The following is a 54,802-nucleotide window of genomic DNA, read 5'->3' as shown; positions in this document are numbered from 1 at the left end:
AGGTTCGGGGTAAACTAAAGCAAAGTATAAATCCGTGTCCACCAAGGATTGGTCCGGCTCACAACAGCCCAACCATAGTCAAAATTGAGACAAAACCTGCAAATTGTGGTAGCAACACTATTTTTTTCACATAAATGGTGGAGCTACCACCATCTTTGTGCAAAAATAAAAATAAAAATAGGAACTATCATCATCTTTGTGTGAAAATGGTGAAGCTACCGCCATCTTTGAGCTTTGGATCCACCAACATGTGTCACACTTGATCGCAAGGTGTCTATGGATAAGTTAGGTTGAGTGGGTAGGATGGGCAAGATGCGCTAGGTTGGTTAGGAATGAGGGACTAGGTTGGATGTGTTTGTTTGGAAAAGATTGATTGGGCTAGATGTGATAGGTTGTTCGGATATGAGGGGCCAGGTTAGATGGATTTGTTTGGGAAATAGCTTGGGCTATACGGGCTAAGCTTGGTTGGGAATGATGGTTAAGCTTGGAACTAAATGATTCCAAGCTTAGGAGAGGGGTGACTAGGTTAGATGAGAACTCTCTCCCTTCTCTCCTCTTGGTTTGCTGGTGTGTATTAAGAATGAAGGAGGTGGGGGTGTTTATAGGTAACAAGATGAAAACTTGATAATATGGGAGTAGGGCAAAATAATTCCTTGTGATTATATAATAGAGTTTGGTAACATATGACACCGTTGACCCTTAAAGTAGTAGAATGTATAATTAAGAAGAATTCTAAGGGCATTTTATAGAGAGAAATAACTTTTGAATGCATTCTCCCTTGAATGAACCTTGCAAGGACATTTTATATAGAGAGTTGACTTTTGGATATGTTCTCCTTTTAAGATATGTGAGCGATGTGTTAGAGGGAGTGCTGACTTTCGATGTATTATCTCTGTTGAAGCAGCCAATATATCTTAATTCTAGATCATTGGTTTAATTGCTTCCGGATGCCTTTTTTGTTTTTTCAAATGCATGTGACACACTTGATCAGTGGATAAATTAGTAAAATTCAAGTAGGAATTCTATCAAGTCTTGGGCCAAGCCAGTCAGGTCAAGTGCTGGTCAGGCCCACACGAGGGCCATTGCCACTTTTGGATGTATTGTCAGTAAATGGGGGGTGCAGATCAATGTCCTATACATTTTTCTCAGTCAAAGAATCGTGGAAGAGGCTTTTCTATAAAGAGTAAAAAGTAATCTAAAAGTACTTTTAAGATGCTTAAATAATTAGAAGATACAAAGCCCACCATAAAATAGTGAAGGATATAAAGAATGAAAACGAGATGCACGATCCACTTGCGCCACATGTGTGTGACATGACGTTCTTTCTTTTACCTGGACCCGTTCATCAGGAGCCATGCATGCATGGAAAGTGTAGCTGAGTGCTCTATCATTAAACACGTGGCCCCATATTTCTTACATGTTTGGCCCACTTCACTATCTTACCAGCCTAACTCTCAAGGAAGTTGGCACATACTGCGTGGTGTGTACCAAATGAGCTGCCCTTTTACATTGCAAATGGGAAGTTTTTTTTTTTTTGGTTAAACCACACATAGATTGTTCATGAAAATATGAAGTCTAGCCCATCATTACATTCATGGTTTCTACCAACCCCACACGGATCATCAAAACAAAACAAAAAGATTATTAGTTCGCATGACCACACTGTATGTTATGTAGTTTTCAAAAGATGAAGGAAATCGACATCTATCCGTTCGAGCATGCTACCACCATATGGTTTTGGCATGACATCGATCTTATCCTCATCCTCCAAGTGGAGTCATCAGCTGTCTATTCTCCTCGAATGCGACAACCATCCAACAGGGAAGTAATTTCATTGATGTCCACTGATTGCACAGCACAGTATGTGTTCATTAGCACACGCATTGGAGTGTTTCTCTGCATCTTGAATTTAACTTTGTTGTCATCCTGATCATTAACCTTGAGTTTGATGAAAATGGAGGATGAGGATTGATCTTTGGATTTCTTATGGCCATCCGTGTTCCTGTTGTTGCTGTTTTCTTCTTTTCTCTGTTTTCTTTTTGTTTTGATGCCCAAAAATAAGGCTGATCCATATCTCAGACCATCACTGATTAATGTGTCCTTAGTAAAAATCACCTTCATTAACTGAAATTGAATATAATCTACTATTTCTATAATCTATTTTCTTTTTAAATAAGCACCTAAGCATGCATGGCGCTTTCTCAAATGTTACTTTTACATCCAACACAATTCCCATTTCCCCAATCTTAATAGCTTCAGAGAAAAAGCATGGTGAGGTCTCACAAGCAGTCTTATGACTCATCACACAACTTCAACAAGCATGGTCAGGTCCCACAAGCAGCCTCATGGATCATCACACGCAACTTCAACCGTTGATGTCATTTGTAGTGCTTCACATGATGCAACAGTTATCCTGGTAGGGGTCTTGGTACACATAATGCAGTGGCTGTGGCATGCTGTATTGGTAGGCCCAATAAGTAGGCAGAACCGCGGTTTCGCTTGATGGCTTTGTCTCCTCCTCTTTCTTCTTCTCATCAACCACTGCAACGCTAACGAGCTCTGTAAATCCCATCTTCTTTCTTAGCAGGGTTGTCAACACAACTGAGTCGACTCCCTCACCAACCACTACCAGCTCTTCCTTATTGCCGCCCACCAACGTAGCAGATATAACACCTGCAACCAACATGATTAAAACAATATCTTAGAACCCAAATCAGAATCTACAAAAGACGCCAGTTCATGCCATATTTGTGGTATGGTTCAAAATTTCATGGTACCAAGAAGATGTAGGTACTCTAGTTCAACATTTAGAGAGTGGACTCACTGAGTCGACTCAGCTCATGGGTTGATGAAATCAAGTCAGTAGTGAACTAGGGGACGATTTAAAAATACCACTACTCGCTGAGTTGACTTAGCTCATCTGGTTTGTGCTTAGAGTGGTGTAGGAAAATGAATATGATATCTGGTTATGTTCCTTTTCACCTGTCTTGCATCGAATCTCAATTTCAATTGTGCTAGAATCTGCGGTCAAGCTAACGCATCCCATCCGTCTATAAAAGTGGGTCTTCAAAACCCAATTTAATAACCATCAGAATGAGATTGGGCTGCTAAATCAGCCTTCTCTGACTCGATGAACTCAGTGAATCAACTCAGTTTAACTGACGCTTGAATTGCTGACAGCTTAAATCTCTCGTTGAAGAAATTAGAACTGCAAGCTTGGCAGCAGATCTGAGCCAAATGATGGTAAAATTACCTTGTATGCCGACTGCGGTTTTCATGGCCTTGGACCGGCTCTTCGGATCGTTCATCGGGACTTTCATCACAATCTTTTGCTGTAACAGAAAAAACAAGTTACTACAATGAAAACCACATAAAAATTCACATGACCCACTTCAAGAAATCAAATATAGTAAAAAGACAACTAATATAAGATACCTTCATTGTCGATCTTTAGCGATCTACCACAGCGGAAACGTTAGTTGTGTGTGATTGTTTTTCCCACCTAGCGATTTTCAGCCAGGTACGATATTGCTTTCTAGACTCCTCTATTTATAGATATCAGAAAACGGCTGTGGATCTTCGTGGAAATATTCATATCTTTTGAAAGTATGCTACGTTGAAGCTGAGATGGGCCCTACTGAGACACGGTCGATGGAAGGATAATTACGTGGGACGACGCGGTATCGACGCGGATTAGCTACTTACGAGTTGATCAGCGAGACTCGCTGGTACTGAAGTCCCGTCACCAAGTTCTGTGGACCCCACCATGATATATGTGCTGTATCCATACCATTATTCTATTTTTAGAGATCATGTTAGGGCATGATACAAAGAACGAGGCAGATCCAAAGCTGGAGTGAACCCCACTGGAGAAAACAGTGGGGAGAGTGACACCCACCGTTGAAACCTTCCTGAGGTCCACCATGATACTTATTTGAGATCCAACCTGTTCATGTGCTAATGGAAACATGAAAGAAGGTAAAATACAAATATCAGCTTGATCAAAAACTTTGTGGCCAGTAGAAGTTTTTAATGGTGGGCATCACTCTCCATACCGTTTTCTGTGGTGGGGTCCACTCGAGCTTTGGATCTTACTCACTCTTTGTACCATGTGATAATATGATCTCTCCAAATGAATGGACGGTGTGGATACAAAACATACATGATGGTGGGGCCCACAGAGCTTGGCGACGTCACTTCATTAGGGAGTCTCTCGACTAGTCAACCTGTCGTTAGCTAACCCGCGTCCGGTATCACGTCGAAATGAGCCGTTAATTTCTTGGTGGGCCAACCTATGCAGACAAGGGCTGCGGTTATTGACTAATTTAATTGCACAACTGCCCCGGTCCGGAATTTTCATATTTTGTGGGGATGGGTACCTATTTAGGACCTAAATGGGACACCAACGATCAGGGTGGGCCATTAGGTGGGACACTCCCTGATGTTTGTTATAAATCCAATCCGTCCATCCGTTTTGGCAGATCATGTTTGGAGACGGACCCAAAAATGAGGCAGATCCAAAACTCTAGTGGGTCACATCAAAGGAAATAATGAGAATTGAATGTCCACCGTTAAAAGAATCATGAGTCCCGTGTGTTCTTGATCAGTCTAATGTGTTTGTGTTTTCAATTCACCGGAGTAGAAATGAAATTAAGAACAGTATCGATGGCATATGAACATCAAAGTGAAACACCCGGGCCCATAACTCAACTGGCAAACTGAGTGGAGATACCTCCTTTCAACACTTGACGTCCTGGTATCGATCCCTAACAGGGGTGGCTAACATGGAGTGTGTGTACTGACACGGGTGTGTACTAACAAGCTAACCCAGAAAAAAATTAAAATTAAAAACAAAAAAGTGAATTGAGAAAAATATCAACGGTAGGCATCTCTGTCTTATTTTTAGGCCAGTCCTAACATGATCCGGAAAGATTAACTGATAAGAAAGATTTCTCACAAACATTATGGTGGCCCCACTTAGACTATGCGTCACTTCTTAGGATTTGTTAAATGGACGGAGATATGGTTCTTGCTTGCAACGTCCATTTTGGATAATGCTGATATAATTGCATGGTTGTAATTATCCGATGGTGGTTAGTTTTGGGAGATGTGCAATCTATGCTGGATTCTTCCTATCATAGGGAATCATAGGTGGGCTCACTTGGGTCCCACATAGGTAGGAATAATTTGCATTGGTAGTTCTAGAGGTGTGATCCTATGTTACGGGAAACATGTGGGGTACACATGATGTAAGAAGGAAATCCAAACCACCCATTTGATGCACAAGGTCATGTTATTTTTAGGTGTGAAAAATTAGCCTCGTCCAATACACAAGTAAAACACGGTATAGGGAATGATACATGAGGAAATGTTCACACTTGACTTGCAGGAGGGCTCACCTGAGCTGTAAAACAGCCTAGCTTTGGGCCTGACCATTTATCCAGGCCAGATAAACGACTGAATGGCATAGATTGCAGATAAACTATACAGTGAGGCGGCCTATTCAAATCAATGGTGGATGTCTACTCTAACCTTGTTCTCTATGGGACGGCCTAGATGAATTTTCGTTTCAGCTGATTTTCAGCTACAGCTATTACCTGAGGTCACGCATCCGAGAAACAGGTTGGATGTCATGAATACACCAGTTTGGACCCACTTTTATATGGCACCATCCTATTTTACGGTGCTAACGCACCTTACAGTTGGAGCACAAGTTTGGATGGTTTAGATTTAAGTGATACATACGAGGGAGGGTACCATAGCAAGAATGCATGAGTCAAAGGCCGATTCCAAGTCACCATCCCAGACGACTCATGAGTGGATTAGGTGAGACCCCTGCCTCACCCAAGACAGTGGGAAGTGTGGCCTTTACCGTTGATGCCACCTTGATGTATCTATTCTAAATCCATGCCGTCCATCCATTTTTACAAATCATTTTAGAGAGCCCTCCCAAATATTAAGAATATCCAAATATCAGGTGGATCACACTCTAGGAAGCAATGGTGATTGAATGCCCTACTATTAAAACTTCTCAGGCACACGTTAATGTTTCCATAGTGTTTATTTTCCATCTAATTCGTTGATAAGGTCATATAATCCTTGATGAAGGGGAAAAAAAAATAAAATCAAATGTCAGCTTGATCCAAAACTTTTATAGCCCATTAATGGTCCATCGCCACTGTTTGCTATGCTATGGTCCACTTGATAGTTGGATCTACTTCATTTTTGGGATCATCATTAAAATGATATGGAAAAAAAGGATGGATGATGAGGATGCAGAATAGATATATTAAGGTGAGCCCGCAGGAAGGTCCACGCCAACTTAAATAAAATAATAATAATAATAATAATAAATAGAAGTCAAGTCTTCAATTCTGGTCTACTTTATTTTCAACTTGCCGCCTGTGTGGGCCTAGCTGAAATCGCATCGCGCAGGGCGCGTTACGCGGACGCGAATTGTCTACTACCCCGTCTATCCCTAACTTTGGAACGGGCAGGGGCTCCGAGTGACCACCATAATATATGACTTTCATCCACACCGTTCATCCACTTCTACACATCTTTTTATGTTTTAGGACTAAAATTTAGTTAGATCCAAGCTCAAATGGACCATACCATAGGATATGACGCCCACCGTTGAATCTTTCCAAAGAACCACCGTAATGCTTGTTTGCCATCCAACTAACGAATCTCGATCCTCTCGTGGAAAGCAGAGGATCTAGATTCTCCAGCCTATTCATAAAGTCACGTGGACTCAGATGAAGATAAACCCGAATATCAGCTTGATTCAAAATTTCCGTTGCTCACAAGAGATTTTCAACGGTAAGAATTTAATCTCTATTGTGGGTCCACTTGTTTATTCGCTCTACCGCAGTTTTGGCCTATATACTAAAATGATACAGAAGAATGGATGAACGGCTTTGATAAAACCCATATATCATGGTGGCCACACAGACCCTCCGCCGGATGTAAGATCGGGACGTGCGGAGCTAGTACGTAATTAGCGTCCGTGTTACACGTGACCTGCCTGAGCTGGGATGACTTGGGAAAGTGGATGAACGTCACCACTTTTGTCGCGGTACATTAATTGAGGGAGAAAATTCTTTATCACTCTGGCAAAGGATAATGGTTGATACGTAGGCACTAAAATACTTCATCTGGCATAAAATTAAATTTAATTAAACCGTCCAAATTGCGGGTCCCACAAATTCAAAAGTTACATTGACTGATTTTTTTAAATGATCGATTTCCAGACATTTAATTGATGGTTAAGATGAAGTCTGGATATGGCCAAAATTTAAAAAACTAATTTCCTTTAATCAGGGCTTCAGATTTCTTAAATGACCTGATTTTCTTGTGGTGAAATATCCGCAACGGTTCCTGATCTTTGGACGGTATAGCAGACCTGATTTCTGTTTGCCTGCTTATCAACCATCACACTCAACGAGAGCAAGAAATCCGAGAAGGGGAACCATTTTATACTCTGGTGGAGGGTGATGGTATAAACGCAGGCACTTCGAAAGTGTGCATGGGAACGTATTGACTCAAATTAAACTGTTGAATTTGTGGGACCCATTGAAGATAGGTTACTAACTAAAATACTGGTTGACGGAAGGATCCTATCTTCTTATTATTGAGAATTTAGTTGTAAATTCGAGCATAGATTAATTTTTATTTTGATTGTTCATTTAAGTGTCCACCAAACAGAGGAATAAAAATCACTGCAGTTTTCAGCTTACGTCACATCTAAATTGGGATCCTTCATTTTGACAGTTTGGCTTAAGTTACTCATATGGGACGTCTGCTGTTACTTATTTCCTGCGTATCAACAATCCTACTCTGCCGAGTACTGAAGTCTTTCTCAGTCGAGAAATGCTGAGTGCACGAGCCTCACACGTGTGTGAAACAGAAATAGCTCATCAAGCGATCCGCTCAACAGATGATGTATCTTTATGTAGGGCACACGTTGAGAAAGACACGTGTTACTCATCTGACGATCACATGGTCCCTTTTGTGAGCGTGAGATCTACATGGTATCTATATCCTGATGGGCAGCTCACAATATCACACACGTGTGCCTCCTGTTGATTGAACTTACAGGTACCGAACTGTTGATTGAAATATCTACCGTTTACAAAGTCTTTGAACGTCTATGTTAATGGGGCCCACCAGGACCCAGCTAGAGACAAACTGTCCTGGCAGGAGCTTTGGGGGGCCTACCATGATATATGTGTTTTATCTTCTGTCCACTCATTTTATATATTATTTTAGGCACGGGCTCAAAAAGTAAGCAGATCAAAGACTTAAATAGACTATATTATAAGATTTATTAGTGACAATGACACCCACCATTTAAACCTCCCAAGGACTAAATCTGTATGTTTATTTTGCCATCAAGATGTTCATAAGGTCACATAGACATGAATTGAGGGAAAACATGATGGACGGATCTGATGTCATGAGTAAATCATGGTAGGCCCACAGAAATGATCCAAATGATAACAATTTAATGCAAATATTATATATCTAGAAGTTTTTCTGATAATATTATTGAAAGAAAAAAATAAAAAATCGGAACATCTCTTCAAAACTTCTCAATCCGGGAGAAATTGTTTTGAACAGTATTCTAACAATGTCATGGGTAGGCCCAGCCCATGGATGGTCTAGATCTACTGCCTATTTAGAGGCATATGGTGGCAGATATCCAATAAAATAGTAATGACATAAGACTATTAATTGGCTGAGTCACCGACCTGAACCGAGTGATCTCCTTGTCTTGCACTATATTGTGACTCAACCCCTGTTTACACTTTTAACTCTTCCATGTGTAACCCACGTTGGGATATGTCGGTCTCCATGCAAGCAAGACCTTGACCGTTGATTTACTTGACCATGGACTCTAAAAAGAACATCAGCTCGTGGAACATGACCCTTTTGTCTTCTTCCTGTTTTTTACTTTTTCCTAATTCGTCTTCCCTCTTTCACACGTGATATTTATAAGTAGCCTCTGCACGCATTGTTCAAGACACGTACCTATGCTCTCTGCATGCTATACAGGGACTAACTTTTGAAGGCAATTTCAGGCTTATTTCCTTCCACAAGTTCCATGCTATATTTTTGTTATATTTATTAGAAATATAAGATATATGGGAATTCCTGCTAAAACCTTTGGCAGGAAGTTCCTATGCCGGGAACCTAGGTGGGGCCTACCGTGATGTTTGTGAGACATCCACTCTGTCAATCTGTTTTTTTGAGCTCATTTTAGAACTTATGGTAAAAAAATGATCCAGATCCAGTACTCAATGGAGCTGAAAATGTGAGGATTGAACGATCACGGTTAAAATACTCATGGGGCACAGAAGTATTGAATCAGGATAATATTTGTGTTTTCAGTTCAACCAATAGGAATGACGTTATAAACTGTATGGATGGCATGTAAATATTAATGTCAACTCAGGAAAGTTTCAACGGTAGGAATTTCTCTGCCCACCTTTTCCTTTAGTGGACCACTTAAACCTTGGATCCCTGCTCACCTTCGTCTCAAGTCTTAAAATGAGCTCACAAAACGGATGGACAGGGTGGATGTCTCACAAACATCACGGTGGGCCCCACCTAAGTTTCCAGCACAGGAATTACTGCCAGAGGCCTTTGCACGAAATCAGCGTCCCTTTGCGGTGATTGGATATCTCATCAAAATCAATACAACAATTGGATTTTGCGCTGTCTATAGAGAGGCACATGTACACAGACATGGACAATGCACCTCTCACGTGTCCGTGCACCGTTGAGGGTGGTGTCTAATGTACAGAACGGCTATGATTTATTGCCGACGTGGCTGCATCACTCTGAGATCCAGTACTGGACGATATGCATTACATCCATGCTTTCCATCCGTTTAGATAACTCGTTTTAATGGCATGATCTCAACCATGATGCATATTCACATCTTTCGAGCTTCACACCAGAAGAGACTGAAACTCTACCGTTACAGACATATTCGATCGAGCCACCAAAATGCTAATTTTCCATTCAACCCTTTCAAGATTCACAAGGACCTTGATAAATGGCCAAACAAAAATAGGCCTAATTCTAAACTTTTGCAGTCCACAAAATAATTACAAATGTCGGTAACCACTGCTATCCAAGATATTGAGAGAACCTCTTTATAGTCTTATTCATAACTGAAGTGGGCCCAAAGTCGGGATTATTAGGGCAACAATCAAACATGTTGATAACGATTTCATAGAAAATTTAAACCAGTAACAGCAAATTTTCTGACATATATATATATATATATATATATATATATAGAGAGAGAGAGAGAGAGAGAGAGAGAGAGAGAGAGAGAGAGAGAGGCATGCTCATCTACTCACCTAGGCACGTGCGCACCTTTGCACACGTGTCATGGGTGTCTAATCCGAACGGTCCATAATATGAGGAATCCCATGAAATCTTAGGGGACAAATTTTCACCCTGATCTAAGATTTTGGTGGGCCATAAAAAAGAGAAATGCAAATCAAGGGAAGAAATTGTTTTCATTTTTCATGGCCCACCAAAGCTCTGGTTCAAAGTAAAAAATTGGTACCAAGGGGTTTCATGAGGTTCTGCTTCATGTGGACCATTTAGATTTTCGAGACTCATCATGTATGATGAGTTCTCAAAAAAGTTGGTATGGCTTATGGGCCAACTGGTTCGCAACTGAGCATTCCGAGATATATATATATATATATATATATATATATATATAGGGTTAACCTACATATAAAGGAAGCAAACTACAATAAAATCCAAGCCGGGTAAGTCCAAACTATATACGAATAGTTTAAAATTTTATGTAGCTCAATTGTACCTGCTGAAATTTAACAAAAAAAAACTAAAAATAGAAAAAAATAAAAATAAAAAATAAAAAATGCATACTACTTCCAGGCAAAGAGGACCAAGTGAAACACAAATGTCATTACAAGAGCAACAATAAACAAACGGCAAAGTGCTTTGATATCCTCCAAATACTCTTTGCGGCCCATTTTCGATTGGGCATCAGGAATTATATATATTAGGAGTTCGTTGAACACTAGTTCTTGGACTGTCATAGTATACACTAGTCCTTGGATTGTCATAAACTCCTCCGACAACGTTAGGAAGTATGTTATCTGCATGCATCAAGCATTGCCACACCTTTGCAAACCACATCGATCATTCCAAGCTTCCTTTGCTTTATCTGTAGTTGTTTCCACTATATCGAACCACCTATTGTTGGCAGTGTTCCCAGTTGTTATAAATCCCCAAAATGCGGCCAATTAATGAATACAATGTAATATTTTTCCATTAAATTCTGCAAACAAGTATAAAGTCTACTATTAGTGTCTGAATGGCATAAGCTACGTGGAAATATACATCTATACTGTAAAATACAGTTCCATTACTTGAAATTTCTAATGATTGAAAAAGGTAAAGGATAACATTTGGAAGTAGAATATGATCATTCAATATTTCAATGCGTGTCTGAAAAGCGCATTTACAAGACACCAGGCTATGCAAATAATATGTAGAAAGATTTTGTACTGGTAGGCAACAAGCAAGATGAGAATAACATTTGCATAGCCAAACATACCATTTAAACATAACCATTCACCCACAAGCATGTGTTTAGGTCTTAGCTAAATTTGGCAAACTAGAGTTTAAAAAATAAGTATTAGTAAATATCCACACATACGAAATCTGTTGGCCATAGAGTATTTTTTGGGTTCCAACATGCCCAATACAGGGAGTGATGTAGAGTGGGTTGCAGACAGTTTCATGTTTAAGATGGATCAGAAAAGGCCCGGTCGACGACAGAAGTGATCCGATAGTCAGACCTTAGATCGGGCATATCTCACAATCTGGAATGAGTTATCGGGCGTAAAATATGATTTTGGGGTAGAACGAGCTACTTTAGCCAACCAACCCAGTTATACTGGGTTACGCAAGCCAGATTTGTGAAATACCCCCGGTTCAATGGTCGTTTTCTTATTTTAATTCTGTTTTTACTATAAATAGTAAGTTTTAGTTTGATTATAACTCTTCATCCGTTGGGCTTTAGGAGTTATGCACAACATGAAAAAAGCTTAGAAAAAATAGGAGAACAGCTTGGTGAAGCCAAATAGGGCACTTACTATTTTTAAACCTTGCGCACTAGTAGACATCACGACCGTCTATAAATAGTAAGTTTACTATTTATAGTAAGTTGCGAATTCTAGGAGTTTTAGTTGTAGTTTGCTTCTGATTTCTCTCTCATTGCTTGGTATCCCTATTTAAAGGGTCGTGAACTCGTTTATTTCATTCATTAATCAATTTCAAATTTTATAGAATTTATTTTCTATTTTGCTTGTTTTCTTTGTTGTGGATTCGAGAAGCCTCTGTAAGGAGTCCAGAGAAGTTTCGTGGATTCGGAACAGTTATCCTCTTGAGGGAGACTGTGCTCGACCTCATCACGTTCATTCCTGCATCAATCGGTATCAGAGCGAGGATTTCCCTCAGGCCGATGGCAAACAACGAATGTATGAACCAAAATCATATGGACGGTGATCTAGGGATTCGTGATATTGCAGAAAGAATGGAAGCTTTCCACCAGGAGAGTCAGTTGACCATGCAAGGGCTGCAGGCAACCTTTGACTATCTTCCGATTGAGAATGTCAATAATTGAATAAGTATTTGGGATTATATGGGTTTGTTCTCGTTTGATATTCTCAAAGATGGTACCGAATACCTCAGTACGGTGACATGAATCTAGGCGTGTGATCATATTCGCCATCTTTCTTTTTTTTTTAAATTCCAAAGAAGCACTTGTTTCATTAATCTAAAGAGCTGCTTTATAGAAGACATACAATTTCGGGCTGGACCTCCAATACGAAAAGTTTGAGGAGGCAGCCTATTGTATCGTATATTGAAAACTGCACATAGTCTCATTTCAGTTCTTTAACTATACCTAGGCCCGCTCGGTCGAGAAGGAGTTCCCCTTTGATCATCAGCGGGAGGTCCTGAAGTTGCTCGAAATCCCTATCCAATTAGTTTTCACTGCCCAAGTGAGCCAGCCCATCAGCCACTCTATTTGCTTTCCTCAAGACGTGTTGAATTGAGATGGTGGCTTTACCCTGTATAGTTTATATCCTCCTCTTACAGTAGAAGGTGCTCCATGGGTTAGGACTTATGTTTGAAAAAATGCACACAGCTGCTTCTGAGTCACTTTCAATTTCAATTAAAGTAAATCCTTTCTCCAAGAAGAGGTACAGCCCATCCAGTCAATCTCAATATCTATCGCTACTTTCCACTTTTCAGCATCTGGCTTATCAAGAGCATTCTGAAAAGTAAACTAATCTCCCTCATCCGTAATAACGGAAAATGCAATATTTGAGTCATTCCTGTATTTCGCTGGTAACTTATGATCTCTTGGCAGATTTCTTCTCACAAGTGGATGCTCCACCTACTCCTGTACCTTTGTTCATGTCTCTATATCAGCCTGTGTCTCATCTCTGTCTATCTAAACGTCCACAATCAACTTTTTCTTTTCCTAGTGCTTATCCTCATGGAACAAGGATCTTTCGTCAAATTTGATGTCTCGGCTAAGGATATTTTTTTGTGTGACCCGGTCATACAACATATATCCCTTCACACCATTACTATAGCCAACAAAGATATACTTTTTAGCCCTTTGGTATAACTTATCTCTCTCAATTGATGATACATGAGAGTAAGCATTTTTACCAAATACACACAGTCCCAAGTACTCTACCTGTTGATCACTCTATACTTCCTATAGAATTTTACATTCAATGGTCGTGGAAGGGGACCGATTCACCAAGTAACAAGACGTGTTAACGGCCTTTGTTCACAATTTATTGCCCAACCTAGCATTACTGATCACACATCGGACCCTCTCCAATAAAGTCTGATTCATATGCTTAGGCTCTGGTGTGTGGTACACTGTGTTGTGCCTCATGATCCTTTCATCTTTGCAATACCAATTGAATTCCCTAATGTTATCTATTCCCAACACTTTTATCTTTCGTCCTGTATGTTTTTCCACCATTACCTTCCATTGCTTGAAGTTGATGAAAATATCGGATTTATTTTTCATAAAATAAACTCACACTTTTTTAGAATAGTTGTTAATGAATGTAAAAAACCATGACGACCCTCCATCATAAACCACAGGACCCCCATATATATGAATGCACATAATCAAGAATTCCCTTAAAAACATGTTTTCTAGACTTAAAAGACAACATTGATTATTTACCATATATACAATACTCGAATATATTAAAATCAAAACTTTTAAAAGTTGGAATTAAACAACGATTAGAAAATACCTTCATGCCCCCACTCACTCATGTGGCCCAATATGCATGCCACATACGTGCAGATGCGAAATCCGCTATAAACATTGCATCTCCACCCGATGATGTACTTCCGATCAACCTATAAAGGTTTTCATTTATCCATGCCTTTATGACTATGAGTGCCCCCTTTGAAACTTTAAGAACACAATCGAACCCAATGAATTTGCACACTGGTGCCTTGAGTGGTCCTAGAGATATCAGATTCTTCCTCAAATCAGTAACATGTCTCACCTCGGTCAAGATACGCTCTATGCCATTAAACATCTTGATGCGCACCGATCCAACACATACCACTTTACAGGCTTGTCATTGCCCATAAATATGTGTAGCCACTATTGCACTCACTTTAACTAGTGAACCAACTCTAATAAGGGATTATGTGGTACGAAGCCCCCATATCCAAAATTCATTCTTTGTCAAAGTATCTAGATTTTGATATGGTCAACACGTCACTACCGTTCGTCTCCTCACTAGATTTCGCGGTTGTGGCTTCCTTGGAAGAACACTCTAAATTCTCTTTTCTCTACTTAGGATTGTGAAAATCCTTCTTCATATACCCGATCATCTTACAATTCCAGCACTTCAACTTTCCTTTACCCTTGCCTTTGGATTTGAACCTTAATCGTGAAGATATATTGTCTCACTCAGAATTTCTCCCCCTCGTAATCAATGCATTCGTAGAAGCACCGACGTTACCATTTTTTTCTCATCGCATTTGACTGATAGGCTGAGATAATAGTCTCGACGCTAATGATTGTTCTACCAATGTACAATGAGTCCTTAAACAACTTATATGAAGTGGGGAGAGAATTTAGCAGAACGCATGCCTAATTCTCATCTTTCATCGTTTCATCCGCATCTAATAATTTGTACATCAATTTATTGAAGTTACTAATGTAGGCCTCAACATCAGCACCTACACCATATTCAGATTGAATAATTGAAGCTTCAAGTACAAACAATTTTCAAGAGATTTCTTCGCATAGATATTCTCTAACTTCACTCATGTACTTGTTGCAGCTTTCTATCTCATGACATTATAGAAGATATCATCCGTTAAGCACAATTGGATAGAGGTTTTAGCTTTCTTATCCATCTTATCTCATTTATCTTCAGTTATAGATTTTAGTTGCTTTTCAAGGAGGACATCATCCAATTAATCTTTGCTGAACCAGGACACCGGTCATCTTAACTTTATATAGTTCAAAATTATTTTTGCCAAAATATTTTTTACATCAAAATTCGGGTTAGATGCCATTAATACCTTTCTTTCAAATTCGATCTGTCTCTCAATGTTAGCTTTGATATCACTTATTAGGGAACTGCGGAAGTATATGGAGACAAATCAAGCAAAGTACTACCAATCGCACAACCAAGTCCAAACACAAACAATTTGAATTTTACGTGGAAAAAACCATGCCACAACGCAATGAGTAATGCACTATGAAACCATAAATTACAAGAGATAGAGTGTTAATGATTTAAACAAGCCTCAAATTCACTTCACAAGCCCAAGCTATGCTCTTGAAACCCTTAGGAATGAATTAGAAAGCCTAGAACTCCTCTACTACCTCCCAAATCCCGATTACACCCTATATATATAGGATCATATAGTATCATAATTGGAATAGGAAACAAATCCTACACTTATGCAATTCTGTGCACACGTTCGATAAGACTTTGATGACATCAATGATCTATTGATGGCATCGAACACCTTCGATGACATCGAGTAGAAACACAAAAAATTTCTAGCAACTGACATAAATTTTTCTAATTTTTCCAATGGCATCAAGCATTCGTCGATGGCATCGACGTTAGCTCGATGACATTGAGTGGTCTGTCAATATCATCGACAAACCCTATTTCTTACAGATTTAAAACATGAACAACAATATATCATTATTGTTGTAGTGTAAAGCTATGTGGGCTATAATTTAAGACCTAACGAGGAAGCCTATTAATACAAGAGTTACACTTTAAGAATCTTTACACAAGTAGATAAGAATAGTAACTCTAGGTAATGCTAGACTGAAATCCCAGATTATTTGAATTTAAATGAGAGTATGTGCTTCAGTGTATATACACTATGCTTTTAGCTTTGACCGAAATTGACTCAATGGCATCCCTAGTAATCTCTAACAAATGTCATATTGGACCCTCAGATGGATTAAAATTTTTTGAAGTAGCCAACAAATCTCTCAATGCTAATAATTTTTCTATAATGAGCCCAATCTGCTATGTGCTTTGTATGATAAGCTTGTCCTACATATAAAAAAGAAATTGTGGGCTCACCATGATTTGTAAATGACATCCATGTTGGCGTGAGTTGTCAAATCAATCAGTGAGTTGTCGTCAAATCAATCAATGAGTTATCAATTAAGAGAAAATCAGAAAGATTATATTCGTGATTGTACAACTCATTGATTGATTGTACAATATCTATGTATAGCCAAGAATAGGGTTGTTAATCTCCCTATATATTTGTACAATATCTCTGTAAAGAAAGTATAAAAGAAATAAAATAATAAAAAATTTGACATGGTATCAGAGCCAGTCGATTTCTGGCTCTTGGTTTACGTCTAAACCTTGTTCATAGCCTTCTTCCGCCGCCACCTTGACACATGGGAGACACCGAAATCCCGACGAAGTCCGGTGACTCCTCCATCGACCATAATATGCTCCTCTCTGAAATATTCACCACAAAAATAACCGAAGCTCTATCCAAAGCTCAGGCCCCGACCGTGCTTTCTGAACCTGCGGTTGTCCCGATCGGCATCAAGTTGGATGGTTCCAATTATGCTTTATGGTCCCAAGTTGTCGAGATGTACATCTCCGGCAAAGACAAGTTGGGCTACATCAATGGCAAGTTACCTCCGCCATCTCCGACTGATCTGTCCTTCCGCAAATGGCGTACTGACAACGCCATTGTCAAAGGATGGCTGATTAACTCCATGGATCCGGCGTTAATCGGCAATTTCATTCGATTTTCCACGGCCAAAATGGTTTGGGATTCAGTTGCTACCACCTATTTTGATGGTGGCGATACCTCTCAAGTCTATGATCTCCAGCAGCGCGTCTCACGTCTCCGTCAAGTAGGTGGTTCCCTGAAAAAATACTACACCGATTTGCAAAGCCTCTGGCATGAGATTGATTTTTAATGTTTTAATCTGATAGAATGCCCTGCCGATATTGAACGTTATAATAATCTTCTCCAAGAAAATCAGATCTATGTATTCTTGGATGGTCTTGATGACAGGTTGGACAATATTCGCAGCAATGTGTTGCAAATACACACGTTTCCCACCGTGGAGCAAGTATATGCCCATGTTCGCAGGGAGGCTCTTTACCAGGTGGTGATGAACACTAGCGACCACGAACCACCTCCAGGGGTGATGCTTGCTTCGAAAGGGCTAAAGCTTAGACTGTCTGGATCGACTTCTCAGTATACTGGGAAATCTTCCTCTAAAGCCCGTACCTCATCCGATGGTATCAAATGCTCTCATTGTGGCAATACGAAGTATACATGTAAAAATTGCTTTTAGTTGCATGGGTACCCCGATTGGTGGCACGAGCTTCAAGTTAGAAAAAATGAGACGGTACGGCTGAAGGCGCAGGAAAGGCTGCTGTGACAACAGCCGAACCTTATCTCTCTCTCGTCCCGCCCACTGCCTCACCTAAATCGGACTTCTCTCCTGCGGATCTAGGTAACACCTGTCATGCCTTCCTTAGTTGTCGTCATGATGTGGACAGTAGTGATTGGCTCCTCGACTCTGGGGCCACGGATCATATGACGTTTGATCCCACAGATTTCTCCCATCACTCACCTCCAAGGCGCACCAACATTGTGAATGCTAATGGAGTGACCTCACCTGTCATAGGAGCCGGATCTGTAACCCTATCACCCTCTCTTCATTTACCCAACACTTTGCTTGTTCCCTCTTTATCTCACAAGTTATTATCTGTTAGCCAAGTTACTATAGATTTAAATTGTGTGGTGCTAATGTTTTCCAATTTTTGTCTTATTGAGGATATTCTCATCTATACGCTAGATTCCGATCCTGGGGTCCTATAATGAGGATTTTATTATTATTATTATTTTTATTTTTTTTCCAATGTACATTTAACTCGTAATAAGCATAACCACAAGTATACCCAAATCACAAAAGCAACATCATCATCACATATCCACTAATATAAACATTTGAATACAATACTGAAAGGAAAATACATTTGTAAAAATTAAAACTCCAGAAGTCAGTTACATGCTCCAAGCTCTATGCTGCTGCAACCTAACACCATCTGCACGCATCTATCGTACATAAGCTTATAGAAAGCTTAGAGGGTGGTGAAAGTGCGTGCACAAGGTAAGTGCCAAGTATACCATAAAGCCCAAAAAGCATACATCATTGGAATAAGCGGAAATACTGACAAGATCATGAATCATACGATATCACAGTAATCAAAGTAAGCGAAAATATACTGGTAAGTCCATAAGTCATATAATATCAGAATACGCAATACAAATCAGCAATACAAATAAGGAGTCATAGAGAGTCAAATATCAGATGCAGAGGGTACAATCCAATATGTAAATCTTGCTAAGTCCATCTAGGCCATATAAGTATAGAAAACATAACGACCCAAAATGCTATATGAATGCGGATGCAATATGCGATGCGAATGAAATGACCAAGCCGGAGTATGAGGTCGGGATGATAATATGTAGTATCGCAGGTTACGGTGTCCCTTATAAGAGACTTCTATCCAAACCAGTCCCATACCTAAATTTGGATAGTCAGACTCAATGTGGTAAACTCCTGGTCTCAGGTTAGTCACGCACCCAACCAAACTCTTGGCCATTGCGAATATATACGTAACAAATTGTTGTGCACCACTAGCCCAAGTGGATAGTGAATGAATGAGTATGCAACTCCTGCTCAATAAGTCCACGTATCAGTACAGTTCATCTTTGGGATCATCATCAGGGAAAAGGGAAAGGATGGTTGCTTGTAAGGAGTTAGGGCTAGGGGTAGGGTAGGGTGATGTCACCCCTAGGGTGACATCATAATAATTATGTTTCTAAGTAATTACAATAGTAGGGATAGGTGAGTCCCTCGATCAAGCGATCAATGGCCGTAATAGTGCACGGGCCGGATCTCATAATCTGAGCGTCGCATTGATGCACGAGACGCGTCGTAGGAACCGCGGTGATGGCGCGGTCGCAATGACATAGGTCTCGACTTGAGTCGGCTTAGGTTTATAAGATGTGACCCAAGAGCGTGCGCAAATGTTATCTACGCGTTGCAGGTCATCGAAATTTGACTGGGAGGACTGTAAAAATTTATGAAACGGTATGGACTAGGATATGGGTCTTACACACAAACTATTATCTGTTAGCCAAGTTACTATAGATCTAAATTGTGTGGTGCTAATATTTTTTGATTTTTGTCTTATTCAGGATATTCTCACCAAGGAGATAATTGGGCGTGGTACTAAGAGAGGGGGATTATACTACATGGAAGATTTCAGTTTGGGTCGTGTGTATCACATGTCTTCTACACTTGGTTCTAAGGCTCGACAGATTTGGCTGTGGCATCGTCGTTTGGAACATCCGTCATTTGGGTATTTACGGCATTTATTTCCTAATTTATTCTCTAATGTGGAGACTTCTGAATTTCACTGTGATATTTGTATTTTAGCCAAAAGTCATCGTGCTATTTATCCATTAAGTATGAATAAAAGTGATACACCTTTTGCTTTAATTCATTTTGATATATGGGGACCCTCTCCTTTATCTACTATATCTGGTGTACGGTAGTTTGTGATATTTGTTGATGATTGCACCCGGATGACTTGGTTATATTTGATGAAACATAAGGTGAAGTGTTTCATATCTTTCAGTCATTTCATGTTATGGTTCAGACCCAGTTTTCCGCTCATATTCGGATTCTCTGCTCTAACAATGGTGGTGAATATGTTAATCACCACTTTCATTCCTATTTTCAACAACATGGTCTTATTCATGAGACTTCATATCCTCAGACTCCTCAGTAAAATAGAGTCGCTAAATGGAAGAATCGGCATATTCATGAGACTGCCCGAGCTCTCCTTCTAGGCGCTCATGTTCCCACACGACATTGGCACGATGCTATTACCACTGTCGTACATTTAATCAATCGCCTTCCTTCTAAAATATTAAAATTTAAGACCCCATTACAGTCTCTATCAGCCTTGGTCTCTCTACCTACGGCTCTAATTGCTCCCTCCTGGCATATTTAAGTGTGCGGCATATGTGCACCTCCCTAAGAACCAGCGCACCAAACTTGACCCATGTGCCCTTTGGTGCCTCTTCTTGGGCTATGCTACACATAAAAAAGGCTACCGCTATTATGATTCTGCTACCAAGCGTACCTATGTGACTATGTATGTTACCTTTCTGGAGTCCGAACCGTTCTATCCTTCTTCGGCATACACTTCTTCTCTTCATGGGGAGACACTAGATGAAGAGTTGAATTGGCTGAGTTTTGACTGGCTTGAAGATTGGAATGACACACTAATGATTGGCAAGGAATCAACAAATACATCTTCAAGGCTTGACATATCCTCTAAATCTAGAGGGCCTTTGGCAACTGAGCTCACATCATCAGAGAAGAACCTGAATCCCCCCATCTCTCAGTGCCTACAGACCCATCTCTTGAGAATATTCCTGAGGTAAGCAATTTCACTACATCCTCATTTATGAATAACATCGATATGTCTACTGGATATACCTTACCTTTTAGACATAACCGTGGCAAGCCACCAAACAGATACTATCTAGACATTGAAGAAAGAAGGTCGAGGTATCCAATTGCCAACTATGTTTCCACCGAAAAGCTACCTGAACCTCTCAAGACATTCTCACACGAGCTGTCCGCATGTTATATTCCCACTACTGCTCAAGAAGCTTTAGTTGATCCCAAGTGGACACAAGCAATAGAGGAAGAAATGGGAGCACTACTAAAGAATCAAACATGGACCTTGGTTCTATTGCCCAAAGGAAAAAAATAGTCGGGTGCAAATTGGTCTTCTCTGTTAAACACAAGGCAGATGGATATATAAAATGATACAAGGCAAGACTAGTTGCAAAGGGATATACTCAGACATATGGCGTAGATTAGCAAGAAATTTTTTCACCGGTAGCCAAGTTAAACACATGTATGCATAAATTCAGTCGAGCCAGGCTGGGCTAGGCTAAAACGACTTGACACCAAGCCCGACTCGAAATTTGTTCATGCTTTGCATGAGAGGCTCAAGCCAGGCCTATGGGCAGGCAAGTAAGTACAAGCCCAGCCCAAGGTCAGATCAGGCTAGTCTAGTCACCCTTGATTGTGGCACGGATGCTTTTATGATATTGACAGTAGAATTCATGGCCGTACACGTGATGTTGTCATACATTCTCTTGATTAGAACACATCAGATGAATGGTCCAGATCTCTAACATGTGCCATGTACATCCATGCTCCTTTTGGCCCCTCATGAAAGAAGTCCTCCTTGAATTCATGAGTCGTTGTAACATGAGCTTTCAATGGGAGTATTGCTCTTTTATCAAATTATATGTAATTATTTTCCACGAGTAATGAGTTATGATTGTCGTCGTTCTGCATTGATGTTTTCTGAGAAATTTGACCCGTTCATTGGATTTCTGGCGAAAAACCAGTCAGGAAGGAGTAGTTTTTGTCGAGTTTTAGTGCGGTCCACTGTATAAAATCAAGTCACCGTTAATCTTGTGTTTTTACGGTCCAGATTATTCGAACGGATGATGGGTGGGGCCCACTAGCCAAAAAGGGCCAATGTGCATAAGGCGCTGTTGCGTTTTGGAGAATTGACTGACTTTGGATGTAACAGCCCACGCCCACACTATATGATATTGTCCACTCTGGGCACTGCCCACACGGTTTTGTTCTTGGGGAACTCTCCCAAAAGGCCTCATGCAGTATAGGGTGACAACTCCACATATAGCTACCATTACTTCAGACGACACTTCCGATGTGGGAGAAAGTTTCACCTTCACTATGTGCACAGTAGCCTGTCAGCCACACAGTAGCCTGCCAGCCATCTTGGGGCCCGCCCACATGTGCGCCCTCCCAGGTGTGCCGGCCCACATGTGGCCACAGTGACGAGGCATCACAATATCCCCCACCAAGGGCAAAGCCGTCCTCGGCTCTAATACCATTTATAACAGCCCATGCCCACACTGTATGATATTGTCCGCTCTGGGCACAGCCTGCACGGTTTTGTTCTTGGGGAACTCCCCCAAAAGGCCTCATGCAGTATAAGGTGACAACTCCACATATAGCTACCATTACTTCAGACAACATTTCTGATGTGGGACAAAGTTTCACCTTCACAATGTGCATAGTAGCCTGCCAGCCATCTTGGGGCCCGCCCACATATGCGCCCGCCCATGTGCGCCCACCCACATGTGGCTACAGTGACGGGGCGTCACATTGGGTGTCTTGGTGCATGGTGAGTGTACGTGTACTGTGCACACGTACTCACATAAAGTGGGTCCCTCCTTGATTCTGTTGATAAATCCACACCGTCCATCTAGTTTCCCATCTAATTTAAGGGGTTGAGACCAAAATTAAAGCATATCCAAAGATCAGGTGGGCCCCAAATTGCTGATATGTGGTCTGATCTATCCGTTGACCCACTTTCACAAGGATCTAACGGTTGAAATTTTATGTGTACGGTTAATTTATGGTCCTCAGACCATATATAAATTTTCAAGCAGAAACAGATAGTGAGAAACCTGTGATCATGCATTCTGGCGGACTTTCAGGCCCGTTTAACGTGAGTTGCTTGATTTTCTTGGATTTCTGGCATGTAATTTCTTTGATCTCGATCTCTTGGTATTTGTCCCTTGCCTTGGTGCTTCTTGAGCGTAAAATCCATGCCTTCAGCATTCTTTTCAGTCCTGGCTCCTGAATATAACTCGCATCACAAACACGATCAAAATGGGCCGTTAAACCGTATCATATTCGTAAAATCAGGTAATAATTGAGGTCTAATATGCAATATTTGACCCTCAACAGGTAGTTAATTTCAATGTGCTTACTTTGAGCATGAAAATTCGAGTTCTCAGACATGTTTGTCGTAATGATGTTATCCTAGTAGAGCATCAGTGGATCGCAAAGCAGAACGTCAAGACCACGAAGAATTGATGTTAACTAAAGTAGATCAGCTGTTGTGTGGGAAAGAGCCCTGTTTTTAGCCTCGATGCTGGATTCGGATGAGGGTCAAATATTGCATATCAGACCCATTTATTGCATGGATTTACAAGCATGACACCGTTTAATAGCCTAATTTAATTGAATTTGTGATGCAGGGCGTCTTCATGAGCTTGGACTGGGAAAGGACACTAAAAAGCATGGATTTACCGATCTGATGACACTAAAGCAGGGAACGGACTCTAGAAGACTAAGAGCGACGAAATTATACACCAGGAGTCCGCGAAAATCGAGAAACTGAAGCTCAAATGGCCTGAAAGTTAAGCAGAATGCAAGATCACAGCGCTCCCACCATCCGATTGGCTCGAAACTTCATACATGGGATTGGGACCATAAATTAACCGTACACGTCAAATTTCAGCCATTGGATCCTCGTGAAAGTGGCAGAACTAATAGATCAGTCCATAAAACCCTGATTTGGGGCCCACCCGCTGTCCAGATACGCTTTAACTTCGGGCCCCACGGCTCAAATGAAATGGGGAACAAGATGGATGGTGTGGATTTCTCATAATCATCATACAGTGTACGTACTACACTTTTTGCACTAAACTTGCATGGCAAGACTCTCCCTGACGTCTCATCTTCAAAAACATAAGTTCTGTTTCTATTACGAAACAGAGCCTGCGGTTTTCCTTTGTGGGCCACCACCGTACACCAACGGTAGAATCCGGACCGACCATCAGGAGTGGGCCTAGAAATCGACCAAAGCCTGATCAATTCCTTGCAACTATGTAAACGATTAAGAATGCAAAGACTGGATGCTTCTGCTACGTTGATTAGTGGTGTGGTCTACCTAAAGCTCGGATCCACTTCGAATTTGAAAGATTGGCCTAAGTAGACCTTATGAATCTAATTATCGACGCTGATTCACTGGAAGATCACCGAGAGTGGCTCCCTCAAGGTCCAGCACAGCTGCCGTGCGCAAAGCCAGCGTCCGCAAGTTCCGGACGCTGCCCCGGCTTTTACGGCCCATTGAATGATCTTGGAGGTGATTGGTTGAAAGATCGACACCGTCCAAACTGTTGGGAGGGAAATTTAGACCCTTCCCAAGTTGACGGAATGCCCGGACGTGATCGCATGCTGGTCCACATCTCATCCAAACACAAACCGGTCTCGCGGTTTTGCTGCGACAGAAAACGCTGCTGTGCGTAAGAAATTTCGATTTTTCTCAGCGTAAGCAAGGTCGGTTCCCTGCAACCGACCTCCCCACCATCTTCTCTGCTTATAAAAGAAAGAGAAGAGAGAGAACCAAGGGAGTTTTTGGGAGAGTTCGTCTTTGGTTGGAAAGAAACGGGAAGAAAGGAAGGACGGTCTGCGGTAGGGGCTGCTGAATGTGCTGCTGAGGAGTTTTCGTTTGGGAGAAGAAAACGGGGCTGCTGCTGCTGCTGTGCATGGGAGGAGTTCTTTGATGAGATACGGGAAGACAAGGAGAAGAGAGAGAAGTTTTTTTCTTTTACTTTATTTCCTTGCTTTGTTTTTTTGTTCCTTCTTCTTTTTCTTCTTCTTTTTCTTTTAATTAGAATTTAGCCCGCATCATGACGGGCTAAACCTCTTAGCTAGGGCTAAGAGGTGAAGCTTGTAGTGAGATGGGAGACTCTGATTGCTGGGTTAACTATTTAATCGTGAATTGAACTTGATTATGGTTTAATTGTTAAGGGAATGTTTGTAGTTTTTAATGGTCTATTGTGACTGCAATTACAATGGGTCTGTGATAGCTTTGAGCATGTTCCTTTTCTCCTTTTCATGTCTATGAAGTCAGGAAGCCCTATTGTTCACCATCGTCTCATGGGCATGGTCGGATGACGGTACTCTGCCTAACTTTCATGGCATGTTGATTGATTGGTAATTAGATTAATTCTGTTGTTTGCTTTGTCTCCTGGGCAAGGTTTGGTGATGGAATCCATTCTAATTCATACACCTTTCATCTCTTGAAAACCAGATCAAGTAAGTCCAGTTTGATTTCCACGATTCCTGATGCAGGAAAAAGATCTCCCTGATCTCTACGAGTGGATCCTCTGAATCCCTAGTTTTCCTTCCTTTGAATTACTTAAAGTCTTAGATAATTCTTCCACAATTATTCCTTAATTTCTATTTGGTTTAGATCACATCTTAGTCTAGTTCTAGTTCTACTTGGTTTCAGATAACGAGTTTCAGTCCTGTGGATTCGACCTCGGTCTTACCGAGTTTATTACTACATCACAACCCTATACTTGGGAGTGAACACCATCTGCTTTTTGGGATATTATGAAATTATATTGGGCCTAAGAAGAAGCTAAGACCAAGAAGTGAAACGTTAGTCATTGGGATGTCTGGCCCAATTCACATATGAGAAGGTGACTAATTCACAAGATTGGCCTTTTGTGAATGTTAAGCTAGTGGTCAGTGTGCATTTAACAAAGCACAAAATTCTTTTTACTTCTTGAAGGTGAGTAGTTCAAGGATTGTGTATGTGCTAGTATACTTGATTGACGATGAATCTATTGTGTCCGGGCTAGTTGGTGTAAGAAACTGAAATCTGCCAAAAAGACTTTAGTATCATGTGGGATCATCTAAATAATCTCCATCATATTCAGTTGAGAAATAGTAATAACGGGAGTAGACCATAGCTTGCACCTCGGCCATATTCGATTTATGCAAAAGTTCCGAAGCATATCTCTTATCAGCGTTAACTGAAAGGTGTGAAATGTTTGCGTACCTTTCGGACCAAGAAAGTAGCTGAGATGACCCAGGTATTTAAGTGTCAAACTTATTGATAACCTTGAAATGAAACTTTAAAAAAGAGGTAGATTTTTTCTCATAACTAATATATCATTCATATTGTGAACAATGGATAATGGGGATCGCACTCACTGGAGCCTTATCAAGTTCTTTTGCTAGTACAGTTGGTTTGACTCAAGGTATTAGATATTTGACTTGAAGTTGTCACTAGCTAATTAATTCAAAATTTCACAGTCAACTAGATCCTATAAAATCCTTAAAAATATGAAAATCTAAGTATTCTCTGTTCTAAAATGACTCTTAATTTGCGACTTGGGATTCTAAGTAAGGAACCACAGTAACAAAGAAGAAAGTTGTTAGGCACATTCTTATCCGCACAAGTGTACAATTTCTATTTTACGAAACTCAATGAATTATAAAGGATTTAATTAACACAACCAAGAGGTGCAATGTCCAACTCAGGAGTAAGTGTGAGGGATCGAAACAAAAGCAATCTCCCGACACTTGTTTACCTAAGAAAGATGAGCAAGAAAAGAAAAATGTCTAGCATATCTAGACTTTTAATGTCATAAGATCTGGGTAAATCGGCAATCCCCAAAGCATATATTCAAACAAACTAGAGAAGTAGGGGGTTGAAGAGAGAAGAAGTGTCGACTAACTATTATAAGAAATATATATATAAATATATATATTTATATGGATGTGTGTGTGTGTGTATGTGTGTGTGTGTGTGTGTGTGTGTGTGTGTATACCATAGGAGATGGTTGATAAAACATATGTACGAGAGAGGGAAGAAAAGACCTGACACTCTTTCCTCTCATAGAGACTCGATCATACTCCACAAGATGTAGATAATTATGATGACTTGTATTACTGTGGTTTCTGCACCTCGGATGCCGAGGACTTTGTCATTTGGCCGCTGGAACCCACAGGGCTGTTCTCAACCAAATTGGCTTGGAACATCTCCTGGCTTCGCGGTCAGGCCCCTCACTGGTCGAAATGGATCTGGAATCAAAAATTGCCCCCAAAATCTCTATTTTCCTTTGGCAGTTGCTTCATGATGCCCTTCCCATTGATGTCTTGGTGCAGCGAAAGGGTATCCACCTTGCGTCTGCATGTAGTTGTTGCATCGTTCATTCCTCTTCAGGCCCCTACACTGAATCACCATCGCACCTTTTCCTTCAGAGCTCCCTTGCAGACACGGTGTGGCGTCGGATCGTTGCTTTCCTTGGGACCCAGCTTTTCGCTCATCTCTCCATCTCGAATAGGCTGCTCTGGTGGTGGCAGAGACCCCTTCCCCATGGTAAAAGGAATCTGATCATTCGTATGGCCCCGGTTTTCATTTTATGGGAGATTTGGAAGGCTAGGAACGCTGCCAGATTCGACGATCACCGGTGTTCTGCTTCCTCAATTTTCCTCAAGGTTCGGTGGTGGCTGCAATCTATGTTCCTGTTCCTGGACAAAATATTCCTCCTTCGGCACCAGGCTTTTTTGACTTCAACTTCCCACGCTGGCCCGTCCTCCAATCTGCCCGTCCGGCCCCCCTCCATTATCAAATGGATCAAGCCTCAGGTTGGATTTTTCAAGCTAAACGTCGATGGTTTAGCTCTTGCAAATCCTGGTTCGGCGGGAGGTGGTGGGATCTATCGGGATCACCATGGAGACCCTATTTTCGTCTTCACATGCGGGTGCGGCTCTGCCTCCAATAATACGGCTGAAATACGGGCTGTGCTTGATGACATTAAATTCTGTGTGGCTCTCAGGATGACTAATGTCATCATCGAATCAGATTCTAGTTGGGCAGTTTTCTGCCTCACCAAAGTCTCCCCGCCATCTTGGAAATGGTGTTACTGGCTAACAAAGATTCGCCGTCTCTCCTGTCAGGGGAACTTACAGATTCTCCACATTTTCAGGGAAGTTAACAGCCCAGCTGATAGTTTGGCTAAGATTGGCAGCTCAGAGCAGGTTAACTCCTTTTTCCTTGGTCTCGCTTCTCTCCCTCGCCTGATCAAAGGTCAGGTTTTATTGGATAAATCAGGTCTTGGTTATATTAGAAAAGTCTCCCACTCAAATTTGTATAGCACATGATAGGCAGTTCATCTGCCCGAAATAGGCTTGTAAATTTCCCCTTGCAATGAAATCCTTTTGTTAAAAATAAATATAAAAATGACTTGTATTGGTTGAATGATGGCTTTGAGTGGATTGGATTAGCATAAACACGGGCTAGGCTTTGGATTGACCAGATTAGGTTGGAGTGTTTGAATGGTTTGAATGGGCTATATGGGCTACGTTGGATGGATAAGATCGGTTAGTTAGATGGATAGATGGGAAAGATGGGCTAGGTTGGTTGGGAAGGATAGATGGGTTTGGTTAGGAAAGATGGCTTGGGCTAAAAGGGCAGGTTTGAATGAGTTTGCTTGGGAAAGATGGCTTGAGCTAGATGAGCTAAACTTAGTTGGGAAGAATGGTTAGGCTTGGGCTAAATAGTCTCAGCTTGGGAGATGGTGGCTAAGTTGCATGAGAGCCATCTCCTTCCTCTTCTCTAATTGTGTAGGCATGTCTTGAGAATGAAGGAGGTGGGGGTATTTATAGGTAAGAGGATGACAACTTGGTAATATGAAAGTAGATAAAAGGACAAACATGCTAAATGACTCTAGCCTCTTCTTGCTTTTTCCCTTCCTCCCCCAAATTGTGAGTGCGAGGTTGCTTTTATAGATACTTGGAGAAGGACAGGACACGTGAGGTTGAATGGATTAGATTAAGGAGGCTTGGTTCCCCTAAGCCTGGGCCTTGGTATTAATGCCAGGTTCGGGGTAAACTAAAGCAAAGTATAAATCCGTGTCCACCAAGGATTGGTCCGGCTCACAAGCCCAACCATAGTCAAAATTGAGACAAAACCTGCAAATCGTGGCTACCACCGTCTTTGTGCAAAAAAAAAAAAGGAACTATCATTATCTTTGTGTGAAAATGGTGAAGCTACCGCCATCTTTGAGCTTTGGATCCACCAACACGTATCACACTTAATCGCAGGGTGTCTATAGATAAGTTAGGTTGAGTGGGTAGGATGGGCAAGATGCACTAGGTTGGTTAGGAATGAGGGACTAGGTTGGATGTGTTTGTTTGGAAAAGATTGATTAGCCTAGATGTGATAGGTTGTTTGGAAATGAGGGGCCAGGTTAGATGGATTTGGTTGGGAAATAGCTTGGGCTATATGGGCCTAGCATGGTTGGGAATGATGGTTAAGCTTTGAACTAGATGAGCTAGGGGTGACTAGGTTAGATGAGAACTCTCTCCCTTCTCTCCTCTTGGTTTGTTGGTGTGTATTAAGAATGAAGGAGGTGGGGGTGTTTATAGGTAACAGGATGAAAACTTGATAATATGGGAGTAGAGCAAAATAATGCCTTGTGATTATATAATAGAGTTTGGTAACATATGACAGTCCCCCATTGACCCTTAAAGTGGTAGAATGTGTAATTAAGAAGAATTTTAAGGGCTTTTTATAGAGAGAAATGACTTTTGAATGCATTCTCCCTTGAATAAACCTCGCAAAGACATTTTATAGAGAGAGTTGACTTTTGCATATGTTCTCCTTTTAAGATACGTGAGCGATATGTTAGAGGGAGTGTTGACTTTCGATGTATTATCTCTGTTGAAGCAGCCAATATATCTTAATTCTAGATCATTGGTTTAATTGGTTCCAGATGCCTTTTTTGTTTTTTTAAATGCATGTGACACACTTGATCGGTGGATATATTAGTAAAATTCAAGTAGGAATTTTATCAAGTTTTGGGCCAGGCCAGTCAGGTCAAGTGCTGGTCAGGCCCAAACGAGGGCCATTGCCACTCTTGGATGTATTATCAGTAAATGGGGGTGCAGATCAATATCCTATACATTTTGCTCAGTCAAAGAATCGTACAAGAGGCTTTTCTATAAAGAGTAAAAAGTAATCTAAAAGTACTTTTAAGATGCTTAAATAATTTAGAAGATACAGAGCCCACCATAAAATAGTGAAGGATATAAAGAATGAAAACGAGATGCACGATCCACTTGCGCCACATGTGTGTGACATGACATTCTTTCTTTTACCTGGACCCGTTCATCAGGAGCCATGCATGCATGGAAAGTGTAGCTGAGTGCTCTATCATTAAACACGTGGCCCCATATTTCTTACATGTTTGGCCCACTTCACTATCTTACCTGCCTAACTCTCAAGGAAGTTGGCACATACTACGTGGTGTGTACCAAATGAGCTGCCCTTTTACATTGCAAATGGGAATATTTTTTTTTGGTTAAACCACACAGATTGTTCATGAAAATATGAAGTCTAGCCCATCATTACATTCATGGTTTCTACCAACCCCACATGGATCATCAAAACAAAACAAAAAGATTATTAGTTCGCATGACCACACTGTATGTTATGTAGTTTTCAAAAGATGAAGGAAATCGACATCTATCCGTTCGAGCATGCTACCACCATATGGTTTTGGCATGACATCGATCTTATCCTCATCCTCCAAGTGGAGTTCATCAGCTGTCTATTCTCCTCGAATGCGACAACCATCAAACAGGGAAGTAATTTCATTGATGTCCACTGATTGCACAGCACAGTATGTCTTCATTAGCACACGCATTGGAGTGTTTCTCTGCATCTTGAATTTAACTTTCTTATCATCCTGATCATTAACCTTGAGTTTGATGAAAATGGAGGATGAGGATTGATCCTCGGATTTCTTATGGCCATCCGTGTTCCTGTTGTTGCTGTTTTCTTCTTTTCTCTGTTTTCTTTTTGTTTTGATGCCCAAAAATAAGGCTGATCCATATCTCAGACCATCACTGATTAATGTGTCCTTAGTAAAAATCACCTTCATTAACTGAAATTGAATATAATCTACTATTTCTATAACCTATTTTCTTTTTAAATAAGCACCTAAGCATGCATGACACTTTCTCAAATGTTACTTTTTCATCCAACACAATTCTCATTTCCCCAATCTTAATAGCTTCAGAGAAAAAGCATGGTGAGGTCCCACAAGCAGTCTTATGACTCATCACACAACTTCAACAAGCATGGTCAGGTCCCACAAGCAGCCTCCTGGATCATCACACGCAACTTCAACCGTTGATGTCATTTGTAGTGCTTCACATGATGCAACAGTTATCCTGGTAGGGGTCTTGGTACACATAATTCAGTGGCTGTGGCATGCTGTATTGGTAGGCCCAATAAGTAGGCAGAACTGCGATTTCGCTTGATGGCTTTGTCTCCTCCTCTTTCTTCTTCTCATCAACCACTGCGACGCTAACGAGCTCTGTAAATCCCATCTTCTTTCTTAGCAGGGTTGTCAACACGACCGAGTCGACTCCCTCACCAACCACTACAAGCTCTTCCTTATTGCCGCCCTCCAACGTAGCAGATATAACACCTGCAACCAAAATGATTAAAACAATATCTTAGAACCCAAATCAGAATCTACAAAAGACGCCAGTTCATGCCATATTTGTGGTATGGTTCAAAATTTCATGGTACCAAGAAGATGTAGGTACTCTAGTTCAACATTTAGAGAGTGGACTCACTGAGTCGACTCAGCTCATGGGTTGGTGAAATCAAGTCAGTAGTGAACTAGGGGACGATTTAAAAATACCACTACTCGCTGAGTTGACTTAGCTCATCTGGTTTGTGCTTAGAGTGGTGTAGGAAAATGAATATGATATCTGGTTATGTTCCTTTTCACCTGTCTTGCATCGAATCTCAATTTCAATTGTGCTAGAATCTGCGGTCAAGCTAACGCATCCCATCCATCTATAAAAGTGGGTCTTCAAAACCCAATTTAATAACCATCAGAATGAGATTGGGCTGCTAAATCAGCCTTCTCTGACTCGATGAACTCAGTGAGTCAACTCAGTTTGTTTAACTGACGCTTGAATTGCTGACAGCTTAAATCTCTCGTTGAAGAAATTAGAACTGCAAGCTTGGCAGCAGATCTGAGCTAAATGATGGTAAAATTACCTTGTATGCCGACTGCAGTTTTCATGGCCTTGGACCGGCTCTTCGGATCGTTCATCGGGACTTTCATCACAATCTTTTGCTGTAACAGAAAAAACAAGTTACTACAATGAAAACCACATAAAAATTCACGTGACCCACTTCAAGAAATCAAATATAGTAAAAAGACAACTAATATAAGATACCTTCATTGTCGATCTTTAGCGATCTACCACAGCGGAAACGTTAGTTGTGTGTGATTGTTTATCCCACTTAACGATTTTCAGCCAGAGTACCATATTGCTTTCTAGACTCCTCTATTTATAGATATCAGAAAACGGCTGTGCATCTTTGTGGAAATATTCATATCTTTTGAAAGTGTGCTACGTTGAAGCTGAGATGGGCCCTACTGAGACACGGTCGATGGAAGGATAATTACGTGGGACGACGCGGTATCGACGCGGATTAGCTACTTACAAGTTGATCAGCGAGACTCGCAAGTACTGAAGTCACGTCACCAAGTTCTGTGGACCCCACCATGATATATGTGTTGTATCCATAACATTATTCTATTTTTAGAGATCATGTTAGGACGTGATACAAAGAACGAGGCAGATCCAAAGCTGGAGTGGACCCCACCAGATAAAACAGTGGGGAGAGTGACACCCACCGTTGAAACCTCCCTGAGGTCCACCATGATACTTATGTGAGATCCAACCTGTTCATGTGTTAATGGAAACATGAAAGAAGGTAAAATACAAATATCAGCTTGATCAAAAACTTTGTGGCCCGTAGAAGTTTTTAATGGTGGGCATCACTCTCCACACCGTTTTCTGTGGTGGGGTCCACTCGAGCTTTAGATCTTACTCATTCTTTGTACCATGCTATACTATGATCTCTCCAAATGAATGGACGGTGTGGATACAAAACAGACATGATGGTGGGGCCCACAGAGCTTGGTGACGTCACTTCATTAGTGAGTCTCGACTAGTCAACCTGTCGTTAGCTAACCCGCGTCCGGGATCACGTCGAAATGAGCCGTTAATTTCATGGTGGACCAACCTACGCGGACAAGGGGCTGCGGTTATTGACTAATTTAATGTGCACAACTGCCCCGGTGTGGAATTTTCATACTTTGTGGGGATGGGTACCTATTCAAGACCTAAATGGGACACCAACGATCACGGTGGGCCATTAGTTGGGACACTCCCTGATGTTTGTTATAAATCCAATCCGTCCATCCGTTTTGGCAGATCATGTTAGGAGACTGATCTAAAAATGAGGCAGATCCAAAACTCTAGTGGGTCACATCAAAGGAAATAGTGAGAATTAAATGTCCACCATTAAAAGAATCATGAGTCCCATATGTTCCCCATCATTCTAATGTTTTTGTGTTCTCAATTCACCGGAGTAGAAATGAAATTAAGAACAGTATGGATGGCATATGAACATCAAAGTGAAACACCCAGACTAATAGCTCAACTGGCAGACTGAGTGGAGATACCTTCTTTCAACCCTTGACGTCTTGGTATCATCCCCAGCGCGGGTGGCTAACATGGAGTGTGTGTACTGACATGGGTGTGTACCAACGAGATAACTCAAAAAAAAAAAAAAAATTTAAAACAAAAAAGTGAATTGAGAAAAATCTCAACGGTAGGCATTTCTGTCTTATTTTTAGGCCAGTCCTAACATGATCTCGAAAGATTAACTGATAAGTTAGATTTCTCACAAACATTATGGTGGCCCCATTTAGATTTTGCGTCACTTCTTACGATCTGTGAAATGGACAGATATATGGTTCTTGCCTGCAACGTCCATTTCGGATGATGCTGATATAATTGCATGGTTGTAATTATCCGATGGTGGTTAGTTTTGGGAGATGTGCAATCTGTGCTGGATTCTTCCTATCATATAGGTGAACCCACTTGGGTCCCACGTAGGAATAATTTGCATTGGTAGTTCTAGAGGTGTGATCCTATGTTACAGGAAAGATGTGGGGCACACATGATGTAAGAAGGAAATCCAAACCACTCATTAGATGCACAGGGTCATGTTATTTTTATGTATGAAAAGTTAGCCTCATCCAACACACACATAAAACACAGTATAGGAAATGATGCATGAGGAAATGTTCACACTTGACTTGCACGAGGGCTTACCTGAGCTGTAAAACAGCCTAGCTTTGGGCCTGACCATTTATCCAGGCCAGATAAACGACTGAATGGCATAGATTTCAGATAAACTATACAGTGAGGCGGCCTATTCAAATCAAATGGTAGATGTCTACTCTAACCTTGTTCTCTATGGGACGGCCCAGATGAATTTTCGTTTCAGCTGATTTTCAGCTACCGCTCTTACCTGAGGTCACGCATCCGAGAAATAGGTTGGATGTCATGAATACATCAATTTGGACCCACTTTTATCCAGCACCATCCTATTTTAGGGGATTGGAGCACAAGTTTGGATGGTTTGGATTTAAGTGATACATAGGAGGGAGGGTACCATAGCAAGAATGCATGAGTCAAAGGCTGATTCCAAGTCACCATCCCAGACGACTCAGGAGTGGAGTAGGTGAGCCCCTGCCTCACCCAAGACCGTGCGAAGTGTGGCCTTTACTGTAGATCCCACTTTGATGTATCTATCCTACATTCATGCCGTCCATCCATTTTTACAAATCATTTTAGGGAACCCTTCTAAAAATTAAGAATATCCAAATATCACGTGGATCACACTCTAGGAAGCAATGGTGATTGAATGCCCTACTATTAAAACTTCTTAGGGCACACATTAATGTTTTTATAGTGTTTATTTTCCATCGAATCAGTTGATACGGTCATATAATCCTTGATGAAGGGAAAAATAAATAAATCAAATGTCAACTTGATCCAAAACTTTTGTGGCCCATTAATGGTCCATCGCCACTGTTTGCTATGCTATGGTCCACTTGATAATTGGATCTACTTCATTTTTGGGATCATCATTAAAATGATATGGAAAAAAAGGATGGATGGTGAGGATGCAGAATAGATATATTAAGGTGAGCCCGCAGGAAGGTCCACGCCAACTTGGGTAGGCAGGGGTCCGTGCGTGTGTTAAAAAAAAAAGAAGTCAAGTCTTCAACTCCGGTCTACTTTATTTTCAACTTGCCGCCCATGCGGGCCTAGCTGAAATCGCGTCCCGCAAGGCCCATTACGTGGACGCGAATTGTCTACTACCCCGTCTATCCCTAACTTGGAACGGGCAGGGGCTCCGAGTGACCACCATGATATATGACTTTCATCCACACCATTCATCTACTTCTACACATCTTTTTATGTTTTATGACTAAAATTTAGTTAGATCCAAGCTCAAATGGACCATATCATAGGATATGATGCCCACCATTGAATCTTTCCTAAGAACCACCGTAATGCTTGTTTGCCATCCAACTAACGAATCTCGATCCTCTGCTCGTGGAAAGCAGAGGATCTGGATTCTCCAACCTATTCATAAAGTCATGTGGACCTAGACGAAGATAAACCCGAATATCAGCTCGATTCAAAATTTCCGTTGCTCACAAGAGATTTTCAACGGTAAGAATTTAATCTCTATTGTAGGTCCACTTGTTTATCCGCTCTACCGCAGTTTTTGCCTATATACTAAAATGATACAGAAGAATGGATGAACGGCTTCGATAAAATCCATAGATCATGGTGGCTACACAGACCCTCTGCCGGATCCAAGATCGGGACATGCGGACCTAGTACGTAATTCGCGTCCGTGTTACACGTGACCTGCCTGAGCTGGGATGACTTGGGAAAGTGGATGAACGTCACTACTTTTGTCGTGGTACATTAATTGAGGGAGAAAATTCTTTATCACTCTGGCAGAGAATAATGGTTGATACGTAGGCACTAAAATACTTCATCTGGCATAAAATTAAATTTAATTAAACCGTCCAAATTGGGGGTCCCACGAATTCAAAAGTTACGTTGACTGATTTTTTTAAATGATCGATTTCTAGACATTTAATGGATGGTTACGATGAAGTCTGGATATGACGAAAATTCAAGAAACTAATTTCCTTTAATCAGGGCTTCAGATTTTTTAAATGACCTGATTTTCTTGGGGTGAAATACCCACAACAGCTCCTGATCTTTGGACGGTATAGCAGACCTGATTTCTGGTTGCTTGCTTATTAGCCATCACACTCAGCGAGAGCACGAAATCCGAGAAAGGGAATCATTTTGTACTCTGGTGGAGGGTGATATTATATACGCAGGCACTTCGAAAGTGTACATGGGATCCTAGCTTCTTATTATTCAGAATTTAGTTGTAAATTCAAGCCATGGATTAATTTTTATTATGATAGTTCATTTAAGTGTCAACCAAACAGAGGAATTAAAATCACTGCAGTTTTCAGCTTACGTCACATCTAAATTGGGATCCTTCTTAAGTTACTCATATGAGACGTCTGCTGTTACTTATTTCCTGCGTATCAACAATCCTACTCTGCCGAGTACGAAGTCTTTCTCAGTTGTGAAATGCTAAGTGCATGAGCCTCACACGTGTGATACCGAAATAGCTCATCAAGCGATCCGCTCCATAGATGATGTATCTTTATGTAGGGCACACGTCGAGAAAGACAGTGTTACCCATCTGACGATCACATGGTCCCTTTTGGGAGCGTGAGATTTACATGGTATGTATATCCTGATGGGCAGCTCACAATATCACACACGTGTGCCTCCTGTTGATTGAACTTACAGGTACTGAACTGTTGATTAAAATATCTAGCTTTTACAAAGTCTTGAACGTCCATATTAAGGGGGTCCACCGGGGCCTAGCTAGAGACAGACTGTCCTGGCAGGAGCTCTGTGGGGCCTACCATGATATATGTGTTTTATCTTCTGTCCACTCATTTTTATATATTATTTTAGGCACGGGCTCAAAAGGTAAGCAGATGATCAAAGACTTAAATAGACTATATTGTGGGGATTTAGTAGCGACAATGACACTGACCATTTAAACCTTCCAAGGACTACATCTGTATGTTTATTTTGCCATCAATCTGTTCATAAGGTCACATAGTCATGGATTAAGTGAAAACATGATGGATGGATCTGATGTCATGAGTACCTGATGGTAGGCCCACATGAACTTTTGTATGATATGCTTGTCTAGCAAAACTTTTGCAGATGATCCAAATGGTAACAATTTAATCCAAATATTATATATCTAGAAGTTTTTATGATAATATTATTGAAAGAAAACCATGAACATCTGAACGTCTCTTCAAAACTTCTTAATCCGGGAGAAATTGCTTTGAACAGTATTCTAACAAAGTCATGGGTAGGCCCAGCCCATGGATGGTCCAGATCTACTGCCTATTTAAAGGTATAAGGTGGTAGATATCCAATAAAACAGTAATGACATAAGACTATATTAATTGGCTGAGTCACCGGCCAATCTGAACCGAGTGATCTCCTTGTCATGAGCTATAGTGACCCATGTTTACACTTTTAACTCTTCCATGTGTAACCCACTTTGGGTTATGGCGGTCTCCATGCAAGCAAGACCTTGACCGTTGATTTACTTGACCATGGACTCTAAAAAGAGCATCAGCTCGTGGAACATGACCCTTTTGTCTTCTTCTTCCTTTTTTAACTTTTTCCTAATTACTCTTTCCTCTTTCACACGTGATATTTATAAGTAGCCTCTACACGCATTATTCAAGACACGTACTTATGCACTCTCCATACTATGCAGAGTCTAACTTTTGAAGGCAATTTCAGGCTTTTTTTTTTTTCCACAAGTTCCATGCTATATTTTTGTTATATTTATTAGAAATATAAGATATATGGGAATTCCTGCTAAAACCTCTGCCTCCCGGAGGCAGGAACTCCCTGCCTCCAGCGTTTTCATTGGTCAACGCCACCCTAAGTGCCACGTCATTAAAATTTTTAAATATATTAAAAAAATACATTTAATAAGAAGTATAACGGAGACGTTAACGGAAGCGGTTTGCGTGCCGAGTAACTCAACAGGGTAAGCACACTGAGTAAAGTCTGTGGAGCCCACCGTCGTCATTGGTGCATTGTATCAATTCCATCCATCTCTTTTATCATCTAATTTTAGGGTTTTATAACAAAAATTAATCATATTCAAAGATCAAGTGGACCACACCACCTGAAACAGTGTGAATTGAATTCTACCGTTGAAAAGTTGTTGGGGGCCATAGAAGTTTTATATCAAGATGATATTTGTTTTTTACATTCATCCATATCTTTGTGATCTTATGAACAGTTTGGATGAAAAATAAACATCATTGGGGGCTTAGAAACATTTCAATGGTGAAAATCAATACTTCCATTGTTTCATTTGGTATGGTCTACTTGAGCTTTTGATATACTTCAGTTTTGGGCTCAACCCCTAAAACGATCTGAAAAAAATGGATGGATGGCGTGGATAAACCACATGAATTCACAGTGGGCCCAACAGAGTTTACTCAGTACGATAAGACTCGTACGCAATCCGATTTCACGTGTCTAACAGGATGCGGATTTCCTGTCAAAGCCTTTTGCAGTAAGATCGTGTGCAAGGATTTCGGATGGGCCCACTGCGACGTTTGTGATAAATCCAACCTGTTTATCCATTTTTAGATATCATTTTAGGACATAATACCAAAACTAAGGTGTATACAAAACTCAAATGGGCCACATGAGAGGAAACAGTAAAAATGACCTTATTAACAGTTTGGATGGCATATAAACATCAAGACGCCTAGGAAGGCTTCAACTATAGGAATTTCTTTCTCCACTGTTTCATCTTGTATGGCCCAGTTGAGTTTTTGATCATCCTAATTTTTGGTTACATGTCTTAAAATGAGCTCTAAAAATGGATGAATGGATTGAAATTCCTATAAACATCATGGTGGACCCCACCATACATCCCAATGCTAGAACTTCATACAAAAGGCTTTTCCCGGTGAATCCGTGTCCACGGTTTCCATTGGAAACGGACTGGCTACTCCCCTGCCACTCGGTACTATGTGGGCCCACCATGATGCATGTGTTTCATCCATGCCGTCCATTTGTTTTTCTAGATCATTTTATGGTCTGAGACCAAAAATGAGGTATAACCCAATCTCAAGTGGACCACATTACATGAAATAGTGTTGAATGAACGTTGACCATTAAAAACTTTTGGGGGGCCATAAAAGTTTTGGATCAAGCTTTTCCCTTCATCTGGGTCTTTATGACCAAACCAACAGATTGGATGTCAAATAAATAGTATGGTGGGCTTTAGGAGGACTTTAATGATGGATATCCAATCAACATTGTTTTCCTGTGGTGTGGTCCATATGAGATTATATCCCTCTCATTTTTGGGATTAACCCCTAAAATTATATGTAAAAATAGATTAATGGAATGGATGAAATACATACATTATGGTGAGGCCCACAGAGTACCGACCACGACCACCACCGGGCTGGTGGTAGGGGGAGTAGTCAATCTGCTTTCATTTCCATTTGGGATTCAGTGTCACATTGAGCAATGAGACTCGTCACTGAAGTGATGTCACCTATTTATATACATCCCACTATGATATATGTTTTGTATCCACACCATCCATCCATTTGGAGAGATCATTTTAGGGCATGAGCCAAAGAATGAATCAGATCCAAAACTTGAGTGGACCCCACCACAGAAAATAGTGGAGAGAGTCACGCCCACCATTTATTACGACTGAATCCAATCTAAACCTCGTCACTTTGTCTACTGAACCCCGTCACTTTGTACTGCAACCTCATCACTTTGTATTGCAACCCCGTCACTTTATCTATTGAACCCTGTCACTTAGTGTTGCAACCTCGTCACTTTGTTTAGTGAACCCCGTCACTTTGTTTACTGAACCTTGTCATTTTATACTGCAACCCCGTTACTTTGTCTACTGAACTCCGTCACTTTGCGCAACATCGCCACTTTATCTATCAGACTCCAACACTTTGTGTTATAACCTCGTTACTTTGTCTCTATTATACCCCGTTACTTTGTGCCTCAACCTCGTCCACTTTGTCTAGTGAACCCGTCACTTTGACCGCAACCCCATCACTTTGTCTACTCGCCACTTTGTATTGACCCGCCACTTTGTCTATCGTACTCGTCACTTTAACTACAACCCTATCACTTTGTCTATCGACTCGCCACTTTGACTAACCCCGTCACTTTATATGTAATTCTTCACTTTGTTGCTGAACCCACTTTGTACCGCAGAGACAAAGTGACGCTCGTACAAAGTGACGGGGTTCAGTAGACAAAGTGACAGGGTTGCAGTACAAAGTGACATAGTACAGTAGATAAAGTGATGATGTTGCAGTACAAAGTGACGGGATTCAGTAGACAAAGTGACAGAGTTGCAGTACAAAGTGACGGGGTTCAGTAGACAAAGTGATGGGGTTGCAGTACAAAATGACGGGGTTCAGTAGACAAAGTGACGGAGTTGCAGTACAAAGTGACGAAGTTCACTAGACAAAGTGACAAGGTTGCGGCACAAAGTGACGGGGTATAGTAGATGAAGTGACGAGGTTGTAGCACAAAGTGATGGGGTACAATAGACAAAGTGACGATGTTGCAGTACAAAGTGACAGAGTTCAGTAGATAAAGTGACGGGGTTGCAGTACAAAGTGACGGGGTTGAAGTACAAAGTGACAGGGTTCACTAGACAAAGTGACGAGGTTGCAACACAAAGTGACGGGGAATAGTAGACAAAGTGATGAGGTTGTAGCACAAAGTGACGAAGTACAGTATACAAAGTGATTGGATATCCATCATTAAAGTCCTCCTAAGGCCCACCGTACTGTTTATTTGACATCCAATCTGTTGGTTTGGTCATAAAGACCCAAATGAAGGGAAAAGCTTGATCTAAAACTTTTATGGCCCCCAAAAAGTTTTTAATGGTCAACGTTTATTCAACACTATTTCATGTAATGTGGTCCACTTGAGATTGGGTTATACCTCATTTTTGGTCTTAGATCATAAAATGATCTAGAAAAATAAATGGACGGCATGGATGAAACACATACATCATGGTGGGCCCACATAGTACCGAGTGGCAGGGGAGTAGCCAGTCCGTTTCCAATGGAAACCGTGGACGCAGATTCATCGGGAAAAGCCTTTTGCATGAAGTTCCAGCACTAGGATGTATTGTGGGGTCCACCATGATGTTTATAAGAATTTCAATCCATTCATCCATTTTTAGATCTCATTTTAAGACATGTAACTAAAAATTAGGATGATCAAAAACTCAATTGGGCCATATAAGATGAAACGGTGGAGAAAGAAATTCCTACGGTTGAAGCCTTCCTAGGCATCTTGATGTTTATATGCCATCCAAACTATTTATAAGGTCATTTTTACTAGGATGAAGTGAAAACACCAAAATATTAGGCCGATGCAAAACTTTTGTGGCCATATAAATATTTTAATGGTAGACACTAAATCCCCACTGTTTCCTCTCGTGTGGCCCAGTTGAGTTTTGTATACACCTTAGTTTTGGTATTATGTCTTAAAATGATATCTAAAAATGGATGAATGCGTTGGATTTATCAAAAATGTCACAGTGGGCCCATCGAAATCCTTGCGCAGGATCTTACTGCAAAAGGCTTTGGCAGGAAATCCGCGTCCCCGTTATACACGTGAAATCGGATGGCATACTAGTCTTATCGTACTGAGTAAACTCTGTTGAGCCCATTGTGAATTCATGTCATTTATCCACGCCGTCCATCCATTTTTTCAAATCATTTTAGGGGTTGAGCCCAAAACTGAAGTATATCAAAAGATCAAGTAGACCATACCAAAGGAAACAGTGGAAGTATTGATTTTCACCATTGAAATGTTTCTAAGCTCCGAATGATGTTTATTTTTCATCCAAACTGTTCATAAGATCACAAAGACATGGATGAATGGAAAAAACAAATATCATCTTGATATAAAACTTCTGTGGGCCCCCAACAACTTTTCAACAGTGGAATTCAATTCACACTGTTTCAGGTGGTGTGGTCCACTTGATCTTTGGATATGATTAATTTTTGTTATAAAACCATAAAAGTAGATGATAAAAGAGATGGATGGAGTTGATACAATGCACGAATGACGACTGTGGACTCCACGGACTTTACTCAGTACGCTTACCCTACTAATTTACTCGGCACAAAAACCGCTTCCGTTCCGACCAGACCCGACTCGGTACCGTTCCGAACAGAACCGACGGTCTGATCGGGTCTGATCGATTCTAATCGGCCAAATCCGATTTAATTTCGAATTAGGTTCGGATAGCACTATACCAGAACAGATTCGGTCCGATTACCCAGACCGAATGGGTCCGAATCGATCCGAACAGACCCGACCCGGAGGGGTATACCTATAAATACCCATTTTTTCACACCCTACCCATTTTTTCCCCAAAACTCTCCCGCCCGATTAAAGAGAGAGAGATTTTTTCCCCAAAAATCTCCTGCCCGAGAGAGAGAGATATTTTTTCCCCAAAAATCTCCCGCCCGAGAGAGAGAGAAAAAACCCTACCAGAGAGAGAAATCAAGTGGGCATTTCTGACATTTCTCCCATATTCTTCTCTCTCTCTCCCTCCCTCTTAATTTCATTTCCCTTCAAAATCTACCAACGTGAAAATAAAAACCCAATTTCTGACATTTCCGATCCGTTTCTTTTCTTTTCTTTTGAGAAGAAAAGATGTCCGACGCTTTGATCAACGGCTTAGCTGGCGCCGGAGGTGGCATCATCGCTCAGCTGATCACCTACCCTCTGCAAACCGTAATTTTCTCAAGATCTGGGGTCATTTTCCCTTGATTTTCCTTTTTGTTGAATTTCTGATTTTTTTCTTGAATTTTTTATGCAGGTTTAGGTCAACACATGGCAACAAACGGAGCGAGATCCAAAGAAGGCAAGAAGAAAAAGGCATGGAACGATCGAACAGATGTGTCAGGTGTTTTTTTTTTCTAATTAAAAATGGATTTTTTGGTATTTATTGTTATTTTTATTTATTTTGAGGGTTTTGGATTGGAAGCAGGTCGTGAAGCAGGAAGGATGGGGGCGGTTGTACGGAGGCCTCGCGCCGCCCCTGGTGGGAACCACGGCGTTGCAGGTGAGTGCACGTTAGCCAATTTCCTTGTGTCGAATCTAATGTTAACCATGCATGCACGCGACCAAACTGGGCCACCAAATGTTTTTTGTTCAGCAATCAGATCCGAACCTTGCGCAATCTAATCCGACTCAGTTTTGGTGATCGAGTTGGACTCGGATCGGTTCACACCAGCACATGTTCGGGTCTGACCGAGTTAGCTGACTTTGGATATGATTAATTTTTGTTATAAAACCATAAAAGTAGATGATAAAAGAGATGGATGGAGTTGATACAATGCACGAATGACGACTGTGGACTCCACGGACTTTACTCAGTACGCTTACCCTACTAATTTACTCGGCACAAAAACCGCTTCTGTTTAACGTCTCCGTTATGCTTCTTATTAAATGTATTTTTTTAATATATTTAAAATATCTGATTACATGGCACTTATACTGACGTTGACCAATGAAAACGCGGGAGGCAGGGAGTTCCTGCCTCCGGGAGGCAGAGGATCCGCGGACGCGGATTTCCTGCGAAAGCCTTTCGCAGGAAGTTCCTGCGCAAGAATTCTGTGTGGGGCCTACCGTGATGTTTGTGAGACATCCGCTCTGTCGATTTGTCTTTTTGAACTCATTTTAGAACTTATGGTAAAAAATGATCCAGATCCAGTACTCAATGGAGCTGAAAATGTGAGGATTGAACGATTACGGTTAAAATACTCATGGGGCACAGAAGTATTGAATCAGGATAATATTTGTGTTTTCAGTTCATCCAATAGGAATGACGTTATAAACTGTATGGATGGCATGTAAATATTAATGTCAAACCCGGGATGGTTTCAACGGTAGGAATTTCTCTGCCCACTTTTTCCTTTAGTCGACCACTTAAACCTTGGATCCCTGCTCACCTTTGTCTCAAGTCTTAAAATGAGCTCACAAAACGGATGGACAGGGTGGATGTCTCACCAACATCACGGTGGGCCCCACCTAAGTTTCCAGCGCAGGAATCACTGCCAGAGGCCTTTGCACGAAATCAGCGTCCCTTTGCGGTGATTGGATATCTCATCAAAATCAATACAACAATTGGATTTTGCGCTGTCTATAGAGAGGCACATGTACACAGACATGGACAATGCACCTCTCACGTGTCCGTGCACCGTTGAGGGTGGTGTCTAATGTAAAGAACGGCTATGATTTATTGCCGACGTGGCTGCATCACACTGAGATCCAGTACTGGACGATATGCATTACATCCATGCTTTCCATCCGTTTAGATAACTCGTTTTAATGTCATGATCTCAACCATGATGCATATTCACATCTTTTGAGCTTCACACCAGAGGAGACTGAAACTCTACCGTTACAGACATATTCGATCGAGCCACCAAAATGTTAATTTTCCATTCAACCCTTTCAAGATTGCAAGGACCTTGATAAATGGCCAAACAAAAATAGGCCTAATTCAAAACTTTTGCAGTCCACAAAATAATTACAATGGTAGGTAACCACTGCTATCCAAGATATAATGGTAGGTAACCACTGCTATCCAAGATATTAAGAGAACCTCTTTATAGTCTTATTCATAACCGAAGTGGGCCCTAAGTCCGGATTATTAGGGCAACAATCAAACATGTTGATAACGATTTCATAGAAAATTTAAACCAGTAACAGCAAATTTTCTGACACACACACACACACACACATATATATATATATATATATATAGAGAGAGAGAGAGAGAGAGAGAGAGAGAGAGAGAGAGAGAGAGAGAGAGAGAGAGACATGCTCATCTACACACCTAGGCACATGCGCACCTTTGCACACGTGTCATGGGTGTCTAATCCGAACGGTCCATAATATGAGGAATCCTATGAAACCTCAGGGGACAAATTTTCACCCTGATCTAAGATTTTGGTGGGCCATAAAAAAGAGAAATGCAAATCAAGGGAAGCAATTGTTTTCATTTTCATGGCCCACCAAAGTTCTGGTTCAAAGTAAAAAATTGGTACCAAGGGGTTTCATGAGGTTCTTCTTCATGTGGACCATTTAGATTTTCGAGACTCATCACGTTTGATGAGTTCTCAAAAAAGTTTGTAGGACTTATGGGCCAACTGGTTCGCAGCTGAGCATTCCGAGATATATATATATATATATATATATATATATTGGGTTAACCTACATATAAAAGAAGCAAACTACAATAAAATCCAAGCCGAGTAAGTCCAAACTATATACGAATAGTTTAAAATTTTATGTAGCTCAATTGTACCTGCTGAAATTTAACAAAAAAAACTAAAAATAGAAAAAAATAAAAATAAAAAATAAAAAATGCATACTACTTCTAGGCAAAGAGGACCAAGTGTGAAACACAAATGCCATTACAAGAGCAGCAATAAACAAACGGCAAAGTGCTTTGATATCCTCCAAATACTCTTTGCGGCCCATTTTCGATTCAGGAATTATATATATTAGGAGTTCGTTGAACACTAGTTCTTGGACTGTCATAGTATACACTAGTCCTTGGATTGTCATAAACTCCTCCGGCAACGTTAGGAAGTACGTTATCTGCATGCATCAAGCATTGCCACACCTTTGCAAACCACATCGATCATTCCAAGCTTCCTTTGCTTTATCTGTAGTTGTTTCCACTATATCGAACCACCTATTGTTGGCAGTGTTCCCAGTTGTTATAAATCCCCAAAATGCGGCCAATTAATGAATACAATGTAATATTTTTCCTTTAAATTCTGCAAACAAATATAAAGTCTACTATTAGTGTCTGAATGGCATAAGCTATGTGGAAATATACATCTAAACTGTAAAATACAGTTCCATTACTTGAAATTTCTAATGATTGAAAAAGATAAAGGATAACATTTGGAAGTAGAATATGATCATTCAATATATCAATGCGTGTCTGAAAAGTGCATTTACAAGACACCAGGCTATGCAAATAATATGTAGAAAGATTTTGTACTGGTAGGCAACAAGCAAGATGAGAATAACATTTGCATAGCCAAACATACCATTTAAACATAACCATTCACCCACAAGCATGTGTTTAGGTCTTAGCTAAATTTGGCAAACTAGAGTTTAAAAAATAAGTATTAGTAAATATCCACACATACGAAATCTGTTGGCCATAGAGTATTTTTTGGGTTCCAACATGCCCAATACAGGGAGTGATGTAGAGTGGGTTGCAGACAGTTTCATGTTTAAGATGGATCAGAAAAGGCCCGGTCGACGACAGAAGTGATCCGATAGTCAGACCTTAGATCGGGCATATCTCACAATCTGGAATGAGTTATCGGGCGTAAAATATGATTTTGGGGTAGAACGAGCTACTTTAGCCAACCAACCCAGTTATACTGGGTTACGCAAGACAGATTTGTGAAATACCCCCGGTTCAATGGTCGTTTTCTTATTTTAATTCTATTTTTACTATAAATAGTAAGTTTTAGTTTGATTATAACTCTTCATCCGTTGGGCTGTAGGAGTTACACACAACGTGAAAAGAGCTTAGAAAAAATAGGAGAACAGCTTGGTGAAGCCAAATAGGGCACTTACTATCTTTAAACCTTGCGCACTAGTAGACATCACTACCGTCTATAAATAGTAAGTTTACTATTTATAGTAAGTTGCGAATTCTAGGAGTTTTAGTTGTAGTTTGCTTCTGATTTCTCTCTCATTGCTTGGTATCCCTATTTAAAGGGTCGTGAACTCATTTATTTCATTCATTAATCAATTTCAAATTTTATAGAATTTATTTTCTATTTTGCTTGTTTTCTTTGTTATGGATTCGAGAAGCCTCCGTAAGAAGTCCAGAGAAGTTTCGTGGATTCGGAACAGTTATCCTCTTGAGGGAGACTGTGCTCGACCTCATCACGTTCATTCCTGCATCAATCGGTATCAGAGCAAGGATTTCCCTCAGGCCGATGGCAAACAACGAATGTATGAACCAAAATCATATGGACGGTGATCTAGGGATTCGTGATCTTACGAAAAGAATGGAAGCTTTCCACTAGGAGAGTCAGTTGACCATGCAAGGGGTGCAGGCAACCTTTGACTATCTTCCGATTAAGAATGTCAATAATTGAATAAGTATTTGGGACTATATAGATTTGTTCTCGTTTGATATTCTCAAAGATGGTACCGAATACCTCAGTACGGTGACATGAATCTAGGCATGTGATCATATTCGCCATCTTTCTTTTTTTTTTTTTTTAATTCCAAAGAAGCACTTGTTTCATTAATCTAAAGAGCTGCTTTATAGAAGACATACAATTTCGGCCTGGACCTCCAATACGAAAAGTTTGAGGAGGCAGCCTATTGTGTCGTAGATTGAAAACTGGACATAGTCTCATTTCAGTTCTCTAACTATACCTAGGCCCGCTCGGTCGAGGAGTTCCCCTTTGATCATCAGCGGGAGGTCCTGAAGTTGCTCGAAATCCCTATCCAATTAGTTTTCACTGCCCAATTGAGCCAACCCATCAGCCACTCTATTTGCTTTCCTCAAGACGTGTTGAATTGAGATGGTGGCTTTACCCTGCATAGTTTATATCCTCTTCTTACAGTAGAAGGTGCTCCATGGGTTAGGACTTATGTTTGAAAAAATGCACACAGCTGCTTCTGAGTCACTTTCAATTTCAATTAAAGTAAATCATTTCTTCAAGAAGAGGTACAGCCCATCCAATCAATCTCAATATCTATCGCTACTTTCCACTTTTCAGCATCTGGTTTATCAAGAGCATTCTGAAAAGTAAACTAATCTCCCTCATCCGTAATAATGGAAAATGCAATATTTGAGTCATTCTTGTATTTCGCTGGTAACTTATGATCTCTTGGTAGATTCCTTCTCACAAGTAGATGCTCCACCTACTCCTGTACCCACGGGCTGTCTCTATATCAGCCTGTGTCTCATCTCTGTCTATCTAAACGTCCACAATCAATTTTTTCTTTTCCTAGTGCTTATCCTCATGGAACAAGGATCTTTCGTCAAATTTAATGTCTCGACTAAGGATATTTTTTTATGTGACCCGGTCATACAACATATACCCCTTCACACCATTACTATAGCCAACAAAGATATATTTTTTAGCCCTTTGGTATAACCTATCTCTCTTAATTGATGATACATGAGAGGAAGTATTTTTACCAAATACACACAGTCCCAAGTACTCTACCTGTTGATCACTCTATACTTCCTATAGAATTTTACATTCAATGGTCGTGGAAGGAGATCGATTCACCAAGTAACAAGACGTGTAAACAGCCTTTGTTCACAATTTATTGCCCAACCTATCATTACTGATCACACATCGGACCTTCTCCAATAAAGTCTGATTCATATGCTTAGGCTCTGGTGTCTAGCACACTGTGTTGTGCTTTATGATCCTTTCATCTTTGCAATACCAATTGAATTCCCTAATGTTATCTATCCACAAGACTTTTATCTTTCGTCCTATATGTTTTTCTACCATTACCTTCTATTGCTTGAAGTTGATGAAAATATCGGATTTATTTTTCATAAAATAAACTCACACTTTTTTAGAATAATTGTTAATGAATGTAAAAAACCATGACGACCCTCCATCATAAACCACCGGCGCTGCCCCCCCCCCCCCATATAAATGAATGCACATAATCAAGAATTCCCTTAAAAACATGTTTTCCAGACTTAAAAGACAACATTGATTATTTACCATATATATAATGCTCGAATATATTAAAATCAAAACTTTTAAAAGTTGGAATTAAACAACGATTAGAAAATACCTTCATGTCCCCACTCACTCATGTGGCCCAATATGCATGTCACATACGTGCAGATGCGAAATCCGCTATAGACATTGCATCTCCACCCAATGATGTACTTCCGATCAACCTATAAAGGTTTTCATTCATCCATGCCTTCATGACTATGAGTGCCCCCTTTGAAACTTTAAAAACATAATCGAACCCAATGAATTTGCACACTGGTGCCTTGAGTGGTCCTAGAGATATCAAATTCTTCCTCAAATCAGCAACATGTCTCACCTCGGTCAAGATACGCTCTATGCCATTAAACATCTTGATGTGCACCAATCCAACACATACCACTTTACAGGCTTGTCATTGCCCATAAATATGCCTAGCCACTATTGCACTCACTTTAACTAGTGAACCAACTCTAATAAGGGGTTATGTGGTACAAAGCCCCCATATCCAAAATTCATTCTTTGTCAAAGTTACACTTTAAGAATCTTTACACAAGCAGATAAAAATAGTAACTCTAGGTAATGCTAGACTGAAATCTCAAATTATTTGAATTTAAATGAGAGTATGTGCTTCAGTGTATATACACTATGCTTTTAGCTTTGACCGAAATTGACTTAATGGCATCCCTAGTAATCTCTAACAAATGTCATATTGGACCCTCAGATGGATTAAAATTTTCTGAAGTAGCCAACAAATCTCTCAATGCTAATAATTTTTCTATAATGAGCCCAATCTGCTATGTGCTTTGTATGATAAGCTTGTCCTACATATAAAAAAGAAATTGTGGGCTCACCATGATTTGTAAATGACATCCATGTTGGCGTGAGTTGTCAAATCAATCAGTGAGTTGTCGTCAAATCAATTAATGAGTTATCAATTAAGAGAAAATCAGAAAGATTATATTCGTGATTGTACAACTCATTGATTGATTGTACAATATCTATGTATAGCCAAGAATAGGGTTGTTAATCTCCCTATATATTTGAACAATATCTCTGTAAAGAAAGTATAAAAGAAATAAAATAATAAAAAATTTGACATGGTATCAGAGCCAGTCGATTTCTGGCTCTTGGTTTACGTCTAACCCTTGTTCATAGCCTTCTTCCGCCGCCACCTTGACATATGGGAGACACCGAAATCCCGACGAAGTCCGGTGACTCCTCCATCGACCATAATATGCTCCTCTCTGAAATATTCACCACAAAAATGGCCGAAGCTCTGTCCAAAGCTCAGGCCTCGACCGTACTTTCTGAACCTGCGGCTGTCCCGATCGGCATCAAGTTGGATGGTTTCAATTATGCTTTATGGTCCCAAGTTGTCGAGATGTACATTTTCAGCAAGGACAAGTTGGGCTACATCAATGGCAAGTTACCTCCGCCATCTCCGACTGATCTGTCCTTCCGCAAATGGTGTACTGACAACGCCATTGTCAAAGGATGGCTGATTAACTCCATGGATCCGGCGTTAATCGGCAATTTCATTCGATTTTTCACAGCCAAAATGGTTTGGGATTCAGTTGCTACCACCTATTTTGATGGTGGCGATACCTCTCAAGTCTATGATCTCCAGCGGCGCGTCTCACGTCTCCGCCAAGCGGGTGGCTCTCTGAAAAAATACTACACCAATTTGCAAAGCCTCTGGCATGAGATTGATTTTTGACGTTTTAATCTGATAGAATGCCCTACCGATATTGAACGTTATAATAATATTCTCTAAGAAAATCGGATCTATGTATTCTTGGATGGTCTTGATGACAGGTTGGACAATATTCGTAGCGATGTGTTGCAGATACACCCGTTTCCCACCGTGGAGCAAGCATATGCCCATGTCCGCAGGGAGGCACTTTCTCAGGTGGTGATGAGCGCTATTGACCACGAACCACCTCCAGGGGCGATGCTTGCTTCGAAAGGGCTAAAGCTTAGACTGTCTGGATCGACTTCTCAGTATATTGGGAAATCTTCCTCTAAAGCCCGTATCTCATCCGATGGTAACAAATGCTCTCATTGTGGCAATACGAAGCGTACATGTAAAAATTGCTTTCAGTTGCATGGGTACCCCGATTGGTGGCACGAGCTTCAAGCCAGAAAAAAACGAGACGGTATGGCTGAAAGCGCGGGAAAGGCTGTTGTGGTAGCAACCGAACCTTATCTCTCTCTCATCCCACCCACTACATCACATAAATCGAACTTCTCTCCTGCGGATCTGGGTAACATCTGTCATGCCTTGCTTAGTCGTCGTCATGATGTGGACAGTAGTGATTAGCTCCTCGACTCTGGGGCCACGGATCATATGACATTTGATCCCACAGTTTTCTCCCATCACTCACCTCCAAGGTGCACCAACATTGTGAATGCTAATGGAGTGACCTCACCTGTCACAGGAGCCGGATCTGTAACCCTATCACCCTCTCTTCAGTTACCCAATACTTCACTTGTTCCCTATTTATCTCACAATGTCACGCCCCAAACTCAGAAACTGGGCTAAAAAAATTTTCGATGGCCAAATCCGGTGCCGACAGCCTCTGTAGTACCCCATTCTTGGCTCCTAGCGTCTATACGCTAGATTCCGATCCTGGGGTCCTATAATGAGGATTTTATTATTATTTTTATTTTTATTTTTTTCCCAATGTACATTTAACTCGTAATAAGCATAACCACAAGTATACCCAAATCACAAAGGCAATATCATCATCACATATCCACTAATATAAACATTTGAGCACAATACTAAAAGGAAAATACATATGTAAAAATTAAAACTCCAGAAGTCAGTTACATGCTCCAAGCTCCATGCTGCTGCAACCTAACACCATCTACACGCATCTATCGTACATAAGCTTATAGAAAGCTTAGAGGGTGGTGAAAGTGTGTGCACAAGATAAGTGTCAAGTATACCATAAAGCCTAAAAAGCATACATCATCGGAATAAGCGAAAATACTGACAAGATCATGAATCATACGATATCAGAGTAATTAGAGTAAGCGAAAATATACTGGTAAGTCCATAAGTCATATAATATCAGAATACGCAATACAAATCAGCAATGCAAATAAAGAGTCATAGAGAGTCAAATATCAGATGCAGAGGGTACAATGTAATATGTAAATCCTGTTAAGTCCGTCTAGGCCATATAAGTATAGAAAACATAACGACCCAAAATGCTATCTGAATGCAGATGCAATATGCGATGCGAATGAAATGACCAAGCCGGAGTGTGAGGTCAGGATGATAGTACGTAGTATCGCAGGCTATGGGGTCCATCACAAGAGACTTCTATCCAAACCAGTCCCATACCTAAATTTGGATAGTCAGACTCAATGTGGTAAACTCCTGGTCTCAGGTTAATCATGCGCCCAACCAAACTCTTGGTCATTGCGAATGTACACGTAACAAATAGTTGCGCACCACTAGCCCGAGTGGATAGTGAATGAATGAGTATGCAACTCCTGCTCAATAAGTCCACGTATCAGTACAGTTCATCTCTGGGATCATCACCAGGGAAAAGGGAAAGGGTGGTTGCTTGTAAGGAGTTAGGGCTAGGGGTAGGGTAGGGTGATGTCACCCCTAGGGTGACATCATAATAATTATGTTTCTAGGAAAGTACAACAATAGGGATAAGTGGGTCCCTCGATCAAGCGATCAATGGCCGTGATAGTGCACGGGCCGGATCTCATAATCTGAGCGTCGCATTGACGCACGAGACGCGTCGTCGGAACCGCGGTGATGGCGCGGTCGCAATGACATAGGTCTCGGCTTGAGTCGGCTTGGGTTTATAGGATGTGACCCAAGAGCATGCGTAAATGTTATCTACGCGTCGCAGGTCATCGAAATTTGACTGGGAGGACCGTAAAAATTTATGGAATGGTATGGACTAGGATACGGGTCTTACACATAAACTATTATCTGTTAGCCAAGTTACTATAGATCTAGATTGTGTAGTGCTAATGTTTTTCAATTTTTATCTTATTCAGGATATTCTCACCAAGGAGATAATTGGGCGTGGTACTAAGAGAGGGGGATTATACTACATGAAAGATTTCAGTTTGGGTCGTGCGTATCACATGTCTTCTACACTTGGTTCTAAGGCTCGATAGATTTGGCTATGGCATCGTCATTTGGAACATCCATCATTTGGGTATTTAGGCATTTATTTCCTGATTTATTTTCTAATGTGGAGACTTCTGAATTTCACTGTGATATTTGTATTTTAGCCAAAAGTCATCGTGCTATTTATCCATTAAGTATGAATAAAAGTGATACACCTTTTGCTTCAATTCATTTTGATATATGGGGACCCTCTCCTTTATCTACTATATCTGGTGTACGGTAGTTTGTGATATTTTTTGATGATTGCACCCGGATGACTTGGTTATATTTGATGAAACATAAGGTGAAGTGTTTCGCATCTTTCAGTCATTTCATGTATGGTTCAGATCCAGTTTTCTGCTCATATTCGGATTCTCCGCTCTAATAATGGTGGTGAATATGTTAATCACCACTTTCATTCCTATTTTCAACAACATGGTCTTATTCATGAGACCTCATGTCCTCAGACTCCTCAGCAAAATAGAGTCGCTGAACGGAAGAATCGGCATATTCTTGAGACTGCCTGAGCTCTCCTTCTAGGCGCTCATGTTCCCACACGACATTGGCCCGATGCTATTACCACTGTCGTACATTTAATCAATCACCTTCCTTCTAAAATATTAAAATTTAAGACCCCATTACAGTCTCTATCAGCCTTAGTCTCTCTACCTACAGCTCTAATTGCTCCCTCCTGGCATATTTGAGTGTGCGGCATATGTACACCTCCCTAAGAACCAACGCACCAAACTTGACCCATGTGCCCTTCGGTGCCTCTTCTTAGGTTATGCTACGCATCAAAAAGGCTACCGCTGCTATGATCCTGCTACCAAGCGTACCTATGTGACTATGGATGTCACCTTTCTGGAATCCGAACCGTTCTATCCTTCTTCGGCATCCACTTTTCTCTTCAGGGGGAGACACTAGATGAAGAGTTGAATTGGCTGAGTTTTGACTGGCTCGAAGATCGGAATGACACACTAATGATTGGCAAGGAATCAACAAATACATCTTCAGGGCTTGACATATCCTCTAAATCTAGAGGGCCTTCGGCAACTGAGCTCACATCATCAGGAGAAGAACCCAAATCCCCCCATCTCTCAGTGCCTGCAGACACATCTCTTAAGAATATTCCTGAGGTAAGCAATTTTACTACACCCTCATTTATGAATAACATAGATATATCTGCTGGGTATACCTTACCCTTCAGGCATAACCGTGGCAAGCCACCAAACAGATACTTTCCAAACATTGAAGAAAGAAAGTCGAGGTATCCAATTGCGAACTATGTTTCCACCAAAAAGCTACCTGAACCTTTCAAGACATTCTCACACGAGTTGTCCGCATGTCATATTCCCGCTACTGCTCAGGAAGCTTTAGCTGATCCCAAGTGGACACAAGCAATAGAAGAAGAAATGGGAGTACTACTAAAGAATCAAACATGGACCTTGGTTCCATTGCCCAAAGGAAAAAAATAGTCGGGTGCAA

The 54,802-nt window shown here is 40.8% G+C and overlaps 2 protein-coding genes across 2 annotated transcripts; both read right to left on the bottom strand.

The window, feature by feature from the left end:
- Positions 1–2,098: 2,098 nt before the first annotated feature.
- LOC131255967 (disease resistance protein Pik-1-like) lies at positions 2,099–3,521 on the bottom strand. The gene is made up of 3 exons (XM_058256939.1): positions 3,436–3,521; positions 3,254–3,332; positions 2,099–2,673 (listed from the first exon to the last, which is right to left on the bottom strand). Exons 1-3 carry the CDS (start codon positions 3,439–3,441, stop codon positions 2,393–2,395), a joined length of 366 nt encoding a protein of 121 aa, XP_058112922.1. The 5' UTR covers positions 3,442–3,521; the 3' UTR covers positions 2,099–2,392.
- Positions 3,522–31,219: 27,698 nt separating this feature from the next.
- Positions 31,220–32,696, bottom strand: LOC131256526 (disease resistance protein Pik-1-like). The gene is made up of 3 exons (XM_058257383.1): positions 32,561–32,696; positions 32,379–32,457; positions 31,220–31,794 (listed from the first exon to the last, which is right to left on the bottom strand). Exons 1-3 carry the CDS (start codon positions 32,564–32,566, stop codon positions 31,514–31,516), a joined length of 366 nt encoding a protein of 121 aa, XP_058113366.1. The 5' UTR covers positions 32,567–32,696; the 3' UTR covers positions 31,220–31,513.
- Positions 32,697–54,802: the final 22,106 nt, after the last annotated feature.

Source organism: Magnolia sinica, chromosome 9 (assembly GCF_029962835.1).
Source record: "Magnolia sinica isolate HGM2019 chromosome 9, MsV1, whole genome shotgun sequence".
NCBI lineage: Eukaryota > Viridiplantae > Streptophyta > Magnoliopsida > Magnoliales > Magnoliaceae > Magnolia > Magnolia sinica.
The sequence above is the reverse complement of the archived record's forward strand: the minus strand, read 5'-3'. Positions and strand labels throughout refer to the sequence as shown.

Coding starts and splice junctions, on each gene's coding strand:
- LOC131255967 (XM_058256939.1), bottom strand. Junction 2,674..3,253: donor AACCGCAGTCGGCATACAAG/GTAATTTTACCA, acceptor TGTTGGTTGCAG/GTGTTATATCTGCTACGTTG.
- LOC131256526 (XM_058257383.1), bottom strand. Junction 31,795..32,378: donor AACTGCAGTCGGCATACAAG/GTAATTTTACCA, acceptor TTTTGGTTGCAG/GTGTTATATCTGCTACGTTG.